General features: G+C 39.6%; 7 protein-coding genes across 7 annotated transcripts; 3 read left to right on the top strand and 4 right to left on the bottom strand.

Annotated features, from left to right (window-relative positions):
* Window positions 1–6,826: 6,826 nt before the first annotated feature.
* LOC128743011 (replication termination factor 2) lies at window positions 6,827–8,122 on the bottom strand. Its single transcript, XM_053839511.1, has 3 exons — window positions 7,989–8,122; window positions 7,549–7,920; window positions 6,827–7,486 (listed from the first exon to the last, which is right to left on the bottom strand). Exons 1-3 carry the CDS (start codon window positions 8,055–8,057, stop codon window positions 7,034–7,036), a joined length of 894 nt encoding a protein of 297 aa, XP_053695486.1. The 5' UTR covers window positions 8,058–8,122; the 3' UTR covers window positions 6,827–7,033.
* Window positions 8,123–12,364: 4,242 nt separating this feature from the next.
* On the top strand, window positions 12,365–15,497 carry LOC128742066 (nonsense-mediated mRNA decay factor SMG8). The gene is made up of 4 exons (XM_053838264.1): window positions 12,365–12,483; window positions 12,547–13,519; window positions 13,580–13,675; window positions 13,745–15,497. The coding sequence occupies exons 1-4, from the start codon at window positions 12,434–12,436 to the stop codon at window positions 15,371–15,373; spliced, it is 2,748 nt and encodes a 915-aa protein (XP_053694239.1). The 5' UTR covers window positions 12,365–12,433; the 3' UTR covers window positions 15,374–15,497.
* An 819-nt stretch (window positions 15,498–16,316) lies between these two features.
* LOC128742620 (uncharacterized) lies at window positions 16,317–19,043 on the top strand. Its single transcript, XM_053839035.1, has 5 exons — window positions 16,317–16,494; window positions 16,822–16,965; window positions 17,029–17,173; window positions 17,231–18,297; window positions 18,366–19,043. Exons 1-5 carry the CDS (start codon window positions 16,386–16,388, stop codon window positions 19,007–19,009), a joined length of 2,109 nt encoding a protein of 702 aa, XP_053695010.1. The 5' UTR covers window positions 16,317–16,385; the 3' UTR covers window positions 19,010–19,043.
* A 3-nt stretch (window positions 19,044–19,046) lies between these two features.
* LOC128742621 (uncharacterized) lies at window positions 19,047–19,539 on the bottom strand. Its single transcript, XM_053839036.1, has 2 exons — window positions 19,251–19,539; window positions 19,047–19,189 (listed from the first exon to the last, which is right to left on the bottom strand). Exons 1-2 carry the CDS (start codon window positions 19,488–19,490, stop codon window positions 19,085–19,087), a joined length of 345 nt encoding a protein of 114 aa, XP_053695011.1. The 5' UTR covers window positions 19,491–19,539; the 3' UTR covers window positions 19,047–19,084.
* Window positions 19,540–21,016: 1,477 nt separating this feature from the next.
* Window positions 21,017–22,545, top strand: LOC128742829 (probable RNA-binding protein EIF1AD). Its single transcript, XM_053839307.1, has 2 exons — window positions 21,017–21,120; window positions 21,181–22,545. The coding sequence occupies exon 2, from the start codon at window positions 21,195–21,197 to the stop codon at window positions 21,642–21,644; it is 450 nt and encodes a 149-aa protein (XP_053695282.1). The 5' UTR covers window positions 21,017–21,120; window positions 21,181–21,194; the 3' UTR covers window positions 21,645–22,545.
* Window positions 22,546–22,606: 61 nt separating this feature from the next.
* Window positions 22,607–29,211, bottom strand: LOC128740490 (uncharacterized). Its single transcript, XM_053836033.1, has 8 exons — window positions 29,128–29,211; window positions 28,751–28,911; window positions 28,419–28,679; window positions 28,168–28,364; window positions 27,742–28,109; window positions 27,390–27,686; window positions 27,125–27,325; window positions 22,607–23,841 (listed from the first exon to the last, which is right to left on the bottom strand). The coding sequence occupies exons 1-8, from the start codon at window positions 29,129–29,131 to the stop codon at window positions 22,607–22,609; spliced, it is 2,724 nt and encodes a 907-aa protein (XP_053692008.1). The 5' UTR covers window positions 29,132–29,211.
* Window positions 29,212–33,526: 4,315 nt separating this feature from the next.
* Window positions 33,527–60,528, bottom strand: LOC128740489 (protein cappuccino). The gene is made up of 9 exons (XM_053836032.1): window positions 60,126–60,528; window positions 51,185–51,730; window positions 42,748–43,371; window positions 42,473–42,688; window positions 39,518–39,684; window positions 35,902–37,219; window positions 34,081–35,016; window positions 33,706–34,003; window positions 33,527–33,647 (listed from the first exon to the last, which is right to left on the bottom strand). Exons 1-9 carry the CDS (start codon window positions 60,526–60,528, stop codon window positions 33,527–33,529), a joined length of 4,629 nt encoding a protein of 1,542 aa, XP_053692007.1.
* Window positions 60,529–65,527: the final 4,999 nt, after the last annotated feature.

Genomic DNA, 65,527 nt, shown 5'->3' with positions numbered 1-65,527 from the left:
TTACTTCACTCTAAGCTCATCGATGCGGCGAAAGTGGAAAGTTCTTTAAAAGCTCATTGATGTGACGAAAGTTTGATACTGTGTTGCTGCTTTTTCGGAAATCGCTAGTTCAACGAAATATGTGCGCAACCAAATATCTATGAACTAATTCCAAATTATACATTGATCGCTTTTATGAACACGTAATGATCGATATGATCAGTTAAATTTATTTTCCATTAGCAATTATGTTTTGCTGAGCGTTTATTGATACATAGCAGATCGATAAATTGAATTACAAGTTTTAGGAAATTATAACAGCACTGGAAGCACTGATTACGTGGCGAAAGCGTGCTCTACCAATACAGATGCATTTTTAAGGCGCAAAACAATACCTGCTTCCAATGGTAGCCATTTACCCAGCCATCTTTGAGCCACTTTCGGTTTCCCCTTAAACAGAATGGTTGTAAATCCCTCAAAGTGCTTTGTAATATCCTTCTCACGTAAAAAAGATAATGTTATTTTCAACTACACAGCATGACAGCAGACAACAGACAGCATGTATCTTATATCGTCAACAAATCTTCTAGAACCATGGGATTCATTTTTAGAATCGCCAAAAGTTTCACCGACGTCTACTGTTTAAAAGCATTATACTGTTCCCTGGTCAGATCGACTCTGGAGTACTATTCTGAGGTTTGGAACCCGAACTACCACAACAGCTCTGAACGAATCGAATCCGTCCAGCGCCGCTTTGTGCGTTTTACCCTTCGTCGGCTGCCCTGGCGAAATCCGTATCAGTTACCGAGCTACGAAAATCGACGTATGATGATCCACCTAGATACTCTCTCTACACGGAGAGATACATCTAAAGCCTTGCTAGTTGCTGATACTCTGCGAGGTAAAATAGATTGCCCTCAACTTCTGGAGCGAATCGACCTTAATATGCAGCCTAGATCCCTTCGAAATACTGCTATGCTGAGGACGTCATACTACCGTACGAACTACAGCAAATATGGGGCCCTCAGCGGTCTCCAGAGGATGTTTAACAAAGTAGCATTCATATTCGATTTTCATCTATCGCGCCAAACTTTTCGTGAACGATTCAACCGCTTCTTCAACCGGTCCAATTAACTTGTCTATCCGTTTAGTTATATTTATGTGAATTTATTGCTCTTCATACACTTGACCACTAGTTTTAAGAAGTTAAACCATCATTAGGACCATGTAAATAAATAAGAAATGAGAAATAAGTTCGTGGACGGAAAAACAAAACTCTAACCACTCCACAGTGGTCCAAACAGCGAAATACGTGATCGTGTGATATTGCGCCAAAACGTGAAGTTTTTCGCATATAGTTTCTTTAGGAACATTTCTTGGTATAATAAGCCCCTTCTTGTGAGAGAAATCTTTGGGTGATTAATTCCCTTAAAAGTGAGATACGAAATTTATTTTCTCGTACACTCAAGATACAGGTTTGGTACTTTCGGCAAAGTTGTAGTAAATATTAATGCAAACAACTTTGTCAAAGACACCGTACTTGTATCTCTTCATGGAAATTATCTATGAAGCGTTATTCGTGGACAAACCCTTCAAACAGTTTCTAAACCCTGACTTATTCTGGTCAAATTTTACGTATTCATAGTGTTCTAGAAAGTTGTTTATCTTGCTAAAATAAATGTTTTTGTAGAACATTGTTATACGTGATTTTCTGAAGTTTCGGAGATTTTGATCTTTTTTAATGAAAAATAGTACTTTTTTGAGCTTAAATATTTCCCAAGGTGGCAAATGGTGGCAGATCAAACAACTCGTACTTAAAAGTACAACAAAAAGATGTGTTGCTTATTTATTTTTGGTTTGAGTAAAGTTAATTGTTAACTGCTTGTTAATTCGTGTTTTCTAATTAAATAGTTATTTAGTCATTCCGAGAAAATTCGGCCTTCTGTGACTGTTGTTGAAATTCGGCCATTTGGATTTCAACCATTCGTGATTCGACCATTTGTGTTTCGGCCATTCGGTACCAGCCCATTATGAGTGTGATCTTTTGAAAAGACACCAATCGAAGGTATTGAACAAAATAGACTTAAGTTAGTTATTTGGAAGTCTGGCTCTTATTATTTGCGGCAAATAATTTTAAGTCTACATTCATTTTCGACTCGAAAATAGGCGAAAAAATTGCTGGTAACTCAACTTGTTAGAAAGAGATTGTCAACGTAAACAAAATGGCGTTTATTGCATCCGAAGTACATTTTAATTGTTCTATAAACATGACTGAGATGGATTTTTAAAACAACTATAACTTTTGAGGATACAAACGGATACAGACAATTGACACTTGCTTTTAAAGGTTTTTTGTTGTACTTTTAAGTAGAAGTTGTTTGGTCTGCCACCATTTGCCACCTTGGGAAATATTGAGGCTCAAATTAGTACTATTTTTCATCAAAAATGCTCAAAATCTCCGAAACTGCAGAAAATCGCGTATAATAATGTTCTACAAAAACATTGATTTTAGCAAGATAAACAACTTTCTAGAACACTATGAACACATAAAAGTTGACCAGAATAAGCCAGGGTTTAAAAACTGTTTTGAAGGGTTTGTCCACGAATAACGCTTTACAGACAATTTGCATGAAAAGATACAAGTATGGTGTCTTTGACAAAGTTGTTTGTATTGATATTTACTACAACTTTGCTGAAAGTACCAAACCTGTATCTCGAATGGACGAGAAAATAAATTTCATATCTCACTTTTAAGGGAATTAATCACCCAAAGGTTTCTCTCACAAGAAGGGGCTTATTATACCAAGAAATGTTCCTAAAGACACTATATGCGAGAAACTTCACGTTTCGGCGCTATATCAAACGATCACGTATTTCGCTGTTTGGACCACTGTGCACTCTAATGAGGAAAGCTCAAACGGATTGAACGTGTAATATAAACGGACAACTTTAAGTAGGTTTGTGTTTGTTTGCAATGTAATTATAGGTGTTGCCTTCTTGGAATTGTTATCGTGTCGTTTGGTACAAATTTATCAGTAATCAAAATATCAACATGGGGACTGATAATAGGGACGTTTTGTTCAATCATATGAAATATAAATGTACCGTGTTCATCATTTTAGTTACAGAAATAGAAAAACATCTAAAGACTTTTAGTTTTTAGCATAAAAATGTATGAATTGGGCTCTCATATTATAATCTGCAAAATGATGGAACCGACAGCACTGGTTACATCTCGAGAGCGATTAAAATATTTCTTCCCCACGAGCCACGAAATGAGTGAGCCAGGATTCGCTCTACGCACGAATGCTGGAAACGAAGCAAAACCGGGGGATGCTACTGAGAGCACGTGCGTGCACCATATTTGTCATCACGAGCAAATCGATAAGGGCGTGAAGCTGATGTAAATAGAAAAACTCAAATCTTATTTTCAGATCGTCGTCAGGCATTGATTGCTAAAAATAGTATGCATGAGAGACACTTTAAACAGTCTAACATTTGTTATATAGGCTGACCTTTATTTTTGTCTGGTTCCAGTCGGCACTGACTTGATTGGACTTATAATATGAAGACAGAGCATATAGCCATACCGTTCGTGCTCAATAGAGGGGTGTTTGAATATATAAGAACCGATATGAAACCTTTGTGCTATTGATAAGAAAAGCCATACATATATATATACCTTCGTTGCTAACGCTTCGATGCAAAATCCAGGGTGACACCTTCTTCCTTACACAAAGTAATCACAACAAATTATACAGCTTGATTTTTAATCTTTAATTGTCAATAAATAGATTGTAAAAAAACACAAAAATTATCAATTCGTTCATTTACTTTCAAGTTTGTGAAACAAATATCTTGATTGAATAAACTACGGTTTCATGCTTTTTAATGCCACCTTGTCTCTCTTAAGAATAATATTCGTATGTATGCTTTACTGAACTGCACACCTTACCAAACCGCACGCTATATGAATATGCCAGCAGTAACAAAACCGGAGATAATCAAGGTTCAGGCACTCACTCACATCGCATGGCATGCTGATAGGTTGGGGCTTCGACCGCAAAAACGATATCCATAAATGGCAAAAATGATCGCAACGCAACCTCTCGACTGAGCCTTTTGCATGTATCTTCTGACTCATCCTGACCAATTTCAATGGCTTTACAAGCAGCTTGTTCAAGATAATACACACACTCATCGATGAGATAATCAAAACGACCAGCGGTAATGATTGTGTTTCGCAGCAACAAACGGCCAACTTTCGCCATCAAGTGATTTAACCGATGAATTAAGTTGCGTCTACGTTAAACTAAAGATATACTTCATTATACGCATCGTAACTTCAAACTTTCTTCGGAACACGGTCTTGTCCTCATCTATTATTCATTGATATTTTTATTGCTGCGTTTTTCAGCCCGCGTATGAAGTGTATTCAGTTCTGGTTCGGATAAGTCCAGCCATTCCTCCAGGTGTATATGTATTGTAGTATTTTGCTGCAAGGTACATCGCGTGTAACTCGCCCAGCCCATCTATGGCAAAATCAGACTGAAACTTTCATGATTAGCTCGGCAGCAAAACGCACGTATAGCAATGTTTCTAATTTATTTATCAATTCTTTCTCTGCCTTTCTGCTTTGTTTTAATCTTCTCCGGGTATACTTATACATTGGGGTAAGCCGGTTGTCTGATTCTGGTAGGAAAGGTAAAACTGAATGAAAAAATGTACGCGTCATAATTAAGGCTTACAAGAGCTACAATCAATTGTTTCTACACCCGTCGTTTTTTTTTAATAATATTAGCTTACTACTGCTACCATGCAATCGTGTCTTATTTTATTGAATTTTTTGTTCAATACGGATGTTCCGGAAATTATCTATGATGAAACAAAGGTAGAAGATAATTTACTTTTCTTTATTTGATAAAGTAATTCAAATCTTAGCTAAATAAAGGAAACTTTAAAACAGTGTCTTTCGTTGTTCTAACGCCAAGCTTTCCGATTAATCAACTTTAATTTGAATCGTATATCTATGGTGTAAAAATTGTTAAATGATAGATAGCCGATTCAACCAAGATTGGCAGTAAGGTCAGACTGTGGTTTCCTGAAAACAACTTTGCCAAATATATCATACTAAATAAGTGGATTACGGAAAGTTTATTTTTATAGTGCACACACAAATTAACACTTCCCGTGTTAGAAAACTATTAAAAGATATGGGTTAAATCTACCACCCACTGTCTTCCTCTGCGCCACACGCTTGGATTCAATGTTCTATTTTCGGTAAATGCCATCCTGAGAACTTAAAGAAAGTGCTTAGTTTGGCTGTTTACAAAGTAGAGAATGACCATAAAATACCTACATCAGGGGTGGGGCTTTACGGAATTGACGTCGTATAAGTACGTCAAGTATCTGTAACAACACTGCTTTGCTTAACTAAACATTAGAACACATAATATTGTAACTAATAAAAGAAAATAAGTCTGTAGCTATCTATTAATAGATAATGACTTCCTCTAATTAATGGTGATTCATTCATAGTATGAATCATTCATATTGGTCATTCGCACCGCCAAAAAAAACATCTTGTAGTCTTTCGGTCGGTTTTGACTAGGAGGTACCGTTGCTCAGTGCAGGAAACCGGCCGTCAAAACAAACCGTGCGTAAAAAAAAGGATACAGCACAGGCAGTGGCATAACGCCAACGAAATGCTACTCTTCCAGCTGAAAATGGCCATAGCTAAAAAAAGAGGATCCTTACTTACCGCTAGTTTTCTACCTGAACAGCGTTGAATTTATCCGAGGAACTGCTATTAGATTAAACCAATAACACTTTTTTGCTTAAATAGACACCACAAATTTCACAAACGTATACAAATGATACACCGACCGAACTAATAACGGGGAGAGTAAACTTGTACAACTTCTGACCTAGCTTCTGGATCGAGCCGTACGTACACTTTTGCTTATGTGCAGTTCCAATGAAAAAAGTTGTTTCTTCTTGCAGCACCTCTTTGTTGTTTTCGCTTGTATGTTGCGGTCTTTCACTCACACACTCACCGTACTAAAAATGACATTGCACCGTTTTCATGCGATGTTTTCGATTATTAGGGGAAGGAATACGAAGTGGATTTAAAATAGAGTAAATCACCACCACAAATCGTATACAAACGAAATTTTAAAATATTCGGTAAGTCTGAAAAAGCATGAAAATATATATTAATAAACTGGGTTCTTTGGCCCATATAACATAAAAACCGTAAAATTAATCTTTTGCAATATCTCTAACAAAGACTTACGAGAGGGTATTTTCAGCCTCTTTGCCGATACCTATACTACTTTAATATGTTATAATTATTTTCCATTGACGGAACTAACGCTCATTTCTTACTAAAACCTTTTCAAAACTATAGAAAATGTCTTTAAGATGTACATACTATTCTGAGTTTGTACACGTTAAGGGCATTTTAGGCAGTTTTAACCAAGTTTTAGGCAAATCAACTTGTTTACAGGTACGTTCCATTTCAATCCAATTTAATAAGTTGGAGCATAAACAACATGATTGCCCTGCTTGCATTTCAGCTAACTTTTAATTAATCCTGGTAAGGTGAGGTGAGGGTAAGAATACGGCCCGTGAGAAAAGTGAGGTGACTATGCGAATAGGGCCCATTGATCTATGACATCAAAAATATGTAAAGAATTTCCAGTAACTAATGCAATAAAGCAAATAAAATTTTATGGCGGAGCTATCGCAGATGATTCTTCATATACGTAATTAGTGCGTTGAAACGTAAGATGTAGCACATCTTTTCATTACAATTAATTTCAGAACTAATAGACTTATTAGCGTTTAAAACCTTTATTACAGTGTCGGTACCTATTACATATTTAATTTTGCAGCAATCCCGCTAAACTAAGACGTAGTCGTAGTCGTAAACAAAAAGGGCAGCGCTGTATATCTAATTGGTTAAACCCTTGTCAGGTTGCTTCGGTATTACTTACTGTTTTCACCACAGTTAAATAAATTTCATTTTTGATCAATATATTATCATAAGGTACTAATTATAGAAAGGATTATAAGTAACCCAGTGGGCTCGTTTCTGGTCCTGTTCGCTCTCGTGTGTTGTGAAAAGCGATTTATACACTGCAGTGGCGCTCGGGTCCCTTGCTACACTATAATCTTGTTTAGATTTCTTAAACAAAGGGTCATCTCCAATTTTATCGCTTATCAAAGCTCGTTTGTTGGTTATAATCGATTTGCTAGTCGAACATCCCGGTTTTCCATTGGTAATGGGTTTCGATGGACCCGCTTCATTGCAATCATTTTCCAAGGAATTAGATGTTTGGGTTGCGGGAAGGCTCTCCTTGGCTTTCGCCTTTTTATCTGCTTTGGCTTTCTTTTCCGCTTTAGCACGAGCTACGCGAGCTTCCATACGAGTGCGCATCGAATCAACATCTTCGTCGGTACCATTTAAAATTACAACATCCTGCTCAGTGAATGGAGTCTGGCACTAAAATAAAATAACAATTTCATCACATAAGAACGGATCAATTAACTTTCTGATGTACTTACCACTGAACAAGCTTTGTCTTTGATTTCCTTCAAGGCACGCTCCGAAAAAACGCACCCGCAGCTCCAGATGGCCACAAAACGGAACTGGCCGCTCATTTCCAATCCGATCAAGGGACAAATGAATTCAGCACTTTTGTCATCACGGCTTGCTTCGTAAGCAGGGTTTGCGGTCAAATTCAGATCCTTGATATCCTTTAATGACTTAATATGGCTACACGATTCCGGAATTCGGCCCTTTTCCAGGAGTGCTTCAATAATGTTTTGCTTCGAGTAAACCCTTCCAAGGCCACACATTACGATAGGTTTTTGGAGACGTTCCTGCGTGAGAGTGCAATGCTTCCAACGGAACTGTCTTTCAGCGTCTTTATCTTTCTAAAATTACAATACGAATATTAGCTATATCTCGGTGAAACACCAGTCAGATTTAATTTGATACCTACCTGTTCTGGTTTCTTCTTTAATCGCACCAATTCATCTCTCCTAGGAATAGTTCCACCATCACACCCCATTTCGACGAAATTATTAGCAAGAAATCTGTAGAAATTTACGTTGTAAATGAACTATCAATAAACAAGATTATTTGCTCATTTGCTGCGATGTTTTGAGAAAAGTTTGATGCCTTTTTTTCCCTTTTTTCACTGAAGGAAGGCGTTGACAGCTTTTTAATATGAGTGTTCGACCAATGAGGTTTAAAAAGGTGTGGCAGATGAAGACATTTGATGGTATTAGTCAGCGGGGTGGTGTGGCTGTCAAACTACATAGATCATTACACGGGAGCTCCTAACCCAATGAGGTTTAAAAAGGTGTGGCAGATGAAGACATTTGATGGTATTAGTAGCGAAAAATCAGAAAACGACGTCAAACTACAAAAACAAACCGTCGTCGAACAATGGGGTTTGTTTTTGGAGTTTGACGTCACGCTTCATCGTTATTGGTCGATTTACGATTCCACCCACACCATGATGAAATTTCTTCATTGCACTAACACCACTTAACCAACATTGCCACACCTGTATATATCACATTGCTCCTAACCACACTTTTTTGACAGCACTTGGTGGTTTGTTTACGTGGTGTTAAATTTTGAATTGAGTTTTCTATCTTTGTCCGGCAGATAATGATAGAAATTTATAGTTTTTATTGAAGAGAAAGTGCCTTACATGCATTTTACAGAAATTGATGCAGTAATCCTTCACAAAATTTCAAATCGAAACTGCTGGATGTGACAAAAACATGTAAACAAACCACCAAGTGGTGTCATTTAACGGCAAAATGACGTCATCGCAAAATGATCTATACATTGTACATGTCCCACTCATTGATTTTGGTACTTTTGGTTCTGGTGCCTACTAAAAGGTTTATTCATTTTAAGACTACCGAAATTAATTAGAAAGCAATTAAACACAGCCTTTTAGCTATAATTTAAGTAATATTAGCTGTTATTTTCGGTATACTGGCTGGTTCCAAATTGTCGCCGTCCATGGATGTTTAGCCCGCAAAATTTTGATAATTTCACACCCCTGGTATTAGTAGCGAAAAACTAGAGTGACTATATACAGAGTGGCGACAATGTCAAAATTGGAATGATAATTATCTGTCAGTGTCATTCCAATCGAGCAGACGACCTATCCAACGCGTATGCAGGAAAGAGAAAGAAAAACCTTGAAAAAACCGCACTGCATACATTTGGGATGAGTTGTCGCCACTCTGTATATAGTCACTCTACGAAAAACCACACTCAAAATAATCCACACGTCCTTTCCACGTGAAAAATCACGTAAATTTCTCTACAGGGATTTACGTGACTTTCAGCTGATTGTTATTGGAAAAAATAATAACATCTATCTGATTTTCACGTTAACGCATTAGTATGCGTGCGTACTACCTGAAAATCACGTAAATAGTACAGGAAAAGCTGGATGGAAAATATTCACATAACTTTTCAGGTAACTTCGACGTGAAATATATTTTGAGTGCAGTAAACGACGTCAAACTCAGGGGTGTGAAATTGTCAAAATTTTGCGGACTAAACATCCATGGACGGCGACAACTTGGAACCAGCCAAAAAATAACAGCTAATACAGCCCGGACTCGATTATCCGGGTGTTGATTTTTATTTTCAGCCCAGATAATCGAATCACCCGGGTAATTGAATCATTATTTTTGAAACAAATTTTTTTTGGTATGTCAAGTTTTTTGACTTTTAGGTATCATGAATGTTTTATTTATTATTGATCTATCTTCCCAAAAGTCAGAAAATTCCTTTCTTACGATTTTTTCCACTGATGATTTGTTTTTGGAACAAAATTATTTTTTGTGTGTTATGATTTTCAAATAATGATTTAAATGATTTTTTTATTATTGATCAATCTCCCCTAAAGTCATAAGATACCTTTTTTGCAATATTTTTTTTATCAATGATTACGATAATGATGATGATGATGATGATGATGATGATGATTTTTAAGTAAAAAAATTGATTTCATTATAGGATTTATTTTTGTTTTGTTCGCCGATAAAAGGGATATAAGACAGGAATTTTGTAGCTTTAGGGAGGTGAATCAATATTTGTCAAGTAAGAATCATCATGTAGCATGAAAACTATAACATTAAGGTTTAAAATAAATCATCGAAAAAAAAAATAATTTTTTTTTCACCTGGATAATCGAGTTTAAAAACCCGGATAATCGAGTCCCCGGATAATCGAATCCCCGGATAATCGAATCCCCGGTTAATCGAATCCCCGGATAATCGAGTCCGGCCTGTATGAATATTTTTTTGAAACGATGATTCTACAATTGATGAAGGGACGGTAAGGGAAAGTAAATGAAGAAGGATTTTTTGAGAATTGTGGGGAAGAGTGGAAAGGAGGGCTTAACAAATTGTCGTTGTGACTCCTATCTTTTGTCCAATGCTGGAAAGTGCAAGGGTCGAACCAAGCTATAATCAGAGATTATAACCGGATTTGAACCCACAACACCTGCCAGGGCGTGTGGCTCGCTGTTACCCCGTGTACCTTTGAACCATAGAGGCGCTGGACAAAAGAAGTCTGCACAACCCCCCTTATTAACTGTAGCGACATGGGTTGGGCTATTTTTAGACACAAATTGTGCCTCTTCCTCCACCTACTGTAGAAACCACCCATTTGAAAGAGGCGGATAAGCCAACTGTCAAACAGAACGAGTGAGAGTTCATTTTCCTATGCTGCTCCAGCAAAAAATAATTGACACTCCTTCTGTTTGACAGTTATCTCAAGGGGCTTATCCGCCCCTTTCAAATGTTGGTCGACATATCTTAACGAAAGTTAGAATGGTTAGAATATATAGGCGAATAAACGCAAAGCTAATGAAGTCCATGCGACTCCTGCAGCGGGTTAGAAATCTTATTTACTAGGGTAACCAACGTATTTTGGACCCCATCAGCAGCTATACATAATTTGGACACTTACAGCAAAATCAAATGGAAGTGTCCAAATTATGTACAGCTGCTGCTGGGGTCCAAAATAGGTTGGTTACCCTAGTTAGCGCACGGGTGATTGCAAATGAAATGTGTACTTAGGACAAGTAAATTGAGATCCGGATTTAGTTTAGGTGTGTACGGTTATGCTTAAGGTAATTTTAATGGTTTTAAGCAAAATTATCACAATATTTCATCCAAGGCATGCTGAATCAATGTCCTTATTGTTTAGTATTCGTTATGTAATAAAATTTTAATAGTTTTAAATAAAATGCAGGCAAATAAAAATTATAGTAAGTATATATGTTATTTTCTAACTCAACCATAACATTTGTCGACTAACATTTGAAAGGGGCGGATAAGCCAACTGTCAAACAGAACGAGTGAGAGTTCAGTTTCCTATGCTGATCCAGCAAAAAATAACTCTCACTCGTTCTGTTTGACAGTTGGCTTATCCGCCCCTTTCAAATGTTGGTCGACATTTGATTGATTCCAAAGCGCGTATTTAAAAAAAAATCAAATTCGCTTCTGATGATTTTAGTTTTCTATGTGTTTTGACAGATTGAAATAAAAATATTGTGCTTCCCGAGAAAATATTTCGTTTTTCAGCTTCATATAGTTGTGCGCAAAGGTAAATCATGTATTATTGACAGTATAAGCACGTGTAAGTTTTCTATGTTTATGCTCTTATTCTTTGCTTAGATAACATTTGTTTTGTTCTATTACGTACAGACTTACAAACAACACAGTTACAATGTCTTACGTTAACCGAAAATGATAAAATTTAAATGCTGATTGCGTTTGTAAAAAAATTGTCCATGTTTGAACGGACAAACACGAAGCAAGCTACCCTAGCATTCAGCTGATGAGCGAGCGAGAAATATTGTTGCTTTTCTCATCACTCTTGCGTTGACAGTTTCTTACGAGATTTCGTGTGAGTGTAAAAGAGATACTTTGACTGCGAGCAACCAGAACAGAGCTGCGCGCAACTGTTAGGCGCACAACTAAACCTACGAAAGAAAAATTTTAGATAATAATCGCAATATCACCATTTTTACCGCGGCGCCAACTACTTGTCGAATGAAGCTTTTGTTCACCTATTGAATCATGTGTTTACTTTAAATCCTGAGAGAGAGTCACTTTGCAAGTGAAAAACCGGTCGGGCTGGCCAAAGACCGGCCATTTGGCAACCCTACATACAGACCTTTTTTTGTTTTAATTTTTAAAAAGTGGCTTAACAAGGTGGTTTCAAAATTATTGGATCACTGTTAGTGCGGGCTTTTAAGACACAACTTTTGGCAACTCTGGCAATAATAAAAGTAAATAAACAACGTGATGAAGATCGAAGAAAGCAAAAACTAAAATTTTTAGTTAATTTAATAGGCAAACAAGAGTTTCTGTTTTTATACATGTCCAAAAATCGTGTGAAATGAATCCAATCAACAGTTTTACCTATCCAGATATTCCAAAGGATTTAAGGTATATTGAAAGATTCCAAAAACGTTTTTTGCTTCACCTATTGAATATTAAATTCATTTCCAGTAAACTGCTTCTTCAGAATGATAGACAGAGAATTGTTATCGGTGTCATTGGTAAATCCACGACACCCGACTGTAATAAACTTATCGGCTTTAATTTGCTGAATATTCATCCGGCTTTGACGGATTCGAAATGTTGCGATGGTCGCATTAAGTTTTACTTCGAAAATGATAGCAATATGCTATTCCTACATTTCGAAACGACATTTGATCAACAAATAATGATGGATTTAATGAACGAAGCGGTCAGCTCTGACGATAATTTCAACTTCATAAGCTTTAACAGCAGATTGAGAACTCGATTTGCCAGAATGTTGCTCTTTGCTATCCAAGTTTGCCATATAATTGTCCTGGTTGAACCCATGTATTCGTTCGATATTAGCTATTTGTCGATATTTAAGTCGCTGAAAATCATTCGCGAAAAGCACGTCCTAAAGTTTTTACCGAAAATGCTTAAGAATACTAGCGCTGGAAACTACATGGGTAAGGAAGCTCGACTGTGCAGTCCTAGGTTTCTGTTTTACTTTGAAGGGACTAGCGACATTCCACCGGAAGATATTGAAAAGCTGGATGATTTGGAGTGCTCCGTGCAGGATGATATTTTCAAAATGCTAAAAAGCGAGTTTATTATCACAAATAATAGCGCTATGTCTCTTTTTTCTTTACCGAGGAACAAAAAGTTTGTATTTTTTAGCAGCGATAGTCGTGCAAAGCTAGATCCTTTAGAGGACAGTATCGACTTGCTGATGCAGTACCTCGATAGAACGTCCGTACAGACTGAAACCGATGAAGAAGATTTAATTAGTCGGCTAAGACCGTATGACGGTTACGGAATGTCAGCGTGGAGCGTCGGTTTGAGTAAACCTCGCAAACCAGATAGGAACATATTGTCACTTCTAAAAGAACATGTGGCAGAAATATTCGAGCATGGCTTTGATGACAGCGTATCAAAGTACAGGGGAAGAAGTCATTTCGTGGTTCGTGGCTAGTTATGGGCGATAAAGCATAAAAATAATATTTGTTTGCTGTTTTTTTAGGTACCTAGTGTCAAAGTCTGGTTCGAAGGTTTTAAAATATTACATAAAATTTTTGTTGATTATCCTGATAGTTACGAGGCGTGTGATAACGATTATGTGAGTATCGCAATATTAGTTTTTTTTTTTAATGACAACTCGTGACTTGGTTATTTTTTTTTTTTATAGAGAGCATTTTTGGAAAATTTTCACAGCATCATGGATATCGATGAGCGTTTCTTCCGCGAGGTGTGTGAACATGGGCTGGAGCTAGGCATGGTAAACTACAAAGACATGCTACCTCATCATTATAGCGCAGCTTATCACGAGAAAAAATATGCCCAAGCACTTGAAGTATTTATGGATTATGCCAGAGGACCAGAAGTAGAAAAGCATGAGCTAAAGCTAAAAGAGTATTGTGATTCAATTTGGCTAAACGGGAAGCAACAATGCGAATTCCCCAGCTTGCGAGGAAACCCTTGTGTGCTTGCCAAACATAAGGCGAACGATCCACTGGATCACTCCAGTGGAATAGTGTTCGTGTCTACGTGTAACTGTGGTCGGACACAGGGCCATCGCGAGGATCCATACAGTGTTCGACAGGCCAATTATGAATTCTATCAGCAAATCGCCAAAAGTTGCAGCAACTGTAACCTGCTTGAGCGAGTAAAGTTTCCAATTTTCGAGCCCTCAAGTAACGATTTCCGGGCAGCGGAGTTTGTTAATAAGAACCTTTCGAATTTGATGTCATTTGAAAGTTCCTCCAGAACCCCGGATGCCAATGCTAATGCACCTCTAACAAACGAGCAGTCTCCGCACCTATCTGGTAGTCAGAAAAGTCAAAACGGAACATCAAATCTTTCGTTTAGCATGGATGAAAAGGACGAGGAGGAGGAAGATACATCGAAGGTTTTTAAGAGTCAAAATAACGACGAAGAAGATGTTGAGCACGGATCAATCAATGAAATAGTGATCAAAGTAGGAGAACGTGCAGACGAAACGGAAAAACAAAAATTGATTCTCAGGCAGCCATCGACTACCGAGTACCTGCCGGGGATGCTGCATGCAGCAAGCCCAGCAGGATTGCTTCCACAGTTTCCTTCATGGTCTTTGTTGTGCTTAGGACCTAGCTCGATTTATACACACAACAGTGGCATTCCAGAGCATGTTCAAAGTGGTTTTCTTTCCGGTGCCAACTTTCTGTTACCTTGGGATGTCAGTGTTCGCCTGGAACATGCACAATCGTGGGCAGCGTCATACGAAAAAATTCGTAATCGTAAGAAAAATACCTCGCAGTCGAAACCCCAATCTGAGGCAAGCAACACTTTTACGCTGAAGATTTTCATTGGCATCGAGTATGAATGCTTGCGTGGTCACAGATTTATTATGGGTGGTCCCGACAGTGTGCTACGTGGCGGTTCGGGTATTGTACGCGATAGTGGCAGTAAAGTCGTGTTCAACGACATGCCGATTTACTTTCCTTGTCCATGTCGTAGCACTGCTAACGTTGCTCAGTTGATGCGTGTCCATATTGTAACGCCGAAAGCACCGGTGAACGTGATACTGGAACCCAAAATCAAGATGTATCAAAACGGCGGTTCGAACAGTCTAATTTTTACGACTGGTTTAACCGAAGCAGTAAAGCTAAGCCAAAGTGCGTACTGGATACTGCGCTTACCTTTCATCTACGAGGGTGAAAACGGACCATTGCTGCCACCGGCGGAAGTTGATACGGCTAATGCCGCATCATATGGTGTCCTCCTGGCCGGCATGTACGGTATAAAAGAAAGTGAATTTGTCGAGGAATTGGTCCAATAATAGTAGAACAGAGTAAACCAACAAAATGGTTTATATATAGTTATTTTTCCCAATATGCTTTGTTAATTTGTAGTAATAAAATGATAATCATAGTTCAATTTAAAATCCGTAAACTTAATCTGTTGTGAAGTGATTGCTGTATATTTTACGCTGTTTTATAACTGCGATCTGCCATGGCACAGGCATTCCACTTTTGACTACACAACTCCCAAGCAAGCAATCACTTCTTTACCACCGAGTGATCACTTATATCAACCAGAACAGATAATCGACTGCAGAGAAGCAGTCGACTGAAAGCCGCAAGGACAACGAAGAGGAGGCAGACCCATGGTCTCATGACTACGCAGTTTAGCCAATGACATCTTCCAGGATGTTGACAAGAACCTGTCTTGGCGAGAGGTGAAAGCCATGGCGGGTAACCGTCGTGTCGTAGTAGTAGAGATCTCTGATTTCATCTCGTTGTTCTGTCGGACCAGCGGAAGTGGACTAATATAAGTAAGTAAGCACTCAGTTGATGCTGAGTAGCCCTTTCGAACAACCCTCAAGTTCCGCCAAAGAGCATATCGTTACTTTTATGAACAATTCCTATAAAGAAACAAAAAACCTTGCACCTGGTGTAGGATTCGAACCCAGGGTCACAAATTTTTAGCCAGGTGCGTTAGTCGTTTGGGCGAAAAACATTGAAGAATCAAAATCAGTAAGGTGAGCATTCATTAAAATAAATGAATAACAATTCCTGCATATGTCACTATCGCTTATTAAATACAACATATGTCTAATCAAAGCACTGATAGCAGTGCAGCCTCCTGCTGTTTGAATAATTTTCGACAGCCTTTAATCAGTTTCAAGCAACACCTCCTGGAAAACAGTTCATTTCTCTCAATCTACTTAGATTAAAATAGTCATATACGGTTTAATTTTGACTTTCTTTTCACGCCTTTTTACTACGTTACTATTTTCGTTCCACACTATTGGTGCTCAATCTATACATTTACGCGAGTACTACAACTGAATGATGATTGTGGGTGATCTGTTTGAATCACTAAAGTCGGCTGTAAAAACAACGGTGTTCTTCGTGCTATTCTGCGCGCTTCTGCCTCTGTTCGTTATCAGTTATGCAAGTGAGTATTCGGCTGGGTAATTCAGAAATACGAACGAGATTAACAGCACACGCATATGTTGAAAGTTTTGGTAAAATGAGTTTTAAGTAGAATATCATGCAAACCTTGATTTCAAAGTAAAAGCCAAGTGCATTTTAGTGAGTGGATATTATCTAGCTTTGAATAACAACGGTCATTAAGAAGTTAAAAAAAATATGGATACTGCAGAATTGTTATAAAGATATTGTTTAAACGCAATTTTGTAATTTTTATTTAATTGTTCCGTTTAAATAATGAATTAGGTTATTTGTAGCAATTGTGTAAAACTTTAGTTCTCTTTTAACTCAGCAGTGGCAACGAGTCGCAAATTATGGATAGCGTTTTTGGCGAACCGCTACCCCTACTTAAAATTCGCTAGGACAAACAACATTCGCAGCCTGGTGGACACATCGCGAAATCCAGGTGTATTTCACGTGCTACTGCAAGTAGAAGGTATGTTTCGTCCTCACTGCTAATCAATAGTCAAGATTAATATCAGCAAATAATCTTTTACAGGCGCTTGTGACATCCACGCGATCAAGGCAAAGTTCATTGATCACGTTCTGGGTAGACGCGATCAGACGGGACGCTTGTGTTTCTCACGATTGAAATTCCCGCTGATTTCCTGCTGGGGACAGTATGCATTCGTCAAGAAGACCAAGTATGACCTAATCACGTCTTATCAATGAATTTTATTTTATAAACTGATTTAATTTAGAGATTTCAACATTGATAATCACATCATACTGTCTCCCCTGCTGCATCGTGGTCGTCCACTGACTGAGGCTAATCTGCAGGAGTATGTGAGCGAGATCATTTCCAAATATATGCCGCCGGACATTTCGCCATGGCAAATTTTCTGTATTCCTATGTTCTCCAGCAGCCCTGCAAGCGGATCTGCGGAGTGTGATAGTAACGCTCCCTATTACTATCTCTTGTATAGAATTCACCATTTGCTGTTGGAAGAGCAAGATAAGCTGAGAATCTCGGACTTGCTGTTGATAGACAACCAGAGCGACGTACGAGAGTATGATGGAGCGATTTCTGACTGCGGTTCGATATTTACTAATTTGGTGGAGAAGCCTCGTTGCATTCCACGGATATGGGGAGATCTCTGTGTGACAATCAGCAATAGATGGAACGAGTTTGTGTATCAACACGATCCGTTGGAATCACCGGATATTGAGAGAAAACACATTGCTGGAATTCAGCAGCTCTTTTCTGTTATTCTAATTGGAGCAGTCGCAGTTGTATCGGATTTTTCGAAGGGATTTTGGAAAGTTTCTGAAAGTCCATTGATGAAAATCGATTTCCTGAAGTCTTTGATTGACCGTGAAATTCAGCGAAGAAATTTAAACCTGGGAACAATTTGGAATGCTATCACTGCTTCTTTCGACCCTATTAATGTCATCAAAGAGTGTATATTTATTTCCTGGAAAATTGGAGCTACACTGACGCTGATGGTACCATGGTATGTGTTCAGGGAAATGGAGGCCGTTAGAATATATATTCTGTTGAAGAAAGCCAAAAGAAACACCGTCGTTGGTTTTTTGCTTGAATATGTGCCTATTCTCTATGGTGCGGTGCTGGAATACTGGAAAGGTGTTAAGCTATTGTACACAGCTCCTAAATTGGTTTACGAGGAAATTTTCGAGCATAAGCCCAATACGGGACATTTCTTGCAGAATGTAAGTCTATGTGGGAGAAAAGTAGTTTCATGGTCCGAGAGTATTAAAACTAGTGAGTTAAAAATCAATTCGACAGAAACAACAACGAGAAAAACAGGTAATATATTATTATATAACTCTTTCATATATTTTGTTTTAATCAAAAGCGTTTTCATATTATTGCAGGATCAAATCATGCAAAGTATAACTGCAAATCACCCACTCAAATTGAGATTCTCTTGGCAATTATGTCGAACTCTTTACGTGCACTGTGTAAAGACGGTGACGGTAAAGTACCTTCCCAGATTCAAATCAGTGGACGATGTATGTTAGAGGACTATTTGTTTGGAAGCACCAACTACTGGACTGGAAATAGTGGCTTCGTATCACTTAACCTTCCGATCGCTTCTGGGCAGGATCAAAAACAACTTTTTCGATCAATTCGATCGTCAATTACTCAAATACATCGCCAGCAAGTCATGCTAAATTTTCTAACTGTTGCTCAACTGAGGCATGACTTCCTGACGGATGCACTTCCGGTGGTCGTGATGAAATTGCTCATGAATTACCTCTCGAGACGGTTTGCCATAACGGTGACGGAGGTTATCGACAGTGGGGCAATCCGGGAAAACAAGAATCTCTTAGGGCACATAATCAGAGACATTATCTATTTTAGACCACCTCAATCGAACACGAGCGTTTCCATCACAATTCAAACATTTAATGGAGAGGTACGGTTGGCATGTATGGCCGACTCTAATATAAGCCCCAATCATTTGGCTTTAACAACGAATTTTCGAAAACATTTTTTTGCTCTAAAAGACCAATGATATTCGTTTGAATAATAAATGTATTGTTGATTAAGAAAAACATTTTACAAAAAATTAAGCTTACTTAAAAAGAATTTATCCCATTCGGTACATATCTCGGCAATTGTCAAGAAACATGCACAACATATTGTGCCCCTCGACGTCAAACTCCTGCTCCGACGTTCCTTGGTAAGTAATAATCTGAAATGGTCGAAAATCTTACAGTGGATGGCATGGTTTAATAAAAAAAATTCGATTTTACCTCTTTGCACCGTATACTATTATTCGAACCGGCCATACCGATGACTTCGACCCAACCGTGCACTGGAGCGGTTAGGGGTTGATTCAAGTGAACCTGTAGCGTAACATCGTCGGTAGATCGAGCGTTGAAACTGGTTCCATCCTTGTCCGCTCGCTCCACATAAACATGGATGCTGATTGACTGGCCGGAATGTCGTTTTAGTGTTGAACCATTAACAATTGTACGAGGCTCAAATTCCATTTTGATTTGCGGAATAAATACACGAAAAAACTTGAAGAACGATTAGCTGCACTCACTACGAAAGTAAAGATTACGCGCCTTTAACATCAAAATCAAACGCAGCAAACAACTTTGACAAGTAACTAGGGATGTGCGACTGCGATCGGGTATCGATAAATATGTCGACCAACATTTGAAAAGGGCGGATAAGCCAACTACAGAGACTATCCAGGGTTTTACGAGCCATTACGTGTTCATAATATTTGAACAGCATTTTTGACATTTCCCTAATACAACGCACGTTTTCTTTCCGCGCGTTCACGGTAAAACTAAAGGAATGTATGGAAAGAACACGTGCGATGTATTAGAGAAATGTCAAAACTACTGTCAAATATTACGAACACGTCCGCCATTATGGCTCGTAAAAAGCTGGATAGTCTCTGTAAAGCCAACTGTCAAACAGAACGAGTGAGAGTTCATTTTCCTATGCTGCTCCAGCAAAAATAACTCTTGCTCGGTCTGTGACGTTTGGCTTATCCGTCCTTTTCAAATGTTGGTCGACATATACTAAACTGAACATTACAGGATATAATTAATTCAGCTTTTTACGAGCCATAATGGCGGACCGCATAATCTGTGTTCGTAATATTTGAACAGCATTTTTGACATTTCCTAAATACAACACACTGATTCATTTTAAAACAAATGAAACTAGTTAGAAAGCAGTTAAACACAGCCTCTTAGCTATAATTTAACTAATATTTTAGCTGTTATTTTCGGTAAGCTGGCTGGTTCCAAATATTGTCGTCATCCATGGATATGTTTAGTCCGCAAAATTTTGACAATTTCACACCCCTGTAATAATCAGAGAGAAAGATGAGATTGTGAACTCGATGGAAATTAATAAAGCGTATTGGGTGCTTTGCCCAAAGTTAAACGCGGTCTAAAGGAAACACCGCGCTTGAAGCAAACACCGCGCTAGAACTGTTGCCAGAATGCTGTAAACAGGCATGTTGTTCACCTAACTGGGTCGTCAAAAGTAACTAAAACTTTATGATTTCTGTGTGATTTCTTCCAATAATATCAAAATCGACCCGGCAACTATGAAAGAGCATTTCATTTTTGAGTTTCGCGGTGGATAATTTTCAATGAAACTCACAATATATGAAGTAATTCGCGGTTTCGTCACTAACGAGAATGACTAGCTGTGGGTGGCTCGTTTATGTAGGAGTGAGAGGGGAGCGAAGAGTGGAGGAGAGGATCCGGGAGTTTGATATTTGATGTTTTTGATATTATTCCTACTGCAAACAGCCTCAGCGAGGGCCCCAGCTAATGTCAAAAAATCTTTATATGTGTGCGTGGTGGGAATACTTCATAGTCCGTAGCCTTTAGGTATATTCTTTGGTAGATAGGCAAAACATCGCAATACCTTTCAAAAACCAAATGTGTGTGTGTGTATGTTCGATGATTTGTCGAAGAGCTAAAACCAACATTGATTTTATGCTTTTTATTTATATTTTGTACCAGTATCGACTTGTTTATGTTGCAGTTATATTTCCGTGCTCACGTTTTTTTCAGGTACATCAAATGTTTTATGAATTTTGCTTGAAAAGTACAACGTTGTTCCACTATATTTCGTGAAAGAAAGCAGGTAAGACAATAGTATAAAGATCACTGAAGTCTATAACAGTTATTTTGTTTATATCCTTAGACTTGTCGGTAAAGATGTCTCGTGTCACAAAAATAAAGCATATTCTAAAAGAACAGGAAGCAGATGAATTTGATGTGCCCAAAGAAAACCAGTCTATAGTCCGTGTGGTAGCTAGCCGAGGAAACAATCTACACGAGGTGGAAACCGCCACTGAAGGTGAGCCACGCTTTTTAGTTTCGATGCCGGTTAAGTTCCGTAAGAACGTATGGATAAAGCGAGGAGATTTTGTGCTGGTGGAACCGATAGAAGAAGGTAACAAGGTAAAGGCCGAGATATGTCGAATTCTGACGGCGGAACACATAAAAATATTCGAGAAAGAAAACGTTTGGCCTAAAAGGTTTACCAAGAAACGGGAGCTCGAAGACGATCTGGATGATGAGGGTCTAGTTCGAAACACGAACCGAAGGTTTGCAGAAGAAAGTGACGACAGCGAGGAAGAAGAGTCTAGCGATGATGAGGATTGAGTGACTTTTTATTTAGCGAGGCATTATGGTTTCTGTATTTAAAAGAAACATGACATTGTAATGCAATGTATGAAATATATTTCTTGTACAGATATTCAGAACGAATATGTCGTCAGTGTTATATACACAAAACATGCAGACACTTGCAAGAATAAATACGATTTAAAAAGATGTAATTCTTAGGTTTGGCTTATGTTTTATTTGTTTCGCTGTAAAATGTATGTAGGTATTATGTCAAAAAGGTACAAAGCAGAACCGTTAAAGTTGCTTGCTTTATACTTAGTGCACTTATTCGCTCTCATATTCTGTACTATATGCTATTGAATGTTGTTGAGATCTTCATCAGTTATTTCATAGTTTATAGATTATATTACTAAAACCACTATATCTATTTAAATTCTAAGTAAAAGGGAAAAAGAGAGCATTTCTTGAGGACAACATACATGCAAGCTATTCGGGAATGTGAAATTTTATCTATGGAGGAGTATATATTTCCCTGGTGTTGCTATACTACAGTTAAAATGACTATACTGCTTTCATATTTACTGACTTCTCATATTGTTGCCTTTAGCAAATTCAAAGTAAAAGTTTCTAATAAGAAAACTGTTTACAGGTTTTTAAAATTGGCTCACTACTGAATTCTGGAATCTAGACAATCTTGCGTCTATGGTTAGGCACCATTCGTAGAATTAGATCAAAACTAAAACCATGTTTGATAGTTGCTAGTTTATGACGTTAAAACCTTGTGAAACTTTTTAGATTTGTAAAAGTTACAAACAATAAGATTTAGACAGTAAGCTGCAAACTGAATATCAGTGCGCGTAACAGTTATGCTTAAAATTATATAACAAAAACAGAACTTTAATCTGAGTTTTGAACTTATAAACACTTTCTCAAATAAATAGGTATACACAAGCAATTTCTAAGAACATTCAACTAGAAAATCTACAAATGCACAATAGTTAGTTTTCGGTTACCGTCAGCGGTTGTTGCTTTATTTCGAGCTCCTTTTCATCCAGTTCCTTCTGTTCGCCGTCGTCGTTCTCTTCGGTGTCCCCCGGGTCGGCTTCAATTTCAACCACCATCTCTTCGCCGGGTTCTTCTCGTGCGTCTGTTTCCTCTTCTTCGATAATGGGTTTGCCCTCCTGAGAGGTAATCTTTGGTGACGTTTCCGACGAGCTAATCGGCAGAGAAGAAGGCCGAGCCAACTTACTCGAGGAACTACTTGCACTCGCCGTTCGGAAGGGGAAAGCCGGCAACTGTTCGACCTGTGGCGTATGAACTGCTACTATTTCTGTTTGTGTCTCGCAGCTGTCGCGGGTGCTTCCTTGTTCATTGGAGGAATTGACCCCCGTCGATGTAGCTTGTGCTCCTTGTTGCGGCAAATTGGCAAAAAACTGCATGCAATTTACTATGTCCCTTACGGAGCTTTGCAACTGTTGCACTTGATTCATTAGCATCGAACAAGTCTTAGTAAGATCCTGAACGACTAAAACGGAGCTGTTTTCGTTATTGATAACATCAAGCTTCAACGTATCGGTTGTACCGTTCGCCGTTTGAGTGGGTTGCATGGTGGAAACTTTCTTCCATAGGGCATTAATGGCTTGCATCTGAAGCTGTTGAATTTTGCGCTCGTTTTCCAGTGCAGTTTTGGTCATTTCCATATCTTTAGTAAGTTTTAAAATGTAATCTTGAGTTCGTTTCTTTTGTAAAATTTCCGCAATGCTCTGACCTCGTTTTCGACTCAAATAGCCGCGCCAAATTTTCTGGATGAGAATGACTGAATTTTCGGTGGTTTTGTTATTGATGGTGGCCGTACCATCTATGACTTCTTTTTCCTTGGTAGCTTTAGCCATAATAACATGGTTGTTTTGCTGTGCTGCCTTGTTGCGAATCGTTTTGAGTTTTTCAATATTGATGGCTTCGCTTTCGTCATCGGAGCTAACGGCGTTACTTGAACCTCCTTCCGGAGGCGTAGCTTGGGTAGCATTGGTATGTTTTGATTGGTTCGACTGACCACGCGATTGGCTGTTACTGATATTGATCATAGTTTTGCGAGGAGAAAGTGATGGGGACGAGCGCTCACTGCTCACACTGTTACTAGTGCTATTGTTTGCTGAAGTATTCCGCTTTGCTGGCCGAGGGCTGGAGCTCTTTGCAGTGCCGGCTGTTGGAATGCTACCAGATCGGGAGTTTTCTGCAAATAAGATAACAATAGTTATATGCTAGATCACTGGATATATTAACAAACAGCATTTTTATTAACCTGTGTTTGTAAAAGGAATTGTTATGGTAAACATGACTTCCCTTTGTAAGAAAACAAACGGAATTAACGGATTTCAACAAATAAACTGTCAATGCAACGGCCTACTATGGTCACAGAGAACAGACTACCAGGTAATTGACAAAAAGTGTGTAAAAGGTTTTTATGTAATCTACGAGTAATCCTTCAATAGAGCACCCCTCGAGCAGTAAGTGGCAAACTAAATCTTGATGTCGCTGCCATCGCTGCTATGTAACTCCAGCACAAAGAAATGTTGATAAAGGTATATGGATATTTTTTGATGCGTTTGGCAAACTATTTCTGGAGGGCGCTACCGGCAGATTTTACACACAAAAAATCGATTACTTCCTTCGAGCCTGTTAATCTGTTCTCTGTGCTATGGTCATGTGCAAATATAGACCACAGCAATTCTTTTATTAAATAGATTCATTTTCTCATTTTTGGTAAATGAAAAAAGTATAAATTAAATCAAGTTTTTTGGTATTTCTGCATTTTTCACACTAACTACGCATTTACAAGTCTAATAAATGACACAATATGCATATTAACGTGGTCATGGGAGCAATAAAAAATGCACGAAGAATCAAGTGGCGATTCTTATTTACTCATAAGCATCATCAACGTGCACGATGCTCATCTCAGAAGTACCGACCTCAGAAGTAGTGACTGAGTATTCTACGAGCAGTTGCGATATGCAAAACATTAAGATTGTTATCGCAAAGTTCAATGGTCGGGTCGGTCAAGAGTAACAATACAAACCGGTGATTGTAGAGTTTAGTGACACCCGTGGACCAGTGAAATGGTTCTAAGACTTATCGACTTTGCCAACTCCAAGGACATAACCGTACCTATCAAAGCGCTAACGTTGACTCAGACCACTACCCAGTGATGGTTAAAATGCGCTTACTCTCCGTTGTAAGCACCATTCGATACCGACACCAACCTCGGTCAAATCTCGTGCGGGTCAGCATAAAGACGTCGCCGTAAACTGCGAGCATTTACTCGCCGGAAGAGGACAACCAACCAACCAAAACCAAAATACGTAATACTACAAGTCAGAAGGTGGATAGACACAGACAGACGAAGAGGCTATTGGACTGTGAGAACTATCGTGCAATTACCATTCTCAATGCCACCTGCAAAGTGCTGTCCCAAATCATTTTCCGCCGACTATCACCGATTGCGAACAGATTTGTAGGAATTTATCACGCCGGTTTTGTTGAGGGATGGTCAACAACGGATTAAATATTTACCCTGCGGCAGATCCTCCAAAGAGGCCGTGAATACAGAATTCCCACGCACCATTTGTTCGTTGACTTCACTGCCCATCATAAATGAAAAATTGGCTAATATGCCATTTTTCCAAAATTGAGGTTATAATATCACATAATAGTAGGTATACACCCCAAACAATGTCTCCACGAAAGCCGATTGTAAAAATTTGCATTTCCGGAGGCACACGAGGTGAAACAATTTTGGCTAATATCCAGTAAGGCTAGCAAGCGCTAAGTTTTTGGATCGAATCTTATTTTTTTTATTGCCACGACAGCCTACACGTCAAGATTCGAAGCTCCCATTAACGCCGGCATGATGAAGCTACTTCCAACTTCTAATTTCAAGCGCTTGAAGCTCACACTTCGTTGGTAACTTCTTCGGGGTGCACGGATTAGATGTTTCATCATCCACTTCGCTTCCGGACTGTTGAAAATAATCTAAAACCATTTTGAAGACTCGCCAGCATGAAATAATTGACAACGTATGCACGTTAGCCAAATTTTTCCTTGGATTGTCAACTCTCCTGTTTATAAATGAAAAAATGTCCACTGCGTTAAAAATCTTCCCCGGAAGGATTTTGGCCACGGGTATCGCTGTATCAATTCAATGGCATGGCTCTGGCATGTATGAAGGGTAATATGCACATTAAACAGGTTGCCATTACCGCGTAAAACCTCTTTGACAGACAAAAGTAATAAAATTGCTTTTTTCTCAATTTCATGTTCGCGGTATATTAGCCAATTCTTATTTATGGGCAGTTCAAAGCTGCATATGACACTATCGACCGAAAAGAGCTATGAAAAATCATGGACGAGAACGATCAAACTAATTCAATCTAGAATAGATGGTATGAATTCGGATTTCAGGTGGATTGCCAAGATCATTCGAATCGCAGAAAATCTGTGGCGGTGTGGCTGAACAGTACACCAAACTAAAGCGCGAAGCAGAAAAGATTGGGTTAAAGGTAAATACGTCTAAAACATAGTGCATGCTGGCCAGTAGAACCGAGGCCGACTGACGCGGCCTGGGCAGTAGTATAACGATTGACGGCGATGAGTTTGATCTAGTCGACGAATTTGTCTATCTAGTAACGGCGAACTAGCCGTGAGATTCGGGGGCGTAATATCAGTGGAAGCCGTGCTTACTATGGGCTTCACAAGCAATTGCGGTCGAGCAGACTAAGCCCCCGTACAAAGTGCACCCAGTACAAGACGCTTAATAGACCGAATGTTCTCTACAGGTATGAAACATGGACAATGCTTGAAGAGGACTTGCGAGTGCTTAGTTTTCGAAAGACAAGTGCTAAGAACGATCTTCGGTGGCATACAAGGGAATGAACCATGAACTCACACTGCTCTATAGCGAACCCAGTATCAAAAAGGTGGTTAAATCTGGACGGATACGATGGGCAGGGCATGTTGCAAGAATGCCGGACAACTACCCTGCAAAGCCTTAAAACCAGTAGGAACAAGGCGACCATGAGCGCAGCGGTCAAGATGGTTAGACCAGGTGGAGTGAGATCTGGTGGAGAGTACTCGGTGTCTGATGAATTGGAGAGCGGTAGCTCACAACCGAGTTAACTGGAGAAACCTTGTTCAACCGGCTTTGTCTTAGGACGGCAAGCCAGTTAAGTAAGAGCGGTAGTCACATGGACCACAAGGATGTCGACCATATATCTGCGAAAGCAAGTAACTCGGCCACGTCACGAGGATGCCGGATGACAGCTCCATGAAGTCTGTTCTCTTCAGGACTAGAGGGGCCCTATGTGCTATATGGTTCGACCAGATGGAAGCTGAGTTGCGAGTTTTTGAGACGAATAGGTGATGGACAGCCATGGACTAAGTGGATTGGAGAAGAGTTCTTGATATAGCAAATGATTCCAACTTTAAGCTGCAAATGAAGAAAAAACTTATATACTTACCTTTGGTTTTAATCGCCTTTGGAATCTGCGGAGTTTGAGGCTGCGGTTGGTTTGCACAATTTTGCATGTTCCGCTGTACAATTGTAGCCGCAGAATTAGTCGGCCCGCAGTCAGGGCTCATCAAAGATTCCGGAACCGGTACCATTTTCGAAGCGGCAGCCAGCGGGCCACCCATTATTACCGGTGTAACTGGTGGTTGATCTGTAACAGTGATGAAATAAATTCACTTTCAATCATACAGGCATACAGCTGATATAATTTATACCATTATAAAAATTTCCTGCGCTGGCATTAGCTTGTTTGGACAATACGATACTTTCATGCATTGAGATATTTGTTGAGTTTCCCCCAGCGCTACCTATATTCAGCATATTAGAATCCAGGCTTTGGGACATAATGTTGTCGGAAGTAATATTGTCAATAAGTGATTTCGTCAGTTCGAATAATTGGCTACCACCAGATGTGTCTACCTGACTGGAAGTCATCAAACTACCGGAAGTATTGCCATGATAGCTGTTCGACATTGTGTCTGGCGAGTGTTGACGCCCGCTTAGACGAGTTACTAAAATAAAATAAGTTAGATTTCCACTGCACAGTACGTAAACTGTCATGAATACCTCTAGGAGATTGAATTCGGCTGGTTTGTCCTTTGCGTCTCAATGACGAGGGAGAATTATTGACCGGAGTAATGGAACCGTCACCATTGGAATTTTGTTCTTGCAGTTGACGTTGATGTTGTTGAGCTTTGCTCAAAATTAACCGCAGTTTTCGTTCATTTTCATTTTCTAGTGCTTCGCCAGACAATGGACACACCGTACTTAGGTACCGTGCCAGTGCCGTTTGATCACCAATTCGAAATTGACGACCTCTACCTTGGCTGTACAACCATTCTGCTTTTAAACTTTCGATTGCTGTTACCACAAAACCATCTATTATCTTCACACTCATGCACCAGTTCAAGACAAATGGGCGATAGTCAAATCCTCTGTAAAATGGTATTCTTTAAATCTTAATTACTTTTGAAAATATGAAATCAAACCAACATTGTATTCCCCGTCATTTGAACGCATGGATTGTCAGCTATCGTAATGCTGTTAAGATTGTTCAAATGACTCAGAGTGCAAATTTCATCCAGGTCGGAAATGTTGTTCTTGGCCAGCGTTAGAGTTTCCAACGACTGTGGCAGATATTTGTCGCATTGCCTCAAATGGGCAACACGATTACCGTTCAAGTAAAGATCCTAAAACAAAATGCATAGTATAAAAAGTGTATTTTAAACGCAGTCTGGCCAAACCTTCAAATTTTTCAGAAAAGAAATATCAGACAGTATTGCGATACTGTTTTCTGATAAGTTGAGATATTCGAGGTTGATGTTGGTGTTAAGGTGTTCAATGGTTTTAATATTGTTTCCTTCCAAATTCAGATGCGTTAGATGGATCAGGTCTTTCAATCCTTCAATCGTAAGAATGCCGTTGTATGATAGGTTCAATTCCCTTAGGCAGTGTAACCTACAGACTCCATACATCCGCAATAATTGATTTTTGCACAGGGAGAGCTGTTATAAAGCAGGAATGATAACTCTTAAAAAGAACTTTTTTACCATAGTTTATTATAGGCATAATTTACCTTCTCGATTTTCAGATAGGAATCGATATTGTCAATCTTTTGCAGTTCATTGTCATCCAGGAGTAGTACTTTGTACTGCTGAGCGTCGTCGGTTTTTGGTATCTTTTTCAGACACTTTTTTGCTAAATCCAAAACACATTTTTGAGAGTCGGCTTCGATTTCTAGAAAAAATAAATAGCAAAATACCTACAATGAATAATGCGGCAACATAAATCTTTGATTATGCATGACAAACGATTGGCAAGCAAGTCATATTGTTTCATAATCATGCATTTTTATCTTTGCATGCACAAATTTGCAATAAAGTGCATTGGCAATCTATTTAAAAGCATACATGACTTAGAACGGCTTAAAAATACAATTCTTTATTAACCTACCCATTTTTTCTACTCTATGCACTTGCACAACACCTTTTTTCACACAAAACGTCAAAGTTATCCTTATTTTGTTCTCTTCCTTTCCAGCAATCCTTTATGTTGCTGGTGTTGTTGGTATTTATCTTCAAGTGTGCACATCACTTTGAAATCATAATGTTTTTATGTATATGGCGAGGGGGTGAGTTTTGTTATGTTGCATACGCCAATGTTGCCATCCCCGGGACTGCTTTACCGATGCGATGTTTATATGCTAAAGCCGCTAAAGCGGCTAAAGCAAAATTCCGCGATAATGCTCAGGGTTGGTTTGCTTTCGCCGTAATGAAAACATGAGTGTTGTGTAAATTTATTGAACTAAATAAAATAGTAAATGAACATACATGTTATAATGCAGATTTTGAAGATTTTTAACACCCCCGATCCTATATAACGTTATTTTAAAAAGCTGACTGCCGGCATATAGCAGGCATTAGCACCCGTGGCTCGAGCAGCACGTTTCTTCGTCAACTTTGTTGATATGCTCAAGCTGTTAACCGCATCGAATTTGTTGAATTGTTAAATTTTGTTTGAATTTTTTTTTGTACTTTTATTTCTACTGGCTCCAAAATTGGGGTAATGTGACATAATAGAAACGTACACAGCTCAATTAAAAAATGTTATGATTGTTTCATATCCCTAAAATAATATGTTATTGGCAATGGCAATAATTAGTCGTACGGGCCTGGGAAGCGAGCTATCACACGAAAAATATCTAAAATTTGAGCTAAACAATCTTTACATGAAAACTGAAAAATTGCTGTATCTTCTATGAATTGAATGGTATGCAAACCAGTACTAATATCTCGCGTAACTTTTCAAAAGGTTATTACGGAAATACGAATGCAAATGAATGCAATTGTATTGCATGAAACGGCTGCTTTCATCATTAGCATGCCAATGCTTAAGAACTCTAGCGTAAAAATCAGAAGAGAGGAGCACTGAAGAGAATCTCTCACCTAATCGTTTAAGAGAATCTTTAAATTTCACATTATACCCTTTTTTACTCCATGATTGTCCCTGATCTTTTTCAGATCGTTTATTTTGTTTCTTCAAAGCACTTGAAGGTCCTGTACCTGTGCAAACTGACCAATTTCACCATGCACTCAAAACTCTCAGTAGTGTACAAAATGTGTTTGAACGTTGCGAACTTTGTGGCTAAGCCATCAAACCCAAGCCATGCCATGGCCAGGCTCTCAGACCTCTATACGAGGTCTAGCGCGATGGTTTATGTAATCTACACAGATCTGTAGAGTGTGCTGTGGACCGCTGAAACAAGCAACCCCCAACCACAAGCGTTACTCCATGACCATGGTGGATGGTTTCATTCGTTACTGTGTATTGTAGCTTACGGGAGGGTATTCCCAGCACGCTACTAATTTTGGCATACATTACTTTTTTGGCTACACTTTCCCAAATAAAAAACTTTGCTGCTATATAACAATACTGAAAAAAATGTAGCACTCATAGGGCCTTCATGTGTTATAACTATTTTTATAAAAGTGTAAGTAATTTACTAAATTTCATTCAATAAACATCAAAACCACTGTTTTTCCACTAGCAAGTAATCTGGCTGAAAAAAACAGCAGCAATCGCTTACGCGTATCCGCTCTTGATGATGGTTTGGAAAACATACAATTATGATCACGTTTACTTATTCTAGAAACTTATTCTTATACTTATTCTAGAAACAGCTGTGAATATGCTATCACAGAACAATTCTACTTCTTTTTATCATGGAAGAACACAAAAATTCCCCTCTGATATGAAAATATAAATCAATTTTCATTCACTAGCCATTAGCAGCATTTTGTTTTTAACTCCAGCATATGGTGCGTTATTTACACTACTACCAATATGTGAGGCCTGAAACGCTTCTATCGTGTTGACATAGCTAGTATTTGAGTGACAACCACTTGCTTCGGGTGCTAATGTATATGAACGATTCAGTGATACACTAGCACCAGCAGCAAGCTGTTGTCACTGCGAAACTAATTATCTTCAATGAGCTCGGAATGTAGGCAATAGCGACACGTTATCCATCGAGCTCTCTTTTGATCTGTTTTGCAAAGCATCTAGTCTCTGTGCAGGCTATTTCGGCCGGTTGGATTTAAAAAACACAGACACCACTATAGAAAATGGGCTCAATTAAGCCGCAGCAACTTCATCATTTCTCGCGACTGTAACTCAAATTCAGTAGCGTTTCATTAAGACCAAAATACACGTCGATATTCAATAAATTATATTCTATCAACAATCTATAGTTTCAACGTAATTCCTGAATATTGTTCAGGCTACCGCTTAATGGGATGGAAATACCCTCCCGTACCCTATTTGCGACATATTGTCGCGAATAAATATATACAGTAGATTTTAATTGGAAAGCTTTCTTTTGTATTTAATTTCAGGACAAGAACTGATTGCAATTAGCAGAGACGCACGGTGGCTTAGGTTGGTTATTAAGGGTAAATAGGAAGGAGGATTTGAATAGTAGCAGCCTCGAAGGCAGTCATCATGTTGTTCAAGGTTTGCCGGCCGAGGTGGATGAAGACTTGGATTACTCTGGCGAACATGAGAGTGCTTCCGGCTCAGGGGCTTGTTTGCTATTCAGCGCGGTTGACCAAAGGCGTCCGGCTACAGCGGATAGTGGAGCAGGTTACGGTCAAGCCGAAACGAAGTTTGAAAGTAGCCATAACAGTTGTGTTAATAGGGGTAGATCATATCCGCATCGGAATCGTGTGGGTTCTGCCCTGAAGCGCGAATTCGATATCTCCGACTTGAAACACTCGGGAATGAAAATTCGGCGTCACAGTACCGGAACATACTACGTTTTATTGCCGGGATAAAGTAATATGTAGATAAATTTTGGTCCATTTGGTGTTACGCGGACTCTATTTCGAGCCCCTCCAGTTGACTTTGCGTAATCAACCGAAATAGAGTTTGCCTAAAGCACGACTGCACGGGCCAAAATATGTCCATTACCCTACATTGACAAGGTTTTGTCTCCGGTTTAATTTCAAGAAGTCAAAGCCTCGAAAAGTCCCATAGGCGCGGGATCAAGTACTTAGATTCCTGATGACACCGAGTGACGAAAAAGATTGATATGCAAACTTTGTTCGACTGGACACCAGCCAAAGAATGCATAGCTTCCTGAAGACAGTCGAACACGTGCGACTAAAGGTCTCATTGAGAATTTTGATGCCGTCTGGGTTTACAGCATGACAACACAGGAAATCAGTCAGAAACTGACTGGGAAAGTTGTATGGTTAAAATTGCTACTTGGAGCCTTTCGACAGACATTGGATGGTCTAATCACCATCATGGAGGACAATCAGTTTTGCATAGGATTTTTGCACTAGCCCCGTAATTATCCCGGTACTCTATAATAACTATAGTTACTATATATATAGTTCGGCGGATAGAAAATCGGGAGCCAAATAAACGTCAAAAGCGGAGCCAAAAGCTTTTCAAAATCCAAAATGCAGGAGTAATGTTAAAAAAACACACTTTATTTTCATAGAACTAGTCATTTTCAACACCCGCCAGTGATTATTTTTCGTAAAAACCTGCACATTTCACCATAATTTCAAATTTAATTTCATAAATCAGGGATGCCAATTCGCCTGGTTTTCTATCCGCCGAACTATATATATAGTAACTATAATAATAACCGGCTGCGAAGTCTGTCGATATAGAAGGGTCAAGTTCTTAAGGACGTTTATACCCACAGCTTTGCTTTGATTTTTAATCTCACGCTTTTAAACTTTAAATAAAATTCAATCTCTCGAGATTGATTTGATGTAGCTAACAAAAATGTTAAGTAAGTAGGTCAAAGCGAAGGTATTTTATTTTATTTTCATGAAAAAAGTACGGGAAAATTATTCGGATGGGCGATTCGGATGGGACTAAAATCGTGGACATTCTTTGAAATTCGTAATTCACAGGTAAGAAAGCGAAAAAAACTACGGTTATTTTTCAAGTATACAATTTGCAGATTTGTATAATGGAGTCAATTATAATTGTGGCTGGTCTCGGAATTCGGATTTTGGGGCTATTGAATCTGTATTGTCAATATCAAATCTCTACTGTATGCAGTTTATTAGATAAATAGGTGAAGAGTTTTATATTGATTATCTTTTTTGCTGTTAAATACTTTCTCTCGTACCTTAAAATAGAATCTCTGACTTATTCAATCTATCATTTTTGCTTATTTTCAGTAGCAATAAGTACCGCTTCTGGTGAAGTCTATAACGATTTTAATGTCAGTGTCCGATGTCAATTACGTTACGTCAATTAATGCAATTTTCTGATATAAGCGTATATTGTGCTGAATTTTTAGTCACATTGTAGCAGTCTACCAGTTTTATCAGTTTTTACTGCTCAGCCGCTTTAGGCGCTCTTTCAAGGATCCCGCCTTGAGTTTACCCGATGATGCCTGTTTTTGACTGCTGGATGCATTCGGAGGCGGTCGCTTCGTTTTCTTCAATCTGTAAGATAGTGAGTAATGGTTGAAATCTGTGGAATACACATATATGTCATACTCACAGTTCATTTGAGAGGTGCAAAATTTCTTTTTTAAAGATGTTCTTAAAGTCATGCGAGAAAGACGTCCATGGTTCGAAAAACAGCTCCGGTTTGCACTCCTCTAGCGTGCCCGACTTAGGAGTGAATTTATAGAATATCATCGTCTTGGTGAAAATCTCCCGACACTCGTCCAGTTTGCGATATTGCTTCTCAATTCGTTTGGTCGCCACCTCGATAAAGGCTTCCATTTTCTCCTTGAATGGATGAATGTTGCTTTCTGTGGATTTCGCAATGACCGCATCTGTAGTTCGGCGACAGTCTGAAACGATAATAGTTGTGAAATAACAGTCTTAAGTGGACCAGACCAATTATAATTTGGAGATTTCACACACTTACCGTCAGTTTTCGATTTCAGCGTATTAAGCTGAGCTTTGCAGTCATCAAAGTCGACCAGAACGGCTCGATCCAGATCGCCAGGATCCGGTACTGGTAGCTTAACGTCATGCAGCAGCTGTCCGTTCTTGCGGCACTGGCTAATGTATGTTTTGATTATGAAATGTAGCAGCGTAATATTGTTGTCTTTTGATTTAACATCTTTCAGTTTGCCGAGAATCTCCAACCCAAATCCATCGGCCTGACCACGCGTTCGATTGCCTCCGTTCATGTAGTTACCGAGAGTTAGAATAATGGAAAACAGATGCTTGAGCTCTTCATTTTCTATCAGAAACTCACAGGTATGTTTCACTGTTTCCAACTTCCTAGTAACCGTGATATAATGTTCGTCGAATTCCGCCTGGAAGACGATGCAGGAAATTCGTTCGGAGAATGAAGAAATGTTAGAGATTCTCAAAAGGAACTGTTCCGGTGGATCCAAGGGCACATTTCCCTCAGCACATTCCTTGATTTGTGCTAGCTCTTCATCAGTAGCTTTGATTTCCATAATCTTTTGCAGGGCTTCCAAATTGACTACCGAAGTATCGCAATGGTAGATAGCGAACTCAATTTCGTTGAAATCGACGTGTAAACTTTTGGCAAAGATTCCCACGTTCTGTGATCGTTTACTGTCTAGCACCTTGAGGGTTTTTTCAGGTTTTTCAACTTTCTCTTTAATTTTTGGAACCACCACCTGTCGGGAAAAGAGCTCGGTAAATTCGTCCAAATTATCCAGATTGGTTTCTTCCAGCTCTTGCCAAAGGGCGAGCTTAACCTCCGGTTCCGCTATCTCACTGCTCGAGTCCGTTTCGGTAATTGGACTGATCTTTGGTGCCACTATCCTAGTCCAGTAGAGAGGTTTCATAGGCTTGGGGGGATTAACGGCAGATTTCCGAAGAGCTGGAATGGGTAGAAGTTTAGTACTGGAATTGTTAACATAATAGCTCTACACATCAGTTGCACATTTAAGGTATAGTGAGGGTGAATTGGTGTGACATTGACTATACATATTGTCTTTTGTTTAAATCAAACAAGAAAAAAATCTGGTGATTACGTTAAAAATTAGGAAAAAGTTTAATATGTACACAGTTTTAGGGATTGGTTCACGAAAACGTGTCAATGGACAAGCATTCGTGTGGATTAGACAAATATCGATCTACCATACACCACGTAGAGGAGAAGTCCAATATTAAAAGGGCTACGACCGTTATTAAGTTTGTTTTACTACCAACTGGAATAATAACTTATTATTCTACTTCTGGGAGCGTCAATTTTTTGGATGGCTGAATTCGTCTAGTTTGCATAAAAAGAACTAAAACGTGTTGCTAAAAAGAATAAAAAATAGATTTAAACTTGAAAATGATGATAAAATCAGAAATGTTTCGAAATAACTAGATCTTGTCTTCAGTCAAAATTTACGTGGTTTTTCGAACAGACTGATAAAAAGAACATTTATACGGCAAACTCAAAAACATATAAATTTTACACACTAGGTCATTGTAACGTAAGTTAAAATTGCCAAAGGAAAATACTTGTGGATTACTGGAGAAGAGCTTCAAATACAAAATTCTGCTTTCAATATTTGTGTGAATGTTTCTCCTATTAACTACAATAGGACACAAAAACACTGCAATCTGATTTTATCATTCGGCAAAAACAAAGAGAGAACACAACGCTAAAAACTAAGTTACTCGAAAAATCAACTCAAAGTTGCTACTTAGTAAAAAAAACCTCTACAAAATTCGCTGTGAAGGCGGTGGAGAGGAGTTGAACAAAAACGCTTACTATTCGTCTGATACCATCCTCCGGGCGTTGGTATTGGTAATGGTAATGGCGGTGGAGGTCCGGCCGCAGCCGCATGGCCGGGGCCGCTCTGAGCGTGAGCAGTGTTTGACGGTAATTTACCTGGTCCCGTGGGAGCTACAACGGCGACGAGCGGCGGCGGTGGTGGTGCACATGGTCCGCTTCCTGGGCGTACGGAAGTCGCTGGAATTGCAGCAAACGGCGGTGGTGGTGGTGGTGGCAAGGGAGGTGCACCCGGTATAGGCGGAGCACTGCCGAGAGGCCGTGGTGCACCTGGCGGCATCGGTGGAAGAGGAGGAGCCTGGGGTATTAACATTGGAGGAGGTGGTGGTGGCGGCGGCGGTGGAAGAGGCGGTGCCGGTGGCGGAGGACCAGTTGATAGAAGGGATGGTAATGGGGGAGGTGGTGGAGGAGGGGGCATAGGAGGGCATGGGGGAGCTGGTGCGGTAGCTTTCACAGTTACATGCTCTAAGTCAGTTTGAGTTTCTTTAGTGACAACATTTTTTGATTGAGCAGAGATTGAATTGGATATGCTTCCAATGAGATTCTCGTTTTCGGTTGACCGCACGATCTGCTTGCAGCAGTTTTTACAAACGTAGTTTGAGCTGTTAGCCTCGTTAAAATTATTATTAAACACGGTGCCATTAGTCAGGTTACTGATGCTATCACTAGTATTAACGTGTGGCAAGGAACATTCTTTGCGGTTAGAAGAAATACTGTTAGGTAAGCTTGCATTATTGCTGTTGGAATCACATTCAATCAAAAGTTTTCCATTAGTACGTGGTGTTTCCTGTTCCCCTTCGCTACTAACAAGTGGAGGAGCCATGGGTGGTACTCTAGTCGATGCTTCCCGTTCGTGTTGTGTGTTCTTTTGCTCTACTGGATAGATTGTCACTTCACTTTCATTCAACAAATCACTGAGCAAACATTTCCGATTTTTCCCTTCAACGATCTCTACTTGACTTGTATCAGCAGCTTCTGCTTCAATCAGTAATGTTCGAATCAGTTTCTTCACATCACTCAATGTTTCACACCTGGTCACTTTGTTTTTCAGATCTTCCACATTAAAGTCGGTCTTGGATTTGGGGTCCGTTTTGGGAGTGCTGGTTTTCGCAGTCATGCAAGACTCTTCGCTTAGATCCACTTTTTCCGTGGGACCCGTAGTGGAATGTGCGGCCGATTTGGTTGCTTCGACGGATGGTACTACGTGCGGCCAAACAACGTGCGGTTCCAAACGGCCCGGTGTCAGTGGTGCTGGCGAGGGTACCTCTGTGTGTGTCCATTGGTACATAAGGTTTGGCTGTTCAGAAAGAGGAAAAAAGATATATTAATATACAGGAAAACATAAACATAAATTCAATAAAGAACAGTTCGTTCCAAATGCATTTTGTTCAAACGGCCACTAAATTGTGAAATCGTAAATGAACCCGATCTTGTTAGTGCATATTATCATCATCATCACCATTTTCTTATGTGGGATGATGATTACTGCTTTGCGCTGCTGCTGCTGCTGGGTGAAGAACAATCGTACTCAATTGTTAGGTGCGGGCGAAGAGTGTAACAAAACTGGATAAGCCGTGATTTCCAATTAAGCTACTAAGTAACCAAATTGCTCAAATTTATAAATCAGCAATGACGCTAACTTCAAATAGCTAGAATATACTCGTTAGTTGCCAAGCTTTCTAATGAATTCTAAATTTTGGCGACTTTTCAAACAAACCCAGGTAACCAATAAGCATTTCCAATGCAATTTAAAAACAAGCCAATAATCATTTAAGTTGCCTTAAATACTACTTAAATGCTATTTTGGCAAAATACGCGGCTACTTTACTGCTAGCCCTCTTATAGTGCAGACAATGCTTATTTGCAGCTAGTTACCAACAAGAAGAATTTAAATAGAATTTTGGATGCCAATTTGCAACAGTTATGCAGTCAAAAAGCTGATAAACAACAACCTGCAGTATAAAACGCCAGGGATGCTAATAAACGACTGATTTACTGCTTATTTTAATGCTTATTGGTTACCTGGGAAGTGTTCATGGATGCGTCTAATTTAACTCAAACTGATTTTGGTAAATGCTGATTGTTATGAAACAGAACTGGGTTAAAATTAAACGAATAAGGAGTTAAGCGCAGTTGAAGCACGATTGAAACGAAACGAATATTGCGAAACTAAATACTAAGCCGCTTTGGTCTCTCTTCAAATGTTGAAATTCTAAATTCTAAGTTAATTTATGTAAACTTAAGTCTACGAAGCAGAAAAAAGTACTTTTGGTTAAGTTGAGCACAATAAGATCAAGATAAAATTCGCAACAAAATCACCCAATCAGACAAAGCCAAGCAAATTAAATGTGTGATGAAACACTACCAGGAGAACCAGGAAGAATAACAGACTACAGGATATATCCTGCACCCGGTGAATGTTTGCTGTCGAGGAAGAAACATGTGCAGCTGGTTTTCGAGCCGATTGGGGAGCGGCTACCCAGGACCAACAACACTGGGAAACAATCAATCAGAGTGATCGCCAGGTAGCTTTGTAAATATTTTTGCATTGGAAAAAGCTACTTTGGATCACCAGATCTCGGGTTGCTGCAAAATTTTAACATCGTTGGCCATTATTCTTGTCACGTCGATGTGCAGATTGTGGGATCATATCACCGGTTTATACATTTCTTTCCTGCCGACCTGGGCGCTCACATCCCAGATGACAATCTTGATGTCCCGTGGCGAACAGCTATCGTACGTTGCCTCCATCCGCGCATTGAACCGTTGCTTATCATCGTCGGGTCTACCTCCATGCGAGCAGTGCACGTCACGGCTGCTGTAATTAAATAAACGACTCTTTATTCTACATAGACACATCCTCACGTTGATCTCCTTCCAATCTATCACGCGATCCTGCATTCTGCCCTTCATTACGAAGACCGTTTGCAGCTCCATGGTTGTTCCACCGCTCTGGTAAAACTGGCATTTTGGCTGCGGATCTTCCAAGGTTTCTCTCCCTGCGACAGATTTCCTGCAGAGCCACGATGCCCAGTTAGCGGAATCCAAGCTGTTCGAGTACATGCGAAATTTAGCGATATGCAGTTTCAAGTATCGAATTTCCATTCGTCGTCCTTGTTTCGTAGGCTAGGTCGATGTCAAATATTCCGATCCGTATTTGCTTAAATTTCCGTAGTTGTTTGATGCCGAGATAGCACGTTTCTTAATTCAGCTGCCCGCTCCGGATCAAACGCTGCGCTTAGCTGCTCCTAATGCACACCTCCTATGGGCTAATTGAATAGATCATTACGATTCCAATCTTTAGCGTTATCGAAAAATTCTTCGAGTTCGGTGAAGCAGCAAGCAGTTTACTGTTTCGGTTTCGGTTCGGTTTCCAGGCTTTAACTAACTAGGCTATATAACTCTAGAGTAACTAACTGAAAATCCGATGAAATTCGAGTAGTTGGAGCAGTCGGTTTCAAATATATAAGTTTTTATATAAACGTTTCAATATAGAGTTGTTTTTGTAACAAAATTACTATAACAACTAAAAGCAATTCTCAAGTGAAAATTTTCCCTTAAATTGTACAACCAGAAGCCGGATTCGATTACTCACCCGAAACGTTTCCTGGAGTGGCGCCAATTTATCCGGGATCTGCTTGATTACGCCGGCCACCATCAGGTTCGTGCAATATTGCAACATTACCGTGTGCAGTTCCTGCTCGTTGACCGTTACGTTGGTGAACTGAAGTGTAGACGCAAGCCAATTCATCAACATTTGACCTACAAAAATGAAAGGGAACAGAATCAGCAGCGGTAGGTTAATCATACTATCGAGACATCACCGGCGGGTGACGCAAATCGCGTACAAAGTTCTGTAGGTAAAACTTTATTATCAGTAGTAGACAACAATTGATAAGCTGAAGCAGCGACAACAACGGTGCTGCTGTTAGTGGGAAGAGACCGTTTAGGTTGGTACAACTTGTAGCATGGATATCGTTCACTAAACACTACAACCAACACACGGGTTTCGTAAATCAGGCAGAGCCAAATTATACTTTGGCCGAGAACTAATTTTTCACGGTAGATTACGCGTCTAATTAGAGCTTTAAAGATTTCGCACTTAAAATGAGGTTTTTTCCACTCTAGCTGCAAACGGCGGCGCGACCTTCTACGCGATGTTTCGATTCGATTCCGATAATAATGTCTCAGCAGAATGCGAAACTTTTCGGCTCGATCTCCGCGGGTCTCGGTAAATTCGGTAAAATGGAGAAACTTTTTCTCCGGAAAAAGTTTCTCTTTAAAGTGTTTTTGCCTAACGGTTGCGATATCACTCATTTTCGCGACTACAAAACGTTCGCGCGTGCAAAGGAAAATAAAAAACAAATGAATTTATCTCTTCACCGGGGGTGTTTGTATTTTGAACTGAAACTGATTTGAAGCGAGCACTCAACCGGTCCTGAACTTTTTTTGTATGCTCATGTTAACTCTTGTGTGTCAAAAGTGCCTTATCGGAAATTTTCATTTACTATTACTATCGAGTTGACGGATATATGAGGGATAAAATACGATATTGGTAGTGGTTAGTATCTAATGAAACCGGTGCGTTATCATATCTCATAATGAATTCCGGCTGACTATAAATAGATCAAAACGATTTTTTAAATGCTATAGTAAAACATTAGAGCCATTACGTTTATTACTATTACATATTAATTATTAATATGCGTTAATACGTTAAGTTGATAACTAACTTGATTCAGAGGAGGTCCTTAGTTAAGGTAACTTGCAAACACGAGTAAATTTGTCAATCGACATGAGATTCGAAGTTATTTACCGTGACCGCTCCTAATTCTGCGCAGCTCCTAATTCTGCGCATTTTTCTTTATATAAGTATTTTTTAACATTGTGCATAACTATGATCATTGTGTTATTTTTTTATAAATGTCTGTTGAATATTACATCATTATTCACAAACGGGCCATAATATTTGAGAGCGAAATAATTTAACGTGAAACTGAAAGTATTTTATATGGCAGAAAGCATCGTCGTTAGCACCAACGCTAAGATTGTCCTTCTAGAAAATTAACAAATTAATGATCGAAATTCTTTGCAATGATCAAATTACCCAGCATAATTAGAAAGAATAATTAGTTTTAGTCATGTTTTAGACAAAAAGAGTGATTGCATGCATTACTTTCCTTTCAAAAATGCGATGCAATAATGCGCAGAGTTAGGCACAGATTTTTTATCCATATTCCAAATTCTGCGCAGTAATGTATCCTACGAAGAAATCGTGAAAGAATACGCAACCTCACCCAAATGGCTGAGGTATAGAGGCATGAAAATTCAAGTAGAATCTTTAACTTGCATTGATTGGAGTCCTGTGCTGTGTCTCGGGGTCCGAACCTACGAGCGCCAATTCATGAAACCATGTCTTCTATTTTTTTTAATGTCCAACCTCATGGGGCTGTCAGAGAGTGGGGCAGTGGTTTCTGTATGAAAACACAATTCTTAGTATTAGACTAAAGTGTAATGTTTAGTATGCAGAAAACCCGAATCAATTCGCCCTTCACGTAATCGAGAATAATATATTTAATATGAGGCAATCAAAATGATAACAATATTCCTATGCCACCCGGACAGCACAAGAAGGCCGGATCATGGATTTAATTATGGTAATGTCTAATGCCGAATTTTTTGGTGTGCTTTCAGCGTATAAAGACATAAACAGCATGGCAGGAGTATTTATTTTCACTTTCTGGGTGCGCAGAATTAGGAGCAAACATGCGCAGAATTAGGAACATGGGCAAGAAAGTGCGCAGAATTAGGCACCGTGGATAAGTTTACAAAACGAAAAATATACTCAATTGTTGGTCGACTTATAATTCCCATATTTTTCACCCGATATTATAGACCGTAGCACTACACGTTGCTGATATCCACGTTGTTAATTTAAATCTAGAATACTTAGAATAGCGGAAGAATCAGAAAAATGTCTTAACTGCGCAGAATATGGTACGTTCACGGTACAAACATTCGAATAATTCAATGAAACTTGACATCGGAACTGCTTTATGTGAAATTTATTGAGCTGAAAATAATGGTGTCAAATCATCATGAGGGATGACGCACATTTTTTGATAAGTGGGACAGTCAACAAGAAACGTTGTTGGTTCTGAAAATCGCCAGTTATTCCATGAGAAGCCTCGTATCGAACAAAAACTGATATGAATTGATGTTTACGCTTGCGCGGTAATGATTAATGATGGTAATGGTAACCGATTATCTCATGTCAATTAATTACAAAAAACGCGTGCAACTAATAATTCTAATGGATTGTGCCAATTTAGTAGAGAATATTCTCTTAACCTTCTGATATCCAAAAAGATGTCTATTTTGTAGATTACAACGCTTGCCAAATTTTAGTGTGAGTAATACAAAGCCCATTAGGATTAATTTGCTAATAACCCCTAATAATTTCAATTTTATTCGATTCTTAAAATTTAATTAGTGAAATAACACTTAATTTGGTTAAAATTAGGTGGGTATTTTTGATCCCAGTACGTACCTTCAAACTTTTCGTAGGCGGAAAAGTTGAGCTTCTCTGGAACAAACGTGGGGCGAGAGATTTTGCTGACTGGGGTACTTTCGCCGACCTTTCCGGAGGACAACGATACCACCTTCCGAAGAACGTTGCCCTCGCCTACTGACAACCTCGGGGTCGTCCACTGTTGCTGGTCGCTAGAAACGGAACTGACCCGCTCGATGGATTGCGTAATCGGAACTAGAATCATACTCAATAAATGTATTCAATGAATAACTTAAAGTGAAAAAATGACTTACGAGGGGTTGCGTAAAGAGAGTTAGGAGTTTTTATCTCGGTGAGTTCAACTTTCTTGACCCGCGCAACGTTGAAAATGCTCTTATCCTTAGTTTCTTCCGTCGGCGTAGTGACTGTGTCGGCATTTTGAATGTGTACAGTGGCACAAGGGGTCACCACATTATTGCGCAAGTTTAATGCCATTTCCACACAATTGTGTTCCACAGTGTTCTCTGCAATTACAACGTTTTCTTCACAGCACCCGTCCAAGGTGATATTGCTTACGGCTTCCACATGACAATTGTCTAGCCATTTGTCGTTGCTACTTTTAACACTAATGTTCGAAACGTTCGTGATGGTGAGCTTTTCCCGCCAATTATCGTCGGCTAATTGATTCGCACTCAGATCGATCGGTTCAATCTTGTGCACACTGAGCTGCTGTAGTTTGATGGCCGCGGTAGTTGGCTCCTTCCGGACCGGAGTCGATTCTTCTTCGTCAGGTGCGGCCGCAAGATCCTCCTCGGAGTAGTAAGCTTGATTGATTTCCGTAGCAAACGGTCCGACCGGTGTGGATGGATCGGTAAAAATGGAATCCGAACTGGACGACGTGTTGTGTTCAAGCAAGTGGAATACTCTGCCGGGGCGGTCTGTGTGGAAAAAACAAAATGTTTAGATCAAGAATATTAACTATTATGAAGCTAATTTTTGGCATTTAGGTGGAATTCCTAATATTTCTTCATCGTCGAGGCAAAACATTAATAATATTTTTTCGTCAAGTAAGTTGTAAATATTAGAAGAGGTTAGTTATTGAAACGTATACGGTATTAAAATTGTATAGGATTATAACTTTTCTTTCACATCGTAATTAGATTGAGTAATTATTAAGTTTTTGTTCGATACCCGTGAATACCAAAGAACGCACCTTTTAATTAAAAATACTGTGGTTTATTTTTTATTCTCTTTGCAAAATTTGAAATAAATATTATTACTGATTTCGCGATGCTGCTAACGGGTAGCTCATTGTTAAAAAATCTTGATCGAATTGAAAAAGAAAATGATATTCTGGAATCGGGGCGGATGGCTTCTTAAATTATCTCAATTATAAATTATCTATGTATAGTAATATTCATGTATAGTATACACAATTTACAGCTTTATGTACTATTTTATCGGAAACTAATCGACGTATTTGAACAAGCTTTTTTTGTTGGTATTTGTGTTTGTTTTCGAACTACTGAGACACTGAGGAAGCCTGCAAGTCTTAGGTGAAATACATATCTGTCGCGAATAAATATACATAGTAGAATTTAATTGGAATGTTTTCTTTTTTATTAATTTCAGGTTTCGTATTCTACTAAGACGCTCCAAAAACTTCAGATACGGAAAACCTTTTGGCAACACTATCTACGGATATCCATATTTGTTTACATTTAAAAGTTAGTGAATAATTGAATTGAAATATTCCGATACGCCAAATTGACTGAATTTTAGTAGTAGGTTAAATTACAACGCTGCCACAATTACGATATCAGACCAAGCTAGGTGAAGAAGTGAACCATTTAGAAATCATTTAGATTGCTTGAGACCCTATTCCTCTTGTTAACTAGAAATGTCATTCAGCATCAGCAGTTATTGAGTGCGCGAGTACCAAAGTAACAATATTTCTAACCGCAAACTTTATGCCCCTGTCCAGTAAATTTCGATTTGTCGGGTTCGGATCTTGAAAAAACGCATAAAATTCGTGTCATCATGTCAGTCACCAAGTATAACAAGAAGTCGTGCCATAGTTAATCCGGATTTGAGCAACTCATGCTTCGATAAATTGGCTGATGTGCTCACCGGAATTACGGTGAAAACACAACCATTTACGTTGAACCAAAATGAACCAAAAAATATGTAATTAAAAACAACCTAATGGTGTATTAAACCGTCCAGTAAGCTCTAATTCAGTTAGGTTTCCTGCTGCCGCAAACAGTTTTGCTTCTGCGGTATATGTTGTTTATGCTTCCACTTAATGTTATCATCGTAGATAACGTTTCAATGGAACCCACCTGTCAAGTAACTAAGAACTATTTGGACAGTAATAAACAATTTCAAATGCTCCCACCCAATGCCAGGCATTTTTGTCATTTGCTAGATGTAGCTTCTTTCAGATGTTTAAAACTTGCTTGGAGGAGAACACTGGATATTTGAACAAGAAAAAAACTAAGTAAGGGACCAGTACCAAAACAGATTTTTCCGCGACCTCTTTTTATGAAAAAACTTCGCAGTGTTGGCAAGTCTTGCTTCAACAAAATCGTCGTCCATATAATCGATAAGAAGTATTGAAAAAATAGAGGAGTTCTGGATCCGACCGCAAAGTTGACGTAGGACTACGTTGATCTAGTTGTTGCATGATTTTTGTATAATGGGCATACTTTGGTTTACGAAATTGAAGTCTGTGACAAGTTATTAAAAAATGTTATACTGATAGATCCTAAAGGCATCTGCTAGAAACGTATACTTTAAAATCCGTAGCAACTGTAATTCATTGCTTGCAAACTAATGTTTATTCGTTACATCATCACTAAAATACAGTCAGAATTTCATGATAGTAAACTACTTGACAAAACGTATCATTATTTTCAATTTTTCAACAGTATGGAAGAATTTCCAACCGATTAGTGCAAATATCTTTGAAATCTATTGGAAATTGACTGAATACTAAGGGTGTAAAACATCACTTTGATGACATCTTTTCCAACCAATCTCGAAACAGGGATCTTTAGTTAGAGAATGGTTAATTAGTTTCAATTTTTCAATAGTGCACACTTAAGAATTAATAGTTTTCTTTATTTAGGTCAACGCATAGAAGATTTTCCGATCGGTTGGTGAAAAATATTGAAAATCGGTCAGGAAAATAAAAGAAGATTCCACAACCCCCTTATTTATCCATTATCCAGCCCGATGTGGTTCAAAGATTAACCAATACCGACGATCCACCAGGGCCCAGGAGGAGAAGTGGGTTTAATTTGGTGGGCAAAACAGCTCTTTTGTGTGAGCGGCTCCGAACCGTTGATTTGCTGCTGCGAACCGATTCAAATGAGCGGTTCATGGCTCGCAGTTCGTTGTTCGGCAGGTTGGCAGTTCCGAAGCAAACTTCGAGTCACCTTCGGGTGCGTTTGAAAAACCGTGGTTCTTATTCAAGAGCCGTTCGTTTGAACGCTCTTCTTTGTGAAACGGTTCATTTGAACGGCTCGTGAGAATAGATGCCATTTTCACAGATTTTTTCACCCGCATAAATTTGGGACCCACCAAATATGTCAGTTCCTGTAAGTTCTGGTTCTACCAATGTGTCTGATAATTAAAGTACGTCATAAACTATGTATATTACAGAAAAAAATGTACTAGAAACATTGAATATTGCGGAGGAAATGATAGGGTCGGAAATTTATGCGTGTGAAAAAATCTGTGAAAATAGCATCTATACTCGTGAGCCGTTCGCCCATCTCTAAACGCCGTTTAATCCGGTTATAATTGGTTGCTTGGTTTGATCCGCGAATCTTCCAGTTTGGGTAAAGTATGCGACACATAACTTCTAAAGCGTTGCTTCAATGACTCTCCATTACTTAATTTCCCCATCGCGCCTTGTCCCGTTTTGTTTAGACACTATCAACACCCTTGTTTTATTCCTATCTTCTACCGTCCTTCCGTATCTTGTGAAAAACTACCGTTACAAAAAAAAATAATTTTGCCTGACCTCATCAGAAGGTCAAGAAAAAAACACTAGGTTGGTCGGTAATCTGGAAGGTTATAAAGCATTAAATGGCAAAGAATATGGCCAGGAACACAGATACGATTAAAGGCGATTGATTAGAAATGCATAGTGTCAGGACTTTTTATGAATCGGCACGGTTTAATTTGAAAACTACAGCGACTAGGAATCATATGGAGCGTTGCACTTCAGGAAGTTCGGTGGCCCAAATTTTGGATGAGGAAAGTGGCACGCAAACCTAGTGTACGCCTCTCTTTCAGGTGTTATACGCCCTTATTCTGCGAGTCACGTGACTCAATACGACAATTGTCACTCGCGTTACTTGCCACAGCGAATTGAGTGCTGCCACCTAGGTGACAACCATGTCACCTAGGTAACGAACCCCTGTCACCTAGGTAACGAACCCCTGTCACCTAAGTGACAAACCGTGTCACCTAGGTGATAAAGCGAATCACCTAGGTGACAATTGTCACCTCATTCGCGGTGACTCCAAATTAGTAACGCCACTCGCCTCGCAGAACAAGGGTGATAGTGTTATATCTAACATATTCCAGTGTTAAATCTACTTCAGCATCAAATACAAGTGTCTACAATAAACTCTAACGGAGCTGCGGTAGGTCCGATATATCAAACACAAACACGATATGGAACTCGTCATTAGAGATTGAGAAGCAGGAATTGGAGAATCGTCAACCAAAGAAAATGTTAAACATTTATACCAAGGATTCTAGGAATCGCAGTATATAGCACATATTTTCCACTTTTTTTTGGTGAAGGTGGGGAAGAGCGGAAAGGAAGGGGTGGGGGGTCCAGTCCAGGAAGGTCCAGTATTGGACAAAAGGTAGGAGTCAAAATGACTACTTGTCAAGCATAGCACCTTCACCAAAAATTTTCATTTCTTTCCCTACCGTCCCTTCATCAATTGTAGAACCTTCGTTTCAAAAAAATATTAAAATTAAGTTGGCTTTGGGGCTCCGTAGCCGTAAGGATACAGAATCTGCTTTGATTAGCCAATGGCCTTGGGTTCGAATCAAGGCCATTCCATATCGAGTGGCTTAAACATAGGTTTATTCTTAGGCCCCTCATTGCGCTTTCTTCATGCTGAGTTCTACATTTCCCGAAGACGGTTTCCAATTGTTATTATATTAGCCATGTGGAACTATTGCGGTAATATCCTGAACCGGAAGTACTCGCCAATGTCAACTTTAACGAGACGAAATAGGTTTGGTACAGTAGGACAGGCTTCGAAGGAAGGGCTAACCTTTCATACACAAAGGCACGCATATAAATTAAAATATAAGCTTGTCGCTTACTCAGCAAAGATTAGGTGCAGAAATGCAGCGCAGAATACAGCATGCACCCGGGCAATAAAGGGTGTCCACGATAAAATTGCAACATCTTCAATATTGCTATGACTTGGGCAAAATGGATCGAAATTTTGCATGGAGAAAGTTCAAAGTGCATTGTTTACACTGTGTCAATCTTTACAGCAGGTGTGCAAAGATCTAAAGAATAGCGTCGAAAGAATAGCTCGTTCGCGAAAAAGTTCTGCACAAGTGCATCGAAAATGGGTTATGGACGACGAGACCTACGTGAAAGCGGACTATAACCAGACTCCGGGGAACCAGTATTTCACTGCAAAGGATAAGTTTGTTATTCCAGAGAACCTCCGAAAACTAAAGAAGTCGCAGTTTGGCAAGAAATTCTTGATTTGGTAAGCAATTTGTTCGTGTTGATAGCGGAATACGACTTTCGTGATACAGCACTCGTGCGCTAATTGTACGTCCTCTAATCATCTTTTAATTGCACGTCCGCTAGTTGCCCGATCGTGCAATTAAAAAATAGTTAACTGTCAAATTACACGTGGTTTCCTAGGTGGTTGCTATAAACAAATATGCAGCGTGGCCCAAAAACACTCTCTCTCTGCATTACGTAGATATATTACAAACAAATTAATACAAATTTTGTTAAACTTTGACGAATTGGAACCTATTCACTAAGCTTTTGGGTCGTTTGTAAAGATTTAAAGGTTTTTCCCAAAATCTAGTGCACTTGGGAAGGCCTCTGAAGATTTCTTTACGGTGATAACGCATCACGTTTTACAATAAATATTAGCAGCCATCGTGCAATTAAAAAACGAAATTCGCTAGTCGCATCGCCTCATTAGTGCAATTAGCGAACGAATGCTGTACCATGATGATCCGGTGTATTTGAAAGAGTGTCTCCAAAAGCGGCTTCTGCCTCTTCTGAAGTCTCACTACTGTCCTACGATCTTCTAGTAGGATTTGGCTTCATGCTATTACGCAAAGGCAGTTCTGGAGTGGCAAAAGGCAAGTAATGTCGATTTCGTGCCGAAAGATCACAACCTCTCAAACACACCGGTGTGTAGCCAATCGAGAAATACTAGGCTATTATGAAGCAGAATCTTCTGAAACATCCTAAAGTAGTCAAAACTTTCGAAGAAATGAAGAAAGTATGGGTAAATATGCAAAACATGTCGATTTTGAGGTAATGCAAAATCTAATGTGTGGGGTTTTGGCCAAAGTACGGTCATTCGCAATTGGAGGCGAAATTTAATAAAATAAAGACGTTAAAACTATGCTTAATTGTTTCGTTTGATGCCCTAAAAGATTGATAGCAATCCGATAAAAACTCGAATTTTGCGAATTAATTTTTTGTGTTGCAATTTTGCCGTGCACACCCTTCATTACAATAGATCAATAATGTTGTGGTCGAGCGGAAGACTAGACAAATCTCGAGGCATTTTACAAGCAAATCAAATAATTTAGATAAATATTCTTTTGGGTCATCTGAGTACTACTACAAACCGAACTGAAGTAATCTGATCTTATTAAACTTTGTATAACTTTCATAACAAAATCAGAACACTTGATACGTCTATATCCGACATGTCAGGACGGTTACGGTTTTTCTACAATTTATTCCATTTATTTCGAATACATACTTTTATGAACATACTTTTATGCTTTTCTCTACTTTTTCATAATCACTAAATGTTTTATTTCAAAAATTTCAAACATTTTTTCGTTTCTAAAGATCTTTACACTAACTTTGTTCCGTGCTATGTCAAGAAATCTTTGCATGAATCTAATTTGGTCTCTTTTGAATATTAAAGAATTCAATTCTTGTACTATTGCCAATTCCGCGAATAGATGAGAAATTCTGATAAATTAAAATGATGCCACCAGTGAAATTTACCACGCGTTGTAAATCTTTATCTCATCATTATTAAAACTACTTCGCATTTCAGTTAACAATTCGATCCGTTAGAATTATTTTCCTAAAGTCGCATGTTACTCGATTTCCATAAGCCAAACTTGAATATTTGTCTAATTATCTACATGGTTGATAACCATAAAATTATTACAAATTACACACTGTGTGTGTTGACCCTGTGCACTGTGTGTTGACCTAACCAAACGTTATTCAAACGTTAGGTATACTTCCAGCATTAAAGTTAACCAATGTAAACGCAAAGTGATTACGCTCTACACTGCATATTGCCACAGTTAAAAGTTTATTTCAAATCAGGTGATCATGGAATTACCGCTTTGAAATATCTCTCATTTCTCTGGGGGAAATCCAACAGATTTCCGCTTTAAATATAAATTTCACTACACTTCATTGCACTTTCACTGAACTTAACACTTTTCGGGAAAAGTCGCATGACATTTCACTTACTTCAAAATTTACCGTAATTTTTAAGCTTAATTTCAATGCATAGTGCACAAAAGCAATTTTTTATTTCAGTCATCTCTGAACAACCGTTCTGAACAACTTAATTTCTCCAAGCCAAATCACAATCATTATTTCCGCTTCGAGTCATGCTCATCAACAGGTTACACATGTTTAGAGTAAGAACAGCATATATTCACGCCAGTATTGTCTATTGTCCGCTATCGAAACTTTTTATCAAGTTTGTGAAATTACACAACCGTATACGATGATAAAAATGATACTAAACCACTGAAAATTGGCTATGCAACACTGCCCTTTACTTAATGCACCGTTAGTTCTGTTTTTTTTCGACGTTTACCGGCAATCCCGTACGGGCAAGTTTGTTGAACTGAGCACTGAACTGAGAGCCCACGATGTACGGCACGCGTTCGTTAGGTATCTACACTGCACTGCAAGCATCCACTTTTTCGGTAGCTTACTGGCGGGCGACTGAATCGCAGACTCACGGCACGGTGGCGGTCGGTAGGTGGTCTGATAAGGCTACTTTGAATATTGAAAGTAGATAGGCAATCACCACGAGTCCACGAATCGATCTCGTCCAATGACAGCGAGGTATCTATCGAAATATTTACGTCTGGAACGTGAATGAACCGCAAAGCTCGCCGTACAAACATTGTGTAGGATGCAGGCGTTGAATTGCGTTCGAGATTGGATCAACGAAACGATCAAGGTTGAAAACGCGTACAAGCAATTTTGTGTTATAATTTATTTCCCCTCACTTTTTCCTAATAATAGCGGTTGTTAGGGTGAATTTTAAACGGGGAAGTACCTCTAAGTTGACGAATGGTGATTATTTATGTAGTTATTTGATGTTCAGTTATTTGCATCAGATGAAGCTTTTTAAGGTACGATATGCAGTGTTTCAAGATGGAGGACTGGTTTTGTATTTTAGGTCACCACATTCATGGCGAAATGGAGCAGTTAGGTGATGTGATCTGAGCACTTACCTTTGCATTGTTCCAGTGACCCTTGCGCTGAAGTAACGTTCTCGCTGAGTGATTGGGCCCGTTTCCAGGAGTCAGTGGTCACTATAAGTGATCCAGACTTTGGATCGTAATTGTAGACGATCTGTTGCTTCGTTGTGCTTTCATTCAGAACCAGTTTGCTACTGAGGCTGTTTGGGTTTGGCTTTGTTGCTATAGCAGCAACCGAAGCCGGTAGGTTGCTGTTTAGTGATTCCGCCGTCGATGGCTGTGTTGGTGATGTGTTGTTGTTTTGGTTCCTTTGTACTGGTGGCGCTGGTGGCTGAGTGGCGCTGATCGCGGTGCTGCTGCCAATGGAGGTCAGCGACTCGTTTGTGCCGATTTTGTTATTATTGTCTGCACTGGTCGATGTCGTCATCGTTGTTGATGAGTTACCCTTGATCGCGGCGGCCTCCGGTAGTGCGATAGATGCGGCGTCGCGGGCTTCGGTTATGTCATGCACACTATCGGCTTTGTCTAGCGGTGCCGTGATAGGGCCATTATCACCCATGTGCTGTGCCGCATGCGCTCCTGGTCGGTGTAAAAACAACATGGAAAAAGAGTGAAGATGATCGTGCATGGAAAAGAAACGGATAATCGCAATATAAACAGGTAGTCTTACAACTAGTTTGATACCATGATTGATCTTGCAATCGAATTCTCTCTGATATATGCCAATGACGGAAGTTATGTGTGAGATTTTTTCATATTTCTACATATGACAAATTATGTGACAAATAAAGGATATTATCTGAGTAAATAGAAATTCAGTGCGTGTTTACCGGGATGCGTTTATTTTCGCAAAAACTCAGCAAGTCAACATTAATTCTTGTAGCCTGCACACAATTGCGATACAGCAGAAGTTCGAATTTGGAAACAAATGCGTGTCGCCTGTGTTGCCGTGCGAATCGAAACCGTGCTAAAATTAGGACCCTTTTTTGATCTGGAAAAATTCAATATAAATATGTCAAAAATTGACTATTTTTTAATTGTTCAAGTGGTTTTAACCAGTTGGTCATTCACCAAAAAAATTGACTAATTATTATTATTCAACGATTTTTTTTTGCGATTTTATGTTTAATAACCTGGCAACACCTGTCGCAACACTTTTGACATCCTTCCGTTAGACGTAGTACTACGTCAAAAAAATGTCACCTTTCGAAACATTCTATAACTGCAAACTTGTTTTTATGCTGATATTGACGCACTAATTTTAAGCCATTCAAAATTTGTATGCGAAAACAGATTGATATTTAAGCACATTTTTGGAAGTGAAATATTTTGTGTTTCCTAAATTGGTCCGTGCCAAAAACGAGACATGTCAAAATGTGCAAAAGAATTACTCAGAAGGCTTGCAATAGGCACAAGGCCTGAGAATCATTCAGTCTTCATATTTGATATATTTATGCTAAATCAATCAGAAAGTTTGGCTGAAATCAGTAGCCAGTGCCATAAGTTTTAGAACCATTTGAATTGTAATGTTTAAAAACTGAAATACAAGAAATTTACTCATACAAGTTGAATTGTTCTGAATTTAAATAGGGTATGTTGCTGCTTCGTCGTAATTGCCTTTTCCCGTCCTATGCAACACAAATTATTAAAAATATCAGCATTTTTATGACACACAATGCAAAACTAGTTAGTCCCTAATATTTTAGTTTGTTGTCTATCATACGCGATCAATCAAAGTGAGCTGAGATCTATTTAAATGCTTTTTATCATTAAAGAAGTCCTACCAGCCAAATTTCCTACGTTTTTTCATTCGACGAAGAAGAAAATGACGACTAGTCGTTTTAATTTCCGTCATTCATAAATGAAAATAACTCACGCAAGGTATTGTCGTTATTCTACAGCTTGGAAAACTTGCCTGACCTGCAGAAATTTTGCAGAATAACATTTGTCATGCCGTCCTACACAAATACAGTGGGATTTAGAACTTGGCATGGTTCGATTTTGGCATGATTCGATTTTGGCAACAAAAGTATCCGTTTTTGGCAACACAAAATATTTTACTCCCAAAAATATGCTTAAAAATCAGTCAGTTTCCGCATACATACTTTAAATGACTAAGAAATATTGCTCTAAGTGTGTCCACGGAAAAAAGTTTGCGGTTTCGAACAATAATATTTATATTGCCGTAGGACTACGTCTTACCACAGGTCGCCAAAAACTTACTTGCAGCTCACGAATAGCTCTTGACGGATTTTGTAAACATAAAAAGGTTGCAATCGTTGATTAATAACATTTAGTCAATTTCTAACGCACTTACATTCAATATTTTCATATTAAAAAGGGTCTCGATTTTGGCACGGTTTCGATTTTGGCAACATAGACGACACGCATTTGTTGCCAAATTCGAAATCCAACTGTACATGCGCGTTAGCTTCGTAAACATTGTTGTGATTTTTAGTTCGGACGATGAAAAATTTTGATGGACGGATTTTAAAACGGTACGACGAATTTAAGAAATGAAGTCAGTTGCGTAATTTCAATAATATGCTTTAATAATAGCTTTTCAGTGATTTCAAAGTTCACGGATCGGAAGGTAAGTGTGTTTTAGTCAAATCAGCACAAGAACTTTTGGAGTATTTAATAAATCCATCCAACAAATGATGAAAATTAAAATGGCTTTACTTACTACGACGGGAATTAGAAATAAACCCTACCTTACGTTCGATTTAGTTAAACTATACTGGAATGCAGCTTGAGTATTTGTTGTCAGTTTGAAGTATTTGTCAGTCCCGCCAATTTTACGCTCGACAGAAGGCCAATCACAAAAGTTGATCAAAATCTTGTTGTTCTACATCTTAAAAATTATATTCAGTGCAGAGCACACAGTTAAAATAGCATGGGGCGGTGTTGTTATTACCTACAACTTAACTTTAATTAGCGCCTTTATGCTCAAAAGCATAAAAGGCTATATTAAAAGACCAATGAATGAAATGATGATGCCAACAACATTTTTTATGCTAGGAGATAGAGAGAGGAGATGGTTGGTAAACGGCTGGATAATGCGGAATATAGACCCCATAGTGGTCGTTAGCCTCTTATCCAGCAACTGCGATCCCGACCTCCTCGTGGTACCAGCCGGAATACGAGCAACCTTAGCGGCAGGCTTGGCATACACTTTTCGCTTTGATTTTGCTCTTTTGATTACTGCTCCTCACCCAAGCAGAATTTGAAAAAGTGGTGTATGGGGCATTTGTAGAACTAGTAATTATCTATAATATTGTTGAAGAAAGTGAAGTTTTATCTTTAGTATTTACGGCGCTGTAGGGCAGCAATGCCGTTGGTAGCAAAAAGAGCGCTCTTTTTGTTACCAAGGGGGTAGCAGCCTTATAGCGCCATAAATACAAAATGCACAGTAATGCTTACTTCAGCAATATTGTAGATAAAAGCAAATTCTACAAACGCCCCATACATCACTTTTTCAAATTTTGCTTGGCTGAGGAGCAGTAATCAAAAGAGCAAAATCAAAGCGCAAAGTGTATGCCAAGCCTGCTTAGCGGAGATCGGGTAACCAACCCCGGTGGAAACTAAGGTCGTATACTAACCGGGAAGTAGGTATAGTGAGTCTCAGCACTATAAGATGGCAGCCCCATCACGAGACTCGGTAGTGTTGCCCCAGTACGGCTACACACCTAAATTTAAAAAAAACTTACAAGCAAATTCGTAGCGGAATATTCGGCATCGACCTAGGCGACGGAACAAGGACGACGAATGGAGACTCGGTACTTGGAACTGCAGATCGCTAAATTTCGCAGGTTGCGAGCGGGTGCTGAACAGCTTGAACCCCGCAAACTCGGCATCGTGGCTCTGCAGGAAATCTGTCGCAAAGGAGAGAAGGTATGAAAGATCCGTGGCGGAAAGGCCCAGTTTTACCAGAGCGGTGGCGCTACCAACGAACTGGGAACGGGTTTTGTAGTGCTGGGCGGAATGCAGGATCGCGTGATAGGTTGGAAGGCGCTCAACGAGAGAATGTGTGTATTGAGGATAAAGGGCCGTTTCTTCAATTATAGCATCATTATCGTGCACTGCCCACTGTGGGTATGAAATGGAGAGAGTTACCTGAAAGGAGCGTCAAACATAGCTCTGGCTCTCTCAAGCTCCCACCTGGCGCCTCCACGCAGATCTATAAGTCAAATGATGACGGTCGATGGCCTTGCCCGGAAATGCTTCATGTACTTACTGAAGCAGCTAAGCTACACGGAGAATAAAGATGTAGTTGCAACCATATTTATGGTTGTTTTACGCACAAACAAAAATTTTGTTTTGTTTCAAACTGAAATGTATGATTGAAATGAAAATATTTATTGTTATATCAATGTTAAGTTCAAATTTGAAATTTCTTTACTTTTAATTCAAAACTGTTATTTTCTTGATTCAAACAGAATCTCGTTTTGAAACAACAATATTTTCAGGTTGTTATAAAAATCTTTTATTGAGGTTTAAATCAACATTCATTTTGTTTGAAACAAACTGGAGCTTTTTCGCTCCGTGTAGGAGGTGCGAACTAGAGCGCCTGTTCTCCAGGTGAGGGGCGGCTCACCCAGCCCCTGTCTCGTAACGGGCGGCTGAATATGAAATGCTGTGTCCCGCAAGCTATACCTAAGATGGCAGACCCATCAGCGGGATGTTGGAATCGTGACCCCAGTGAGGTAGTATACCGAAAACTCAATTACCACGAACAACGAACAAAGAAATTCAGGACGGAACAATCGGTATAGGACACGGCAAGGGACAAGGAAACGATTAAGGGATAACGATTGGAAACTTGGTACCTGGAATGTCCGAACTCTCCATGAACCGGCACGGGCTGGGTTGCTTGCTCGAGAGCTGCATCAACTCGGAGTGGAGATCGCTGCTATTCAGGAAGTTCGGTGGTCAAATTCCGGAGAAAGAGAGTTCCGTGCAGTAGACCCTATTGCAGGCACTTTTTTCAAGTACCACATCTACTACAGTGGCGGTAAGAAAGCAGAAAATGGAGTCGGTTTCGTAGTGTTGGGAAAACAAAAACAACGAGTTATCCGGTGAAGGCCCGTAGATGACCGTATATGCGTGTTGACGATTAAGGGCAAATTCTTCAACTATAAGCTAATCAATTTATACGCACCGACAAATGATAAATCCGATGATGCTAAAGACGAGTTTTACGACAGGCTTGAGAGGACCTATGTAGAGTGCCCAAAACACGACGTGGAAATCATCATCGGAGATGCATACGCGCAGATCGGGAGGGAGGAATTCTTCCGTCCAGTTATTGGAAGACATAGCCTGTATCTGTCGACCAATGATAACGGTCTGAGGCTCGTAAATTTTGCCGCAGCCAGAGGGATGGCCATCTGTAGCACCTACTTTCCACGTTTGAATATTCGGAAACACACCTGGAGGCATCCAAATGGAGACTCTAGCTCTCAGATCGATCATGTCTTGATTGACGGTCGACACTTTTCGGATGTTATCGATGTACGGTCGTGGACCAAATATCGACTCTGACCACTATCTCGTAGTGAGTAAGATTCGCACAAGGCTGTCGAACACGGCGAAAGCTCGCTCTGAGATGACGCTGCGTTTCAACATCCAGCGGTTAACGGCAGCAGTGGAGTACGCCAGGAAGCTTTACCAGCGAATCGCAGAACAGCAGGTAGAAGAAGAAGATATAAATGGGCTGTGAAGGAACATCCATGGTGCCATCCAAACAGCAGCGAGAGAGGTGGTAGGCACGACCAGCGTAACAGCTGGTTTGATGCCGAATGCCAGTGAGTGACAGATGAAAAGAACCAGGCCAGGAGTCGCATGCTGACTGCGGCAACGCATCAAAACAGAGAGAGATACAGAGAAACTAGAGCTGCGGAAAAAAGAACCCATCGTCTAAAGAAACGCGAGTACGAGGAGCACGAGCTCGCCGGCGCAGAGGAGCGATACGCCAGCAACGACACACGGAGTTTCTATAAAACCGTGAGATGCAGGAATTTTGCCATGCCTGTGATGTGCAATGATAGTGTTGGCAATCTGCTTACCGACAAAACGGCGGTAGCAGCCAGGTTGAAGGAGCACTTTCAGACACTATTGAATGGAGAGGTAAATGCGGAGATCAGCAGGGACAGGATAGGAATTCTAAGCGATGATCAAGCTGTGGAGTCACCAACACAGGAGGAGGTTGAAAAGGCAATCAGTGAGCTGAAAAACGGTAAGGCTGCTGGGAAGGACGGTATCCCGGCTGAACTTCTAAAAGGGGGGAGCGAGCGGCTGTACGAAGCAATCCACCGGATCATTGTCAGGATCTGGGAGGAAGAACAAATGCCGGAGGAGTGGTTGGATGGCCTCATTTGCCCAATTTTCAAAAAGGGACATCGAATGGAGTGTAAAAACTATCGAGGAATTACATTGCTCAATTCTGCCTACAAGGTGCTTTCCCGTATCCTGTTCTGCAGACTGAGCCCGTTAGCGAAGTCCTTCATCGGCGAGTACCAAGCTGCTTTTCATGAGGGTCGCTCCACGACGGATCAGATGTTCACCCTGCGTCAGTTGCTAGATAAGTTTCGGGAGTACAACTTGCAGACACACCATCTGTTTGTGGTCTTTAAAGCGGCGTACGATTCAGTTAAACGAAGTGCAATGTGGCAGGTTGCGGTGGGCTGGACACGCGGCCAGAATGCCCGATGAAAGAGTAGCCAAAACTATTTTCAACAGAGAACCAGGAAGAGGCCGTAGACTCCGAGGCAGACCCGTACCCGGTGGGTGTGTGCTGTCGAAGACGATGCACGTTCAGCTGGTGTTCGTGGGGATTGGAAAACGGCAGCCCAGGACCGATGGTACTGGAGGACCATAATTCGTTCGGCGCAGGATCGGTAACGGACCGTTGCCACTAAAGTAAAGTAAGTACATAGTTACATTTCTGAATCAACAGGGGAAGAAGAAACGGGGACGTCTCGTACCAACTGCTTCTGATTAATGATTAAGTTGATTAAGTTTTGATTTTCGTTGGGAGTAAATGTTAATTAATACTCCGGACCCTCAGGGATGGGACAAGTACATTTACTTACTTGCCCTTGGTTTAAACCTAGGTTATAGCGCCTTTAGTCGCTCATATCAGATCATTTCAAAGTGTTTTATCATTAAACCATGATTCATGTGTTTTCCTGTGGACAGGAATGATTCCTCCTCAGAATAAAAAAAGAGAAGAGAAAAACTCACACTCTACTCAGTTGCGAATTATTGTGCTCCGTTTTGTTTTAACTTTTCTCTTTTTACTGACTGCGATTGCTCAGCAACCTGCACATTGATGTTCTGCCTTCTACTCATTGAGGAGTAAACTGAGCAACAAAATGTGAATACATTTTTTGGCTGCCCATTATATGGGACACAAAAAAACTGTTTAAACTTCTCGCAGCGGCAACAGTGCAAAAAATGTTACATAGGATGATAGTGGATGATAGATAGGGCAACATTGGAATTCCCGTGCAGTTGCTTTTTCGCTCAATGAGAAACTAAAGTTTGTTTATATTTCTCTTTATTTTAGGCCTGTTTCGCTTTGCGTGGATGAATTTCTCATTTGTGGCAGCAGCTTTTTGCACAATGAGTGAGGAAATGGCAAGCCTGCCTGTGGAATTCAGTGATTACTAGCAGTAGAAAAGCTATGTGTTTTCCACGATGATCGAGGGTGCGTATTTTTCGGTATAGGACCTTAGTTTGTAAAGTTATCGTATATTTAAAGTAGAATGGGGTAAGTGGAGGTGTAAAATCAATGCTTCACCTTGATGCTTTGGTCAAGTAATATAAACTAGTATGGTTGCCTTTTGCCTCTACTCAGTCATATAGTACGATGACCAAAGCTAATAAAACAAGTAATTTTATATTTTATTGAAAACTGTTGGCCCCTTGACAAGTGAGTGCTCTACTGATTCGAGTTATTGAAAATGTGATCCTCAAGTTTTAACCATTTCAAGCAATCGAGCACAAACATTTCAATATTTAAAGACCTCGTGTCAGTTCTAGTGGCTCCGTTTTGTGAAGAATTACTCACAGCTAAAATATTCAAATTGATTTTTTTTAAAATTGTTGTTGATGGTGATGTTAGAAAATTATTCGATTGTAAAAATCAAATTAATCCAGCTATTGATTTCGTAATTTTGAAGATGTCAAAAGAACTAATCAATACAATAATAAATAATTTATTATTAATGTTGAGTTTTCTATTTAGCATGCATTCCGTTAAAACAGAGGTATTGAATTTTTTTTATATTTCGATCTGATTTCTTTTTCAAATATTATGTTTGGAGCAAAATTGATCAGTAACATAGTTGTGCGTTACTACTTATCAGATGTTCCTTAGTAGTAGATTTAATACTAATTGCAGAATTATGTACTTGAATTGCTCGAACACGCAAGGCAGGCAGTGGCAAGTATTGTTGCAATTCAATGTAAATTTATGCACCTCCAATTATACAAATAGCAGCGTTGGTGTTAATTTCGTAACGATTCGCTATACAGGCACAAAGAAGATTGCCGATGTACTTGACAGTTCAAATATATGCAATACAAATAAAATGTAAATGAGAGAAAGCAACAAGTTAAATAATTATTATACCTAGTTGAATTTTATACGCATAAAATTTCCAGAATAAAAAATCAGCTGCCTAATTAATAGGAGCATATTAATTTGTTAACTATTTGAGTAGTTATACCTAATTAACATTTTCTAGACTTTCAATAAAATTCAAGAACCCACGAATACATGGGTATATTATAAAGCGTCCCGTTTGTCCGTCAATTTAAATAATGAGAATTAAAAATAAATTTGAACCATCCTAGCGAGCGTGCTCACTGGTAAATATGCTCACCCAACAATGGCACAATCTAACGGGTGTGCCTGCACGTATCATTAAAGAAAACTTTTCCATGAAGCAAGCTCGTTGCGTCTTACCTGCCACTGTTTTGGCGCACTTTTCAAAGCACTCGCTGCTGGAGATGAACTCATATTCGCGCTTCAGCGCTGCACTTTCCGCCAGCAGCGAATCAGCTGACTGTGACAGCTGCTGGCGCTGCTGCTGACCTTGACCGGGGTGGTTGGGTGATGGTGCTGGTGTTCCACCGCCCCTAGCGTCGATCAATATATGCGAAAATCCATCCTCATTGTCAGCGTCCACTTCGGAACGGCTGCTGCAGTCGATGGCCACGGTGGCCGTGCCGTCCCCATTATCCAATTGTAATTGCTTTTTCTTGCCAAATTTCATGAAACTCCGCCCTTTAACTAGATTGTGCTTCGGCAACTTCTGGAGGCTGCCGTCTTTGATGCTCTCACAGCTGGCTGTCTGTGCGTTTCCCATTTTGCTGGACGCAAAGATAAACTACTCGCAACGTAAACTAGCAGACAACTATTCAGACAACAATCAATGCACGAAGCACCGATAATGTCTTTTGAACGTTTTCTCGAGTGCTATTTTTAACGCCAGTGCATGAAACCCTCTATGCTTTCGGTTGTGTTATTGTACTTTGATTTTTCGGCATTATGTGATGCTTCACACTCCGCTGGAGCACAAATTCGTCGGTTGGGGATTTACACCACTGTTTGTGGTTATTTTTATCGTCACGACATGTGATTCACTTATACGATAACTTAACGCAGGAAATTACACTAGTAAGTGTTACAATTTGCACAATTTTTTTCACTTTAATCAATCAGTGAAGGGTTCGTACTATAAACAAATCTAGCTTGAAGTTTTGGCATTTCACCTCACTTTCCACTGCAGATAACAACGCATGCGTATAGTTCACGTTATTGTTTACACCGTACTCCGAAGGGCGCGTTTTTCCAGCAACTTGACACCCGTTGGCGTCCGTTCGCTTCGGCGGTTACTTTATTTTTAAACCTACAACTCTCGACCGGCTTCAGTTCAGCTCCCTATGAGTTCACTGGAGTTTTTCTTACGCATTTTCTTTTCGCTTGCCTCGTGCAAGCGTGTCGTTTGTTTTAGGCTGCATCATCGTCATGATGACTAGCTTTCAGCAGTACAGTAGCGAAACTTAAAAGTGTATTCCGAGCAACGATCACACGATCTTGACTTATGTTTGTTGGTTCTGAGCTGAGCTGATTAATGCTCCGTATCAAGGGCTGTTGCTTTACTGGTGATATGGTTATCATTGGAGTCTTCGTCCTACGAATACAGTAGCGCAGATTACGTCTGCTTACCGTCTAGCAATTTTTCATAGTGTGGATCAGTAGAGATGAATTATTGCACCATAGGGTATGTTGCTGCTTCGTCGTAATTGCCTATTCCCGTCCTATCTAACACAAATTATTAAAAATATCAGCATTCTTATGACACACAATGCAAAATTAGTTATTTTAGTTTGTTGTCTATCATACGCGATCAATTAAAGTGAGCTGAGATCTATTGAAATGCTTTTTATCATTAAAGAAGTCCTACCAGCCAAATTTCCGAGGTTTTTTCGTGCGACAAAGAAGAAAATGTCGACTAATCGTTTTAATTTCCGTCATTCATAAATGAAAATAACTCACGCGAGGCATTGTCGTTATTCTACAGCCAAGAAAACTTGCCGGACCTGCAGAAATTTTGCAGAATAACATTTGTCATGCCGTCCTACACAAATACATGCGCGTTAGCTTCGTAAACATTGCTGTGATTTTAGTTGAAGGACAGATTTTAAAACGGTACGACGAATTTAAGAAATAAAGTCAGTTGCATAATTTCAATACTATGCTTTAATAATCGCTTTTCAGTGATTTCAAAGTTCACGGATCGGAAGGTAAGTGTGTTTTAGTCAAATCAGCACAAGAACTTTTGGAGTATTCATTAATTAGAAATAAACTCGACATTGATCCGTACGCCGATGACTAATTTATTTCAAAGAATGTTGACAGCCAACTGACTTGTACGTTCTAAATAAACAAAGGACTTTTGCTTATGACATATCTTAAGCGTCAAATGTTTAAAAATCTACAAAATATCATATAATTTGTTTAAAATTTTATGATATCCTAATCAACCAATATCTACCAAATACAAATAACGCAGTAGAAAACTACTATTCATACACCTTTGGAATTCTTGCCGTAACTGATTATATTTTGCCACAATTGTTTTATTATAGTCCTATATAGGTATAGACAAATTCCATTTTTAAAATAACAAAAGTTACCCCCATCTTATTTAAGTTTATGAAAGGTTGCACTGGTTTACTTTCTTGTTTTTTCAGATTTGAAAGGAGGGTAGATGTACCAGGTGGAAACTCGAATCATTTCATAATTTTGGAGGATTTTAGAATAATTCCAAGAGAATTTTAATTTTCTATTGTTATACAGTTGGATTTAGATTTTGGCATGGTTCGATTTTGGCATGCCTCGATTTTGGCAACAAAAGTATTCGTTTTTGGCAACACAAAATATTTTACTTCCAAAAATATGCTTAAATATCAATCAGTTTCTGCATACATGCTTTAAATGACGAAGAAATGATGCCCTCAGTATGTTCGTGAAAAAAAGTTATGTACTTTCGAACAATAATATTTTTATTGTCGCAGGGTGTCAATAACTTATTTGCATCGGACGGATAGCTCTTAGCGGACATTTTAAACATAAAATAGTTGCAATCGTTGATTAATGATATTTAGTCAATTTCTGAAGCATTTACATTAAATTTTTTCATATCGAAAAAGGGTCTCGATTTTGGCACGGTTTCGATTTTGGCAACATAGGCGACACGCATTTGTTGCCAAATTCGGAATCCAACTGTATATATATTTGTTAATAGTTTTATCTAAGGTACATGTAATTAAAATTTAGGATGTTGGTGCAGCAATTACAAATTCGTTTTGAACAGACCAATAAGGTGCAATTGGCTAAGAAATTCGCAACAATTCATAGCATTTTAGCAAGCCTACGCTGTTTTCCAACTGCTTACATGCTTACGGCAAGTGTTACTAAGGACGGTAAACAAAATTAGACTATTATGGTATTCCGACTATATCTACACATCTACACCCGATTTTTCGGAGGGGTAGATAAAATCGGTAAACCACTGTATTAGAGGAATATTACCACTACTTTAGGATCACATACTGATGTCAGGAAAAGCAATATTTTAGATATACTAACCAACAGATTGGTATAATTTTGGTATTTATTTAAAGCCAATATGGTGTCCCATAAAGCTTGCTTCATTTAGAATTGGAACAAACTTTTGCCCACATTGTGGCGCTCTTGGTAGTCGGATTTGAAAGTTCTTGGCTCCCACATGTCGGAAATTTTGTTAGCTTCATCTATGGATTTTTGACATTGACTGTATTTTGTAAACAAACAACATGGAAGCCGAAAGAAGGGAAAAATTGTGCCCATATAACTGGAATGTGGTCTGCATCTAGGCTAAACAGCTGAAATTTCCCAGAAATACCGTATGGCGCGTTATCAAACGTTATAAGGAAAAATTGACGACGATACGGAAGCCTCAAGTTAATCATCGAAGTGGGTGGAACTGGCTCAACTTGCAAGGGAAGCTAGCCGCCTGAAGCTTGAAATCCTGGGGCTGAGCGAGGTCCGCTGGCCGGGTACTGGGGAACACAGGACATCATCCGGGCAAGTATTGCTCTACTCTGGCACACGAGGTGAAAATGCTACTCGAGAAAGAGGAGTTGGATTCCTACTGAGCCCAGGGGCACATGCGGCCCTGATGACGTGGGAACCGATAAATGAGCGAATAATCGTTGCCAGATTCAGAACACGGGTTAGAAACCTTACAGCTATTCAGTGCTATGCGCCAACAGATGCTGCCGATCTGCAGGAGAAAGAGAACTTTTACAGCCAGCTGAACAGCGTGGTTGAGAAAATCCCGAAGGGAGACGTCCAAATCCACTTGGGCGACTTCAACGCGAAGATTGGCTCAAACAACGCGAACCTTGAACGCGTCATGGGACGCCATGGCCTAGGAGAGATGAGCGAAAACGGGGAGCTGTTTACAGAATTCTGTGGTAATAACAACATGGCCATTGGTGGATCGCTCTTCCCCCATAGACCAGTTCATAAAGTCACGTGGGTTTCCCGCGATGGCCGAACAGAAAACCAAATCGACCACATCTGCATCAGCCGGAAATGGTGAAGGAGCCTTCTTGATGTACGCAACATACGCAGCGCTGATATTGCATCTGACCATCATCTTGTTATCGCTGAGATACGTCTACGCGTCGCACGTGCACAACGACGTCCGCCGATTGGAGAATCCTGAGGTGAAAAGGGCCTTTGTCGAACAACTTGAATCTCGAGCCTCGGAGTTGCCACCAGGTGGAACCGTCGAAGAGCAATGGACCGACATCAAGAACGCCTTCATCACGACCAGTGATGAAACTCTCGGCAAAGCGCGCAGCGGGCGGAGGGAGTGGATTTCGGATGAAACTTGGAGGAAGACCGCTACCCGTCAACGATACGCCGAACTGGAGAGGGCTGTTAAACGTGCTTGTAGGCGGGACAAGGGAGCCTGGACTAACTCCCTAGCCGAACAAAGAAAAACCGCCGCCGCTAATGGTGATATCCGTTTGTTATACGATATTTCTCGTCGCCTTAGTGGTGCCAGGATGAATACAAAGATGCCGCTAAAGGACAGAGCTGGTCAGCTATTGACTGACCGTACAGAACAGCTTAAGCGATGGACTGAACATTTGGAACAACTCTTCCGAGTTTCAAATGTCAGAGATCTGCGATACATCATTCGTGCCTGGTGGCCTGATAACTGGATATCCAATGAGGAACTCCATCGTCGGTGTTATCAACGGGCGATAGCCACGGAAATTCGTGAACGTAGGTGGAAGTGGATCGGACACACCTTGAGGAAAGGAGCGAACGAGGTTTGCAGAGAAGCACTCGACTGGAATCCATAAGGACAGCGTAAAAGAGGCAGACCCAGAGGCTCATGGTGACGGAGCTTAGCCAACGACATCCGGGCTGTAGATGAGAACCTGTCCTGGCGACAGGTAAAAGCCATGGCGGGCAACCGTCAGCAGTGGAGATCTCTGATTTCATCCCTTTGTTCTGCCGGAACGGTGGACATGGACACATAAGTAAAAAGTAAGTAAGAATCTTGTAAGCTGTACGAGCGAGTGCTCTCGACAAAGAAACTTATGAGAAAGCCGATTTCAACCAAATCTCGGGGGTGAAAGTCTACAGGCTTGTGCCCGTGGTAAATAACGTAACAAATTCAAGTTTATTTTGGCGGGTAAATTTACGAAAAAAGTTATGATTTAGCGAGGGATCTGTTTCCAGTGTTTTTGTGATGGATGAAATTATGAATTCGGAAGTATGCAAAAGTGAGTGCATCC

This window comes from Sabethes cyaneus, chromosome 3 (genome assembly GCF_943734655.1).
Source record: "Sabethes cyaneus chromosome 3, idSabCyanKW18_F2, whole genome shotgun sequence".
Taxonomy (NCBI): Eukaryota; Metazoa; Arthropoda; class Insecta; order Diptera; family Culicidae; genus Sabethes; species Sabethes cyaneus.
The sequence above is the reverse complement of the archived record's forward strand: the minus strand, read 5'-3'. Positions and strand labels throughout refer to the sequence as shown.

Excerpts from the sequence above, each read along its gene's own strand:
- LOC128743011 (XM_053839511.1), bottom strand. The coding sequence starts at position 8,057 with ATGGGGTGTGATGGTGGAACTATTCCTAGGAGAGATGAATTGGTGCGA. Across the intron at positions 7,921-7,988 it reads TAAAGAAGAAACCAGAACAG|AAAGATAAAGACGCTGAAAG; the intron begins GTAGGTATCAAA and ends TTGTAATTTTAG. Across the intron at positions 7,487-7,548 it reads AAGACAAAGCTTGTTCAGTG|TGCCAGACTCCATTCACTGA; the intron begins GTAAGTACATCA and ends ATTTTATTTTAG.
- LOC128742829 (XM_053839307.1), top strand. The coding sequence starts at position 21,195 with ATGTCTCGTGTCACAAAAATAAAGCATATTCTAAAAGAACAGGAAGCA.
- LOC128740489 (XM_053836032.1), bottom strand. The coding sequence starts at position 60,528 with ATGGGAAACGCACAGACAGCCAGCTGTGAGAGCATCAAAGACGGCAGC. Across the intron at positions 37,220-39,517 it reads CACTCCAGGAAACGTTTCGG|CCAAACCTTATGTACCAATG; the intron begins GTGAGTAATCGA and ends CTTTCTGAACAG. Across the intron at positions 33,648-33,705 it reads TTGCACCTCTCAAATGAACT|ATTGAAGAAAACGAAGCGAC; the intron begins GTGAGTATGACA and ends ACTATCTTACAG.
- LOC128742066 (XM_053838264.1), top strand. The coding sequence starts at position 12,434 with ATGAATCCAATCAACAGTTTTACCTATCCAGATATTCCAAAGGATTTA. Across the intron at positions 12,484-12,546 it reads GATATTCCAAAGGATTTAAG|TAAACTGCTTCTTCAGAATG; the intron begins GTATATTGAAAG and ends ATTCATTTCCAG. Across the intron at positions 13,676-13,744 it reads AGGCGTGTGATAACGATTAT|AGAGCATTTTTGGAAAATTT; the intron begins GTGAGTATCGCA and ends TTTTTTTTATAG.
- LOC128740490 (XM_053836033.1), bottom strand. Across the intron at positions 28,680-28,750 it reads CCTATCTGAAAATCGAGAAG|CTCTCCCTGTGCAAAAATCA; the intron begins GTAAATTATGCC and ends GCTTTATAACAG. Across the intron at positions 28,110-28,167 it reads CAAATGACGGGGAATACAAT|AGGATTTGACTATCGCCCAT; the intron begins GTTGGTTTGATT and ends ACCATTTTACAG.
- LOC128742620 (XM_053839035.1), top strand. The coding sequence starts at position 16,386 with ATGATGATTGTGGGTGATCTGTTTGAATCACTAAAGTCGGCTGTAAAA. Across the intron at positions 16,495-16,821 it reads GTTCGTTATCAGTTATGCAA|CAGTGGCAACGAGTCGCAAA; the intron begins GTGAGTATTCGG and ends CTTTTAACTCAG. Across the intron at positions 17,174-17,230 it reads GCATTCGTCAAGAAGACCAA|AGATTTCAACATTGATAATC; the intron begins GTATGACCTAAT and ends GATTTAATTTAG.
- LOC128742621 (XM_053839036.1), bottom strand. The coding sequence starts at position 19,490 with ATGGAATTTGAGCCTCGTACAATTGTTAATGGTTCAACACTAAAACGA. Across the intron at positions 19,190-19,250 it reads ATAGTATACGGTGCAAAGAG|ATTATTACTTACCAAGGAAC; the intron begins GTAAAATCGAAT and ends CGACCATTTCAG.